This window comes from Pelodiscus sinensis, chromosome 6 (genome assembly GCF_049634645.1).
Source record: "Pelodiscus sinensis isolate JC-2024 chromosome 6, ASM4963464v1, whole genome shotgun sequence".
NCBI classification, from domain to species: Eukaryota; Metazoa; Chordata; order Testudines; family Trionychidae; genus Pelodiscus; species Pelodiscus sinensis.
This window is the reverse complement of record NC_134716.1, coordinates 115,120,282-115,171,653: the sequence shown is the minus strand read 5'-3', so window position 1 is coordinate 115,171,653 and position 51,372 is coordinate 115,120,282. Positions and strand designations below refer to the sequence as shown.

General features: G+C 43.8%; 1 protein-coding gene and 1 long non-coding RNA gene across 3 annotated transcripts; one reads left to right on the top strand and one right to left on the bottom strand.

Annotated features, from left to right (window-relative positions):
• The first annotated feature begins 625 nt into the window (after nt 1-625).
• On the top strand, nt 626-47,847 carry LOC102454270 (tetraspanin-36-like). Its single transcript, XM_006136732.4, has 7 exons — nt 626-892; nt 31,533-31,724; nt 37,151-37,225; nt 38,795-38,890; nt 39,751-39,903; nt 43,619-43,702; nt 47,264-47,847. The coding sequence occupies exons 1-7, from the start codon at nt 833-835 to the stop codon at nt 47,348-47,350; spliced, it is 747 nt and encodes a 248-aa protein (XP_006136794.1). The 5' UTR covers nt 626-832; the 3' UTR covers nt 47,351-47,847.
• On the bottom strand, nt 38,884-42,740 carry LOC142829988 (uncharacterized). Of its 2 annotated transcripts, none has more exons than XR_012904984.1 (3): nt 41,785-42,740; nt 41,071-41,335; nt 38,884-39,567 (listed from the first exon to the last, which is right to left on the bottom strand). It is a non-coding gene; the product is annotated as an uncharacterized LOC142829988 (long non-coding RNA). The 2 variants fall into 2 exon arrangements; XR_012904983.1 differs by having other exon boundaries at nt 41,959-42,739.
• Nucleotides 47,848-51,372: the final 3,525 nt, after the last annotated feature.

The window sequence follows — 51,372 nt, the reverse complement described above, 5'->3', positions numbered from 1 at the left end:
CTGTCCTGAGCTCCCCTACACCCACACACCTCCCAACCCTCTGCCTTGACCCCCCTCAAGGAAGACTGCAATTCAACAGTACCTGTAAAAAATTTATTTTCATCCCTGATCCCAAACAACCGTGGTTTCTATACAAAAGCAAAAAAGTCTAGTTAATAGATGCTGCAGTTGCGACTGGTTTCTGGCAACTTATAAAACCTGCAGTGAAGAGAACTTCAGAGATCGCGAACTATTTAAAGAGTTATTACCTGTGCCAGGTGACTGGACTCTTTTAAAGGTAAGGGGTCCAGGCAGCTGCATCTGTGCCTTGCCCAGAAAGGTCAAAGGCTCAATAATGGGCAACAGACAACAATCGATATGGTTAGTCGTGTCTAAGCTTGGCTAAGAGGGAGAAGCTTTCAGGCTGGCCTTAAAAGTTCTGTTACCTTTGGGTCTTGTTTATTCTTGGTCCATCCCTGCAAGTGTGATAATGCTGAGGAAGGTCAGGTTGTGGTGGGACTGCTATTAGTGTCTATATGGTAAACCACTTGGTTGTGGTTGCAGAACTACGTTAGTGAGTTTACGGTAATCTCTTTTAGACAGACTACAGAATAAAAAGGAAGGGGTCCGGACAGAAGATTACAGTAGGATGTTGTTTGCTCAGTACACTAAGGAGCATGTGACTGGTCCAGCGAGTTGCAGACCATGTGATGGCTGAGCAGGCTCAGACAAGAAGCTGAGAGGCGTGGGAGAGAAGCATACGGAAACCTGACACATACAGACTCTGCTGAATAGGCAGCAGCAGCCACCAGACCTTTCTTCACACAGCTCGACTGCGAGGCCAGCAGAAAACATGGACTGTGGCGTGATCACCTCCAAGACCGTGCTGCTGCTGCTCAGCCTCATCTTTTGGGTAATTGGATAGAACAACTTCTAGTTTGATAACTTTCCTTCACAGTCCTCTGACTGCTGCCACTACTAGCTTCCTGTGACAGTCCTCACCCCTTTCTCTCTTTACTGAACTGATTTAACTGCAGAGATTCGGGGACTGACCCTGCAGTTCTTACCCAGGCAAAACTCCCCACTAAAGCTGACGAGGAGATTGGTCTGAGTACAAACTGTAGGACTGGGGTCAGTAACTACTTTGTTTACAGTAAAGAACTGAGTATGTTAGGTGCTCTATAAATAACATTAATGGTTGTGAATTTTTACTTATTATTATTATTATTATTGCCTAGGAGAAAGTTAGTGCTAATATGATCATAACTGTCTGTTTTTACTAAGGAAATTGAGAAAAGATCAGAGAGCAGTGAGTGAGGCTCAGTACCAAACAGATGTGCCCTAAAGAGGAACTGAAGGCAGATTTGGTTTAGAAATGTACATTTCACCCCATTGATCTACTTTTGTCTCACAGAAAGGAAGTAAACCTGCTAGTGTAATTTTGTACAGATAATTTTTTTCAACTAAACTTTTAGAAGCACGTTTATTAATGAAGGAAAACATAAGAGGTTATGTAAAGACTGAATGAAAAACACTAACTGAAGGCAGATAGTTTCTGCATCAGCCAGGAACCAGTTGCCCCAGAGTAGTAAGTAGAGAGTCCATCTTGGAGTTGTTGATAACAAAGTGAGATTTTATAAAAGACAGTAAGTGAGGACACCAGAAAGTTAGAGGGCCAGATCTCCATCTGGTATAAAACGGCCATAATAGTTTCAGCTGAATATTCTGTGCTATTAGAAGCTGGAATGAGGCAGACTTTCTTCCATGGGATGTTATCTATATATAGGGCTTTCTCCAATGAATGCTTGTTGTCCCATGGTGTAACTTCATTAGTGTTAGCTACACTGTATTTATTTCAGTGTAAAGGAAAACTGGGTCCGAAGTTTCTTGTTCTTTTAAAATCTTTTGGTAAGTAAAGATCAAAGAGCAGATGTGCTTTGAAAAATATTTGTTGTTCATGACTTTATCTGAATTATAGTTAACACATTTATTAATTTCTTGCTTTAAACACGATTACAACTGAATATTTCACTTGCGAGAATTTGTAAAATGGTTTTTAATAGAAAACAAAACATTTACTCATTTATGCAATTCACATTTAACTGAATTTTAATTTATTCTAAACTCAGAGAAGAAAGATCTTGACTGACAAGTTTTCGAGAAGAAACATTTAAATGGGGAGGATATTTTATCATTGCATACATTATTTTATCAATTACTGTTGCAAGGACATTAGTATATATAGAGAATTGATTTTCTGTGCCATAGACCCTATAACATTAAAAGTTAATGGTGTTTACTAGGAGAATTGGATCCAAAGTGTGCCCGGTTTTCCAACTGTGGTCGATGAAATTTTTCCCGTGGTCTGCAAAATGACATGTTTTGAGAACCAAGCAATAAACATAATGGGATGATGGAAGGGATAGTAGATCTATGAGAGGATTTCATTTTTACAATGTGGTGAGTAGAATGAAATGGCTGAAGGAACCCCTGCCGCATACTGTACCACTCAGGGAAAGCAGACAAAAATCTTCATATGCCACTTTATTGGTCTGGTTGCTGCACTTCATTCCTGCTCCAGCAGTGAAGCTGTTCAGATGCATTAGTAATGTTTTGTAATGTTTGCTGTAATGTAAAAACTCAAGTTTCACTGTTCATTAGACATTGGTTTTGGGAATCTGCTGAACCTGGGATGTGTCTAGCACCATTGCCGTTACAGCTTCTTGTATTGATTGATTTTTGCACTTTCTTAATTTAGTTTCAATATGAAACTTAGAAGCTTAAGTGTAGCACACTTAATTATTTCTCTGTTTCATACAAGACTGACTTATTTTGTGAAGACAAGCCTGAACTAAAAGCCAAGATTTGGGAACGCAGTTCAGATCTAGTTACAAATGTAATATCTCAGGCATATTACTAGGGTGCTTTTTTAACTTTGTATGGAGATCATTTAATTCCGGACAAATATGTGATAATGAAAAGATCCAATAAGTGTGTGTCACTTTCTGAAGTGTGTGAATATGCTCAAATAGAAACAGTGCATTGTCAGCTTTCTTTGCCTTCCAGCTTTTAAATGGTTAATGGATACATATCAATGAACTATGCAGGTTGCAGAATCAAAACTATTGAACTAACCTGGGGTCTGGCTGAATGATGGTGCAATGAATTGTGAATGTTGTGTTAGGGGACATGACCATGTTTTGGTTAACCCTGTTTCTTTCAGCCAACCAGTAAAAGTAACATTTGGTTAGCCAGACTGTGGTTAAATAGGCTGTTCTTGGGTACAATCTCTTTGCTGAAGTACTTTCTTAGAATCATATATTTTAGTTTATAAATTTAGTAGATATAGGAGGGAAAATTGCTTTTACTTCAGAATCATAGAATAGTTTGTCTTTTATTTAAAATGATTGTTTGGTTAATGAGTATTTGTGAAATAGTTGAAGGGTATTTCAATAGAAAACAAAACCTTTGTTCATGTATTCAGGTAAAATTGCTGCTAAAAACTAAGAAGTAAAAGTATAGCTGGATTTGTTATAAGACTGAGCTCATGGCAGCTTGAGTACTGGACTCTTCAGTGGGTATACGAGTTCTAGAGGTGCTTCACCCCTCATTTTCTATAAGAATTGTCAGGTTTAAAATGTTCTTATAATGTATAAATTATTTTGAACTGACAGAGCACAGCTGCTAGTGTTTGCCTTACAAACAGTACGTGACATATTTGTGAAAGTATTAGTGAGGAAAATAACAGGTTTGGGGAGGGACATGGTTCAGGTTGTGGGAATGTCAAGAAGACCTTGGTGTAAAATTTATGACAGGTACACTCAGGGGTGAAATAACGTTTCTGACAGATACCGGCCAATCGCAACTCCCCCTGCAGGGGGCTCAGGGTAGAAGGCTGGGGTGTGGAGGGTACAGGAGGCAGGGTTGGGAGATGTAAGGGGCTCAGGGCAGAGGTGGTGGGGAGGTGCAGGAGTCAGGACAGAGGGCTGGGAGTGTGGGGAGAAAGCTCAGAGCAGGATGTGTGGAGGGGTGTAGGATCAGGGCAGGGGTTGGAATATGGGGGGTGCAGGAGTCCAGGTTGGGGAATTGGTGCGTGGTAGATGCAGGAGTCAGGGCAAAGAGCTGGTTTGTGGGGAGAGGTTCAGGGCATGGGGCTGGGAGTGTGTGGGAAGTTTCAGGGCAGAGGATTGGGGGATAGTGGTGCGTGTAGAAGTCCAGGGCAGGGGCTGGGAGTGTTTAGGAAGGCTGAGGGCAGGGGTCTGAGGTATATGAGAGGAAGGGATGAGCTGGGGGCAGTCCTAATTGCTGCTGGGTTACTTTTACCTGGCTGGTGGACAGGTCTCTGCCCCACACATTCTGTTTGCTGCGCTGCCATAAGGGAGCTGTGGGCCAGCTGTGTGGGGGCACTACTGCAGAGAAACAGGCCGCAATGCAAGAGACACCCCCTCCTCCCCAGCCTGCCGTTCCCTTCCCATGACTTCTTCTCTGGGGCCACCGGTAGCAGTACATGCTGGGGGCTGCACATGCTGGGGACTGCACATGTGTCCAGCGAGAGAGAGGGGCAGCAGGACAGACTTGCATGCACCAGAAGCTAGTCTGGGAGCACACCCACCTCCCCTACAGCGCATTCCCCCCTCTGGCTCTTTTCAGTTTGTTTACCTCACCTGGCTGCGTGCGCCCAGCTGCCAGTGCCAGCCTGCAGCAGGAGCCCCAGGAGCCCAGCTGGTAGGGTGCACTGCAAGCCATGCTACACGCACCTGCAGCAGCGTGTCCCAGCAGTCTCTCAGCAGAACGCCCCTGCTGCTCTTTCCAGAGTGGAGCACCGGGGCACACCTTACTTTCACCTCTGGGTACGTCCCTTTTCCAGATACTGTCACTGTTAATAGTGACCAGCAAGTCCACATAGCTTTTAGCCATGATTCGCTGCTATTTTTAGGGATAAGACTCATGTGAGTGTGACTATAGTAATATAATTTAATGGAAATAAAGATTCCAGTCAGCATTTTGGGACTTTCCTGCCACATGGTAAAGTTTGAGCAATTCCGTAATAGACTGAAAGAAACTAAACAGATAACTCACTTGATTTGCAGAAGTAAGCTTTTCAGAAATAAACCACTTTGTGGTGAGCTCTACTGAGAGTTGAAATGTGGCAAAATCAGAAGGAACTGAATTCCCCTTGTTAAAATGAAATAATCTGTTGATGAATGAACATTCGGAGAGGACAGAACAGACGGAGAATTCTCCTTATTGAGTTCTTAACCTTCATACCTTTGTTGTTCTAATCACTGGAAACTATAGCTTGGATTTGACAGGCCAACGTGTCCCCCTCAGAGCCATGCACGAAATTCCCCCATTGCCTGACTTCAGCTCCTCAGCATTTGTAATGTGAAGCAATTTTCTTCCTGTTGGATTCTTCTGGAGATAGTTTTGCATTATCAGCAGTGGGATTGGTGTGCAAATACCAGAGAAAGGGCAGAATGAAGCATGATGTATGAAAACGGGACTCACGCTTTGAAATGGCAAGTGTTTACTGAAGTATTCAGCATGTGCAAGACAAAGTACACAGATTGAGACTGATCCAACAAGCAGTTCAGCCCTTGAAAGAAAAGAGCCACAAAAGCTGGTGTCTAGTTTTACAGTCGTGCTTTCATACAATGCAAAAGGTAGCACCCATTGAAGTGGTGAACCATTTACTGATGAGCCTTGCAGTTAATTATGACTCCTGTGTGCTGTTTGCTGTTGGAAGCCTAGGGAAATGCTTCAGTACTTAATTGTAAGCAGGTGGAAATGAGCCCTGCTTTGAGAGAAACTACACACTATATATATATATATATTTACAGGGCTGGCAACAGACTCAGTACCACCAGCAATGTAAAGGACCCAGGGTGCTGGCCGCTGCCACCGCTGTGGTGGTAATCACCCCAAACTCTTTTAAATCACTGGGGCCCAGGGCAACTGCCCCCTCCCATTGGTGGCACTGTAGATAGGTAGCTATCTCAAACTTACTCCTTCACTGCTGTTAGTCTTTATTTGAACTCAAGTAACCACCAACAGCATAAGCTTCAGTCTCATTTTGGCTGTTCTTAGGGTTTCCTTGCACCTAATGCTGGTTTTTAGCATGTGAGCTTATGGTGCTACAGAGAAGCTCTCCATTCCTAGGCACAGCCTTAGAACACAACAACCTGTTGCATATGGAAAGTAGGCTTGGGTAACTTAATTAACTTGCTATCTTGTTAGTGACTTCATCCCCAGCAGGGGAAATGCAGAGCTTTGAAATCATGTTTTGGCAGATAAGTGAAGGAGGACCTGATTTTTAATCTTTTAGAATATGTTAATTTGTGGTAGTTTGGTTTTTACACCTATCTCTGATAATGATCTAAGAACTCATACAGGATTTATAAATAGTTTTCAATTCACTTCCAAGCAACACCTCTTGCCCAAGTACTAAAAAACTATACATCTTACCCAGCTTGACAATTATTGATAGGAAATACTGCTTAGAAGGGAACTGAAATGCTGCTTAGAAAATGAGGTAACCCCATATGAGATCCAAGATCCTTATCGTAAAGCCTGTCTACATGAGACTGTTGCAAATAAAGAGATTGCAGAGTAGTTTCTCTGTTACTTGCCTGCTAATAATATAGCATTAAGTGACTCCCCTGCAGAAGATGGTTAAATCATAACCATTACAGGTATTGCTACTGTGAAAGGGGAGTTAAAAGTTGTGTGTGCTCAGAGCCTCTAAAAAGCAGATCGCTTATTTATGGGTCTAACCATAGACTGAAATGTCTAACTTTAGGGCTACGTCTAGACTACAGGCTTTTGTCGACAGAAGTTTTGTCGACAGATACTGTCGACAAAGTTTCTGTCAACAAAGAGCATCTAGACTACATCCAGCTCTGTCGACAAAGCAAGCTGCTTTGTCGACATGACAGCGTAGATGCAAAAGACAGCGTAGATGCAATAGCGCCTTCTGTTGACAGAACTCATTCCTCGTAGAATGAGATTTACAGCCGTCGACAAAACTGCTGAGTTCTGTCTACGTTATGTTGACAGAACAAAGCGGCAGTGTAGAGGCAGATATAATTTTGTTGACAAAAGTCCACTTTTGTCGACAAAACCCTGTAGTTTAGACACACCCTAGTAGCCTAATGCAGCCAGGGGGCTGGACTAATGTGCATAGGAGAGCGCTGAGAACCACTGAATCAAAATGTAAACCCTTTACATGATGGAAACCACTTCAAGCCAGGGGATGCCCCAACACCTGTAATTTTAGCACCTGTGAACATAGCTCCAAATTTTAAAATGTTAATATTAATTCTATTTCAGATGCCCATTTGTAAACAGAAATGTGGATTCACCTCACTGAGGGGCTGGTGAAGTTCAGTGTCTTTAAAACACTTTGGAATCTTCTCATGAAAGGTGCTGTAATAGGGCAAAGTACAGGTAGTCCCCGGGTTATGTACAAGATAGAGACTGTAGGTTTGTTCTTAAGTTGAATTTGTATGTAAGTCGGAACTGGCGTCCAGATTCAGCCACTGCTGAAACTGATCAGCGGCTGACTACAGGAAGCGCAAGGCAGAGTGCTCTGCCCTGGGCTTCCTGGAATCAGCCGCTGATCAGTTTCAACAGCGGCTGAATTTGGACGCCTGGGACAGAGCAGGTGGGGTGCTGCTGGGTAGCTCTGCGGCTTTGCTCCGCATCTCCCTGGTCTGCTGGGGGGGGGGGGGTTCCCCCTCCAGCAGATCAGAGAGACACGGAGCAGCTTTTCTTGCCCCGGAGGACGCGGGCGGCGGGACCGTGGCGCATCTGGGCGACCCGCCGCTCGCCTCCTCCGGGGTGAGAAAAGCCCCGTTCGTAACTGCGGATCCAACATAAGTCGGATCCGTGTAACTCGGGGACTGCCTGTAAATTATTGTTGTGACTACATCTGACCTTCAGGTAATAGATTATTTGGAGTAGTATTGTGTGAAGAACTGATTTTTCAGTTCACTAATGGGTCTGTAAAATCAAAACAAAATTCACTATGGGTTAACCTGAAATGATTTTTTCCCCAAAAAAATTTGGGCATTTGTAGATTTTGAGCATTTTTTAAATGTTTTAGTTTTTAATATATAAATTTTGAAACAAAAAATGCTTTTCAACTCGAAACACTGACATATTTTGTTTTAAAAAAAAGTCAAAACAAAATGCTGGCTTTTTTGGGATTATTTTTTGCAGAGAAGGGGCAGGTTCCACCCAAACCATTGGGTGAAACTGATACAAATGTGCAAAATGTTTTGGTGTCACTGAATCTGTATTTTTCCCCAAAAAAAAGTTCAGTGGAAAAATCTGCTCAGCTCTAATTATGAGTCACTTTATTTAACACATCTCCAGCACATTAGGGGCAAATTATTCTTAATTTTATTCCTAAAGCAGGGGTCAGCAGTCTTTTAGAGGTGGAAAGGTTTGACTTATTCACCTCTATGTATGGGTCTGAGTGTCAGTAATACTTTTCAATGAGAAAACACCTGAGAATATTTAGTCTTGAGCAAAGAAGACTGAAGGGGGGTTTGATATGTAATATGTCTTTCCATATCTGCAGCAAGGGAGAGGACAGTATTTATCAACTGTTTTCCATGTCCCCAAAAGATAGGAGAAGAAGTAATGGGCTTAATCTGCAGCAAGGGAGATTTAGATTACATTAGGGATGTCAGTGAGCATAGGCTCATCGGGTAGCTGAATGGAGTACTCGACTACTCACTTTCCCCCACCCCTTGCTGCCTCAAATTGCTACTAATTGTATCGACTACAGGATTAGCCGCATAATTGAAATTTAACATCCTTAGATTACATATGTAACCCCCTTTTTCCTTCCCGGGCTACTGGGGAGCAAGGTCACACTCACAGGTGTGCTGTAGTGAAGATTTTGGTCCAGGCTAAACAGCAGCTCTGTCCCAGGCAGCACTTTTCCAGCAATTTTCTCATTTTTGTTGCTATTCTCTGGCCTCTTTCCAATTTATGCACATCTTTCTTAAAGTGTGGTGCCCAGAATTGGACACAATACTCCAGCTTAGGCTCACAAGTGCTGAATAAGCAGAACAATTACGTTCTATGTCTCACATACAGCTGTCCTGTTAATAGATCCCCTAAATGAAATGAGCCTTCAGCTTCATCACAATGTTGATTCATTCAGTTTGTGATCTGTCCTACTCCCAGAAGATCCTTATAGCAGTATTCCCACCTAACCAATTATTCCCCATTTTATACTGTGCATCGATTTTTCCTTCCTAAGCATAGTACTTTTGCACTTGTCTTTATTGAATTTCATCATGTTTGTTTCAAACCAGTTCTCCAAGTTACCAAAAGTCATTTTAAATTCTTGAAGCTGCTCCCAGTTTGGTATCATCTGGAAACTTTATAAGCACACTCTTCACTTCATTAACCAAGTCATTAATGAAAATATTGAATGGTATCAGTCCAAGGACTGACTCCTGTGGGACCCCAATAAATCTGCCTTTCTGGATGGGCAGCAAACCACTGATAACTATGTTTTCAGTATGGTCTTGTGTACCTAATTTACAGTGTAGTAATTTAATCTAGACTGCATTTCCCTAGTTGGCTTATGAGAATAGCACACGGGGCCATGTCAAAAGCCTTACTAAAATGAAGATATATCAGATCTGTTGGTTCCAATAGGCCAGTAACACTCGCAAAGAAGGAAATTAGGTTGGTTTGGCATGATTTGTTTTTTGATAAATCCATCATGGCTATTCCTTATAATCCCTATGGGTACATCTACACAGCAGTGTTATTTCACAATAACTGCCATTATTCTGAAATAACATAGTCTGTGTCTACACTACAAGCAGTTATTTCAACAAATAATGTCAAAATAATATTGAGCCGGAAGATTTATTATTCCTACTCCTGTAATCCTAATTTTAAGAGAAGTCAGGGAAGTCGGAGGAAGAGTGCTCTTTCTTAGACTTCCTGCTGTGTACATAGCGACAAAAGCTAAAATAAGCTATTTCTATTTAAGCTACACAATTGACATAGTTCAAGTTGTATAGCTTATTTTAGCTTTAGCCTTTCTGTGTAGACATGCCCTACGTGCTTACAATTTGATTGATTGATTTTATACTTCTATATTTGGAAAGATACAGTAGTAAGACTCAGAGGATAGCCAAGTTAGTCTGTTACAGAAAAAACAACAACAAATGATCTGGTTATGTAATCCACACACCTAGTGTAGTTACTGAGCAATACAAGTGGTACCTAGACCACAGCAACAGTTAAGATCAAGACACCTCTACAGCAAGGGCTGGGAGGAAGTTGGCTTCTAGCTCAGAGGGTAGTGGCTTCTATACTGTGTTTCAGAAGTCTCAGGTTCAAATCCACCTGGTGGTGGTTACAGTAGCGCTTTATAGACTAACAAAACATATACATGGTATCATGAGACTATAAAATGCTACCAGACTATTTGTTGGTTTTTTTAGTAGTAAGACTGGTTGGTCTATAATTCCCTGGTTCATCTTTGTTCTCTTTTTAATGGTAAGTACTGTGTTTGCTTTTCTCTGACCCTCAAACGTACCAGTAGAGCAAAAGAGTAAAAAGAAAATTTGGGGCAAACTGTGGATGGGAATGTGACAAGCTCCTTGTCACAGCTGGAGTTATGGTTAATTCTTTGATGTTTTGATTTCAACACTTGCTAATGGGGTATTTAATGGAGACAAGTCTATTTACCTTTTCAAGATTAGCACACACTGAGAATTTTATCTAACTTTATCTAAAAGAACAATGAATAAAATAGTGATACTTTTTTTTGTTCCCCTTTCAGTTGTAAGGTAACAATGTTTCATTCATTCATGTCTGCCTGAGATCAAAAAGTGTTTTGTGTACCTTAGGCCCAGGTGAGGTTGAGTAAATGTTCTATAGGGATATGCAAACTGTTCCCGTGAAACACCTTAAAATTTTGACTTGGAGTGGCCTTTTCGAACTAAGGGCACTTCTGTGATCGATTGCACTTGATTTTAGACAGCATTTGAATATAGAACTCCAGGGTCTGCTTGGTGGCTTTGCCAAGAGGATGCTAAAGCTAATGAGGCAGTGGTTTGGCAGATAATTCACTTTAGTGCAAAGGCATTGAACTAGCAGTCTAAAGAACTGGATTTTATTTGATTCACTGCATGACTTTCAGCAAGTCACATAAAGTCAGGGTGGTTACTAAATGTGAATGCCGGTAGCTTTGTTTGAATGCCAGATTTGAGACACCTGGGGTCTTATTTCTGACATGGTGAGTGTCTGCAGCTTCACTTGAATTAAACATTGACACAGGAGTTCAGTATTTATGAAAATGAGACTCCAGATACCTCAAGTTGTCCATACTAGAAGCGGAAGCTCCCTACATTTTCATAGTTTGCTCCAGGCTTTTCTGCACTTCATTTCCTCTATCAATAAAATGAAGTTGACAATACCTTTTGTAAAGTGCCTCGAACTCCTTGAATCAAATGTATATGTCAAAGTTTGTGCTTTGCTTTGTGTGAAATTTAGAATTGGAAATGAACCAGGAGCAGGACATAACTGACTTTTAGGGAAGTATGTGTAGCAGACCTGAACCGTGGTGCATGTTGTTTGTATGATAAGGCTACTGATTTCACAGCTAGCAAGCTGCCCTGATGGTATGATCCAACAACGAGGTGTTGTGCTGACAGTATTACACAGGCAGCTTGATATCCTTAGTTGTCTCCAGCTCACTTCTGCAGCATACTCTTTGTCAAATCATACACCAGAGTCCTGATCAGTGAAGTCAATGGAAAGGCTCCCATTGAGCCTGTGGTTGGGATCAGACCTTAACAGAAGCCCTAGAGACTACAACTCCCATGAGCCCTTGGGGAAAAAAGGAGGAAGTGGGGGCTTGTTGGTGTATTTTGGGGGAGAGAGATGCTCTCCATTTTGTGGAGGAGCCTTTGTCCAGTCCAGGAGCTGTTGTGTTGCAGCTAGAGCCTGGGACTGAGAGCCTGCAGGGCTTGGATCTAGCAGGCTGCTTCAGAGGCTGCTGATTGCCCTTAGAGGCGAGAGACTCCAGCTGTGCCTGTGGCTAAGAAGGACTACATAAACCTGCACAAAGGAGGAAACTGTGGATAACTGGGCTCTTTGGGAAAGTGATGCCTGGAACAGACCTGAGAGATATAGACTAACTCTGGGTCCAAAGAGAGGCAGAGTGCCAGAGCTGCTGGCATTTGGTGGAGCCTACTCCAGTGGCAGAGAGATTTTGCAGCTGGCTGCTCAGCTTGGACATTACATAGTACTGTCTCCGCTTCAGTTGAAGACCTTCAAGCGTGTCCATGCAAGCAAGTGTCTGGGACTCTGACTCCAGAGGAGAGCACACTGGGTGGGATAAATGGTGGCAGTGCAAATGCCAGATAGATAAGTTCCTCTTATTGCTGTGTACTTTAATTGGTTTTATTCACTGTTAATCTGTTAAAACTTGTTTCTTTAAGTAAAGGTGTGTTAATTCTGATTTAATCAATTAGATATATATTATTTATAATTGTTGTCCTGGAGTTAGATCCAGATTATTGTTGGAATAATTTTATTCCTGGAGGCTCCCAGGGCACACCATTGAGTGTGTACAGGGCCAGTCAGAAGGCAGCACTGCCACTGTATATTCGTTAGGAGCAAGGGACAGCAGCAAGGGGGTGGATAGGGAATCCCCAACTAAACAACATCACCACTGGGGTACTCAGGATCTCCTTTTATGTTAAAAACATCAGGTACCCAAGCACACATGTGAGTGTGATCTGCTCCCAAGTAACCCAGAGAGGAAAAAGGGGGTTACATAGTGAATTTAGAGTTTAGTGTTTCTAGTGTCAAAGCAGGTTTTCAGTATTAAGTTCATGTAAATACCTCTGCCACAGAAGTTACAAAATAATGAAAATGCCTGATAAAACCCAGATTGGGCTGAATTTGTTCTTGAATATAAACTTGGATTTCCCACAACTCTGTAGCTATGCTCCATTGGTTTTGGGGCTGGGGAAGAAAAGAGAATTAGCCTCCTACTTGCTAAGGTATATTTCTTCAGGTCAATTGAAACATTTGCCTTATTTGCACAAAATGACGGATACATTAAGAAATAAGCTTTGAAGAGTCCTTCATACTTTTGTATAAATAGGCTCAATAAGATTTTTTTCGGTTACTTTCCTACTATACATTTTAAATGAGGGGACTCGGATTTAATGAAGGTTTCGGCGGTGTTTGCTCTTGTTGATTATTTGCATAACATCAAAGGTAAATCTCTGCTGAAGCTGCTAGTGCAAAACCAGTGCAAAATTAGGCCTCTGTAACTTTGATCCCTACTGTGCAAGTCCCAAATCAACCATTGCTAAATGTTTGAGCTTCATTTTGTACACCCTAATTTCTTCCCTCCCCATACAGAAAGTAGTGGAGAAACTAAATTAGAGTCTTAGGCCTGGATTACCCCATCCTGTGGAAAAGCCAAAGGAAAAGTTGATGAAAAAAGCTGGAGCCATGTCTGACAGTTTGTAAACTTGTGAATCTTAAGCATCTGCAACAAAAGCAGAACAAAGCCATGTGCCTCCTGAGCAAACCCCTGGGACCTTCCCCATGCTGCTCTCCTCCCCCAGAGGAGCTGACAATCTTGTTGGGCTCCAGGGCAAGGTGGGGTGGCAGTTCTGAGCTCTTGGAAGGGTCAGAGGTGGGGCAGCCAACCCTCAGTGCCGCTTGGCCTCATGGTGCTCTGATGGTGATTTTAAAGCGCCCAGGGCACCAGCTGCTACCAGTCCTGAAGTAGCAGCGGCTGGGAGCCCTGGGCCCTTTTGAATCATTGGGCCCTGGAGCAACTGCACCCTTTTCCTCCCCCACTCACCATTTGCAGGCCTAGGTTCCCCCTTCCTGAAAGTTGTGTTGTCATTAGCGACTCTTTCCATCCTGCAGCTATGTATCATCCGCTTCTCCAAGGTGGTTCCAAACCATGGTTAAATCGGCTCCATTCTAAAGAGCAGTAATTCAGTACAGCTGTTTGATTGGCGCACTGTAGGCACACAAACTTGTACTTCCAGCAGGTCCGGACTCGAATCACTTGCAGGGAGTATGGTGGGTCGATCACACCCCATCCTGGAGAATGCTCAATTCAGCGTTTGTGAAGGAATTCCACAGATGTGGCAAGGACAAGCACTTTATGGTGCCATACCCATCTCCAATGGCAAAATTCAAATTCAAGACAGGAAAAGGGAAAGCAATTTGCTTCTTATAAGAGGGGTGTACTGTCAAGATTTGAGAATGCCAGGTGTTCCTGCAGTAGCTATTGGCGAGGGTAACACTGACTCAGACACAGCTAGTCACGAGTGCCTGGGGGTGGTGGCAGGGTGTGTGTGTGTGTGTGTGTGGCGGGGTGTGTGTGTGTGGCGGGGTGTGTGTGTGTGTGTGTGTGTGTGTGTGTGTGTGTGTGTGTGTGTTGCGGGGAGCTTATAGCTATCAGGACTGGCATGTCCTGGCCGAGGTTTATGAAGCTATGCCTGCAGACTCCAGAGGAATATGCATGGGTGAACATAATTCCCAAAAAGTGAAGCTTCTAAGAAAGGATAGGCAGCCAAAAATGAAGAAACCAGAAGGCATTCTGACACAGAATCAGCAATTCAGGTAGCCATAGATTACAAAAAAAAAGCTCGAGGAACAAGCTCAAGATAGCACAGGAGAAAATGGGTAGATTTTTAAGCACAAGTAAAAAGAGGTTAAAATAGACTGGGAATGAGAGAAGGATTTTCAAAAGTACAAAATTCAGGCCCAGCTCTGCTACTGTGGACGTCAGAGGTACAACTGCTGTTGACTGCAACGAGAACAGAGAGAGGCCATCACTGAAGTTCTGTGAATCCAGACTTTGGAGTGCAAGCAAAAAGCGCTGTGGCAAACAGATTAAGGAACAATAAAACTGCAGTTGGAACACACGTTTGTATTGCCAGTACAGCAGAGCACAGACAGAACCAGGAAGACCAATGTTTCCTCTCTTCTGTGGTGGGTCATTGAGAGGTGACAAAAAAACCCACATGTTTTTCATGAGACTGCCAACTGCTAACAAGTCTGGTAACAGTAAAAGATCTCTGGACAGATTTCTTGATGCTACTCATAGAAGGGTCTATCCCTTCTTGTTGATCAGTGTGTGTGTCCACTCCTCCCCATGTGTTGCTGCTACTGCCAGATGAGTAAAGGTGGGCTGTGTCTACACTGGCCACTTATTCCGGAAAAGCATCCGCTTTGCCAGAATAACTTGCCAGCTGTCTACATTGGCCGCTTGCTTTTCCGGAAAAGCAATGACGATCTACTGTAAAATTGTCAGTGTTTTTCCGGAAAAACTATGCTGCTCCCATTCGGGCAAAAGTCCTTTTCCAGAAAAACTGTTATGGAAAAGGGCCAGTGTAGACAGCACAGTAGTCTTTTCCGCAAAAAAGCCCCGATCGCGAAAATGACAATTGGGGCTTTTTTCCAGGAAAGTGCGTCTACATTGGCCATGGATGCTTTTCCGGAAAAAGTGCTTTTCCGGAAAAGCAACCTGCCAATGTAGACGCGCTTTTTCCGGAAATACTTATAACGGAAAACTGTTCCATTTTAAGCATTTCCGGAAAAGGGTGCCAGTGTAGCCGTAGCCGTGGTGTGTAATAGAGCCATGACTCACTGCCAAGACTCCTCTTGCTGGTCATTCAGGGAATCTGCTCTTCAGCCTCCGAGTGCCTTCTGCTGGCTGGTGTCTCGCCCTTGGTTACCTGTCTCCTGCACTGTAGTTTCCCTGGGAGATGGTGGAACACATGGTTTTCTTTCTTAAAGGAGCAGTAAGGTAAACTACAGAGCCCACTCTTCCTAGAACTCCCAGAGCCATCTTCACCTGCAGGTTGGCTCAGAGATGTTCCACTCTGCGGGCTCTGCTTTGTCTATTCTCCCATCTACTTCTCCCCATGGCTCAGCAGGGAATATTTGTTATCTTTGTACACAATGTACTGTGTGTATTGCAGAGTTATAAAGGGAGGCTGGTCATACTATTTTGGAGGGAGCGGGTAACTATTCCAGTTCATCATTGCCCTGCTGCACCTAGTGTGGTCCTTTATGCCATATCAGAATGGCAACATTTACCCTCTCCCCTTTACATTAATGCAAATGACCATAACTACACAAGGGGCAAGACATTGGCGAATCAGGCTCAATGAGTCAGACTAGAACCTGCCTCACTCATGATGGCTGTGTCTACACTGGTCACTTATTCCGGAAAAGCAGCCACTTTTCTGGAATAACTTGCCAGCTGTCTACACTGGCCGCTTGCTTTTCAGGAAAAGCAATGACGATCTAATGTAAAATCATCATTGTTTTTCCAGAAAAACTATGCTGCTCCCGTTCGGGCAAAAGTCCTTTTCCGGAAAAACGGTTCCGGAAAAGAGCCAGTATAGACAGCCCAGTAGTCTTTTCCGCAAAAAAGCCCTGATCGCGAAAATGACGATCGGGGCTTTTTTTTGCGGAAAAACGCGTCTACATTGGCACGGACGCTTTTTCGGAAAAAGGGCTTTTCCGGAAAAGCATCCTGCTGATGTAGACACGCTTTTTCTGGAAATACTTATAACGGAAAACTGTTCCGTTTTAAGCATTTCCGGAAAAGAGTGCCAATGTAGACGTAGCCGATCAGTTTAGGAAAATTAGGTTACCTTTGGTTCACCCTCAGCTCCATTTTCTCTACTCCCAAGTATTTTTTCTGGTTCTCAAATCATTTACAATCTCTCCTTTCAGTCAGAATAATGCAGGCAGGGGGTAAGAAAAACAAATACTGCTGGCTTTAGCTGTGTGAACAATCCAAGCCATTATGACTGGGGAGGCAGTAATAATCGCAGCTTTGTTGTCTCTCTGATCAGCTGTGGAAAAAAGCATCAGATACAGAGATTTCTTTCATTCATCTCTTGGGCTTCTTTTGTGGGGAATGATCATTCAGGGATATGCTCTTCAAGTTTGAAAGAAGTATGAAGGAATCTGAGCTCCTGATAATAATAATTACAATTTATGATGACAGGACAGGTACCAGAAGATTGGAGAAGGGCTAACGTATTGCCCATCTTGAGGGAGGGGAGGAGCCAGGCAACTATAGACCATTGAGCTTGACTTTGATACCTAGGAAGCGTCCACAGCAATGTATAAATAATTCAATTTGTGATTATCTGGAGGATGATGGAGTAACTACTAATAGCTAGCGAGGATTTAATAAGAACAAATCATGCCAAACTAGCTCCTTTGACAAGATAACTGGTTTGGTGGGTAGGGGGAATGTGGTGGTATCCCTGGACTTTAGCAGGGCTTTTGGCACAGTCCCACATGACATTCAGATAAGCTGGAGAAATGCAGGCTTAGCAGAACTGCCATTAAGTGGATACATAATTGGTTAAACAACTGCAAACAAAGAGCAGCTATCAGTGGAATGATGTATTGGAGGGAGGTCTCAAGTGGGGCTCCCCAGAAATCTTTTCTGGATCCAGTGTTATTTAACATCTTTATTAATGACCTGGATGTGGGTATAGAGTGCATGCTGATCAAATCTGCAGATGAGACAAAGTTGCAGCGGGTGTCAGGGGTTGCAAACACTGTGGAGGAGGGAGCTAAAATTCAAAGGGTTCTTGATAAATTGGAGACCTAGGCTATAAACAACAAAATGAAATTCAACAAAGACAAATGTAAGGTGTTGCACTTAGGGAAGAAAAACCAAATGCATATACACTGTATGGTGGATAATTGGTGTGGCAACAGCATTGCCATCAGTGGCCAGTTATCGGTGTAACTGCTCCAGTGCAGACCCACACTGTAGACACATGAAGCTGCTGCAATTGGAATGTGGACTACTGCAGTTTAACTTTGATTTCAACCTTGTCACCCTTTTATCTGGAGCTCCAAAATAGTCTCTTAACGACTTTAAAACCACGTCTTTACCCATTCTTTCATTCTCAAGTGCCATTGTGTAGTAAAAACTAGGGCTGTGTCCAGACTCAGGGGTTTTTTCGGGAAAAGTAGCCTTTTTCCGAAAAAACTTCCCCTGCGTCCAGACTCAAGCCGCGTTCTTTCGAAATTAAATCGAAAGAATGCGGCTTTTCTTTCGATGGCGGTAAACCTCATTTCACGAGGAAGAACGCCTTCTTTCGAAAGTTCGTCTTTCGAAAGAAGGCGTTCTTCAATGTAAATAGGGCTTCTTCGAAAGAGAGCATCCAGACTCACTGGATGCTTTCTTTCGAAAAAGCAAGCCGCTTTTTCGAAAGTTCAACGTGCAGTCTAGACGCTCTCTTTCGAAAGAGGCTCTTTCGAAAGAGGCTTGCAGTCTAGACATAGCCTAGGTGTGCTTCTTCCCCCCATTGCTTAAGCTCGAAACAGCACGTATCATTTAGCTGATTGCGCATGCCTTAGAAGCTGCTAAATTTTCTGCTAGCTCTTTTCATATAAGGGAACTAAGTAACTTGCAGCAACCAATCATGTTGCGACACGCTCACCAGAAGGAATGTGAAATCTACAAAAGTTTCAGCTCAGGCGCTGCTCAAGGTCGATCTTGCCTTGAGCACAGAGCTCCTCTGTCAACCTTGTTTGCAAACACTAAAATGGAGTTGGATCCAGCCTGAAGTGTGACTCTCATCTTGAGGCAAATTGGACTAGCCTCCAGGGAATGAAACTAGCAATTTATGCAACAATTGCGCTTCTCATTTTTGTCTAGAAGCAGAATTGAAGAAATTCCTTTAAAACAACCCATTTCCCTGTATTTCCAGCATGGCCAGAAGCAAGACATACCTGAAATCTCACAAGAAAGCTTGTACTCCTGGGCTATGTCTACACAGTGACGTTCTTGCGCGAAAACGGCCACTCTTGCACAAAAACTTGCCACCTGTCTACACTGGTCACTTGTTCTTGCGCAAGTAAACTGATGTCATACTGTAGAAAATCAGGGCTTCTTGTGCAAGAACTCTGATGCTCCCTCTCAGGAATAAGCTCTCCTGAGCAAGAGCTCTTCCAGAAGAGGCCAGTGTAAACAGGCAACGTGAATTTCTTACGCAAGAAGCCCCTATGGTTAAAATGGCTATCAGAGCTTTCTTGCGCAAGAGAGCGTCTACAATGGCATGGATGCTCTTGCGCAAAAGCACATCTCTTGTGCAAAAGCACATGCCAGCGTAGATGCTCTCTTCTGGAAGAGTTTTTCCAGAAGAACTCTTCCGCAAAAGAGTTCTTGCGTGAGAAGCTGCCAGTGTAGACGTAGCCTTGAGGTTTTTCAGCCCATGCTTGGTTATCCTTCTCCTCTAATCTTACCCAAACTGCCAGGCCTACTAAAGTTTTCCCATCACTATACAGTTCTTTATTTTCCTGGTTTCTTGCAGGGGTGTGGGGAATTATAATGTATCATTTTTAGTTGCTGTATGAATCCTGTAAATGTCTTATTCCCTTTCTTTATTTATAAACGTCCTCCTCTCTTATCTGATCAAGCACAGCAGGATACCAGAAGTCCAGACTCCCAAACTTTATTCTCAGTTCTCCCACTGGGCGACTTTTGAAAAATCAATTTATTTCTCCAAGCCTCAGTTTCCCTATGTGGACAACTGAAGTAAGCATTCTCAACTACCCTGCTGGGGAATTGTGAGGATTCATTCATGCTCCAAGAACTGCAGAGGAAAAGCATTATAGAAACGTAGAACTATTGTGAGTCACCACAAGATCTTCTCTCCAACATTAGGAATAAAACCAACTCCTGTTTTTTTCCTGTTCTTGTTATCGCTTTGAGAACGTTAATTAAAATTGTCAGAGAATTGGATTTGTTTGTGGTTGTCATTAATTATCAACAAAGCTTGCCTTGTTTTTGCAGTACTGAATGCTTTTCATATTTTTGATGCTATCACTACTTCCTCCGGATACAGAACAGCATGCTCTGACCATCTTTTTATATTGTGATGTAGTCTGAAATACCCTGCTTAAGAAGGTACTACAAATGATGGCCTTACCAAGCACAGAGAGCAAACAGAGCACACCTATCAACTTAAATCGCTTCTTTCTTCTAGCAGGATGATAACGGAAGCATTAGGGGGTTCCATTGACGTTTTCACGAGTTAAGCATTTCTTAGGCAGATTAATGAAACAGAGGAATTTGGTTCTGTGTTCTTGTCAGCTACATTACAGCACAGATAGGTGCTTGGGATTTCCAAGACACTTATGTGAAGTAGGAAGGTTCTAAACCCTCAGGTCCAACAAATTAATTGCATTTACTCAATCATGTGATTCCACCTCATGACTTTCATAAACTGACCTAAGAGGCTGAGTCAGAACTGGTCCTCTTTCATTTTTGTGCCAAAAACTTAGTTCATACTTTAATGTAGTTCAGTCTTTTTTCTCCCGAGATGGCAGATGATGTTGCTATTAGTGCTAGCTGTAGTGGTTGTCTTCTGATAAGGATATTTTTACCCCTGAGAACCGACGTGAGCTTCCACAAAATTCTTTCCATATAAGCCATCCAACACCCAACAGTAACATTTTTGAGTCACTCACCACTGAAACTGGGTTAGAACCAGTGACTTGCAATTGTAGTGTGTGTTTTGAATAGTGGTTTATTTAGTGCTACCCTCAATAGGATTCATCTCCAGAGGAAAACGTGCCTCAGGTACCACCTCTGATGGGCCAAACTATAACTGTTATTTCTAGATTTCCCTCTTCAACCAAACACCTTTTTTCAGTTGACGTTTACTAATTAATCACAGCATACCTCCTTGGACTTGCCCAGAAAAGATTTAAACACACAAGCTTAAGGAGTTTTAGAGAGCAAACAAGTCTCTTTTGCCAGCTCCCAGACAACTAGAGCCTGCATCCTGTCACTCTGCAGGCACACCCAGATTTAATTACAGTAAACTGAAGCAAAATGCAGGACAATGTAGTCTCTACCACTAGTAAACTGAAGAGCACTTTCCCATGCTGTTTCAATTTCAGACTGTTCTGAGTTACCGCCAACCAATAGAAATACACAAAAAGTAAATGTGCTACATTCAAAAGGAGAGGTACAAAGATACCTGCATGGGAGTCATTATGCCAGTACAGGATGAACCTTTCTAGTCCAGAACTCTCTGGTCCAGAAACATCTGTCATCTGGAATTATTTTAGTTAGCTGGATGTCCACTTTTCATGGGTGTGGCCAAGTTTCCTGTGGTCCTATAAAGTTTGTGTATAGCCACCAACCCTGGCTTCAGTGTTCTTTGCTGTTAGAGGACATTTAAGGCTAAATTAGAGCTAACTAACAGCCCAGTAAGCAGTGGAAGTGTTGGTAATGTTGCTAGACAATATTCAACTTCTGTGGTCCGGAAAATTCTCTAGTTTGGAACTGGTCAGGTTCTGAGGGTTCTGTACTAGAGAGGTTCAACCTGTACTTGTATTATGCCTTGAACTATGCCCTGCGTGAACAGGGTGGGTGAGGAACAGATTTTCAAGCACGCTCTGTACTAGCCTAACTTTGCCCTTGTGGAAGTGGATGGATTTTTCACCCAGACTTCAGTGGGAGCAGAGAGTAGCTAAAGGGATAGAGAATAAGACAGAAAATATCTTATTGCCTCTGTATAAAACCATGGTACACCCACATCTTGAATACTGCATAGAGATGTGGTTGCCTCATCTCAAAAAAAGATATATTGGCATTAGAAAAGGTTCAGAAAAGGGCAAAAAAAAAATGATTAGGGGTTTGGAACACGTCCCATATGAAGAGAGATTAAAAAGATTTGGACCTTTAAACTTAGAAAAGAGGAGGCTAAAGGGGGATATGATAGAGGTCTATAAAATCATGACTGGTGTGGAAAAAGTGAATAAGGAAAAGTTATTTACACATTCCTACCATATAAGAACTAGGGGTTACCAAATGAAATTAATAGGCCGTAGCTTTAAAACAAACAGAAGGAAGTTTTTCTTCACTCAGCACACAGTCAATCTGTGGAACTCCTTGCCAGAGGATATGGTGAAAGTTAGGACTTCAACAGGGTTCAAAAAAGAGCTAGATAGATTCATGGAGGTTAGGTCCATCAATGGCTATTAGCCGGGATGGGTAGGAATGGTGTCCCTAGCCTCTGTTTGTCTGAAAATGGGTGACAGGGAGGAATCACATGAGGATTACTTGTTGTGTTTCCTCCTTCTGGGGCATCTGGCATTGGCCACTGTCGGCAGACAGGATACTAGGCTAGATGGACTGTTGGTCTGACCCAGTATGGCTGTTCTTATGTAAATCTGAGAGCATTTGAAAATCCTAGCCTCCGTGTTTACAGAGTCAGAGTGAGATAAATGATCTTGTAGTTAACAAAAACTGCTGCACTTTCTTGCCCAGCTTCCACCTACTGATTAAGGCAGTTCAGAATTAAGTGTAATAATTAAATTCGGGACTATAATAATAGAATCATAGGATAATATAAACTGGAAGGACTGTTGAGAGATCATCAAGTCTGATACATTGTACTCAGGGCAGGACCAAGCACCATCTACCATCAATGACAGATGTCTGTCTAACTTGCTCTTAAAAATCTCCAGTAGATGGAGATTCCACAATTTCTCTAGGCAATTATTCCTGTGGGTAACCACCATGACAATTAGGAAGATTTTCCTAATGTACAATCTAAATTTCTCTTGCAACAGTTTGAGCCCATTACTTCTTCTCTTATCATCAGAGGGAAGGAGAATCATTTTTCTCCCTTCTCCTTGTAACAAACTTTAAGGTACTTGAAAGCTGCTATTTTGTTCCCTCTCAGTCTTCTCTTCTCCAGACTAAACAAACCCAGTTCCTTCCATCTTCCCTCACTGGTGACGTTTTCTAGATTTTTAATATTTTTTGTTGCTCTTCTGGACCTTTTCTGATTTCTCCACATCTTTCCTGAAATGTGGTGCCCAGAACTGGACACTACTCCATCTGAGGCCTAATCAGCAGAGTAGAGCAGAAGAATTACTTTTTGTGACTTGCTTACTCCTATTAATGAATTCAGAATGATGCTTTTGTTCTTGTTTGTGTTTTGCAACAATGCCATACTGTTGACCCCTATTTAGCTTGTGGTCCACTGTGACCCCTAGATTCCTTTTTGCAATACTCCTTCCTAGGCAGTCACTTCTCATTTTGTAAGTGTGAAACTAATGGTTCCTCCCTAAGTGGAGTACTTTGCATTTGTCCTTATTAAATTTCATTCCATTTACCTCTGACTATTTCTCCAGTGTGACCAGATCATTTTTAATTATGACCCTATCCTCCAAAGCACTTGGAATCCCTCTTGTAATATTGTACAAGAACTATAACACAGCAAGCACCAAATTCACACACGGCTGTGGGATTTTTTAAAGAGAAAGTAAGCAGAGAATGAATTAAAATCTTCCACAAGCCACTTCCCGTCTCCCTTTCCCCTCAAAATACTCCATAGCAAAAGTGGTCTTCATCACTTAAGCAGTGTCTAGCTATGCTGATACCAATGTGGTTGTAGTTTGCCTTATCTGTTGCAGCAAAAATTATAGTGAAGACTGTGGAAAAGTAGTTTCCCTGAAGGTTTTTCAGTTTCTGAATTTGCAGTTTGCTTTGCACCCTTGATTTATCTGAAAGTGAATTAGAAAAGCAGCGACTTTGCTAAATCTGACATGTTCAAGAACACAAAATGCTGGATATTCTTAAAGGAATTATTTCACTTGGATGAGCTAATGCCTGGGTAGCTTTTAACTTTTCTGCACACTGAGCTTTTGACATATTTCTTCAAAGAAGTCTAGTTCTAGTATAACAATTGGAGGAGAGAGTTTTTCTCTCTTCCCAACTGGGACCATTGCAATATAAAATCTCATGTTTTAAAATAAACCTGAAATTGGATTTAAAAACAAACAACTGCCTCTTGCATGACAAGTTTTTTCACTCAACTTTGATCAGATCTACTACCAGTATTTAGTGGCTGATCCAAATTCCCTTCAGGTTAATGAGATATTTACACTGACAGGGGGAAAAGCCTTAGGTGCTGTACCCCTCAAAGCCACAAATGTGTAGCATTGGCCTTTTGGGCCTCTCGTGTTATTTGATAGTTCCAGGAAACATTAATAATCAAACCCATGCTAAAGACTCTAAAGAAACACCAAGTGTCAACTTCTGACTTTCATCACTTCCTCTGCACAGCATCAGGCTCTGCTGAGCTTATATTTTATCTTAGCCCAGCTGAACTTGCACAACACATTTCATAGCTTCCCATACAAATTTCTCACGCCAGGACCACAATTATTCCAGGAAGGGAGAGTAGGGAAATGACACGAAGAAAGCTGGAGTAATTTACTAGAAATGAAACACTGCCTAATGCAGAGGTGGGCAAATACCAGCCTGTGGGCCAGATCTAGTGCACCAAGGTTAGCCCCTGATGGGCCCTAACACCACCATATTTAACTGTGCCTTTGCAGGTACCGGGGATGGCTGCCAAGGAGAGCTGTGATCTTCTGTACCTGTGGAGGTGCAGGTACATACAGGCAGTCCCCAGGTTACGTACAAGATAGGGACTGTAGGTTTGTTCTTAAGTTGAATTTGTACGTAAGTCGGAACTGGTGTCCAGATTCAGCTGCTGCTGAAACTGACCAGCGGCTGACTACAGGAAGCCCGAGGCAGAGTTGCTCTGCCCCGGGTCTTCCTGGAATCAGCCGCTGATCAGTTTCAACAGGCTGAATCTGGACGCCTGCGACAGAGCAGCTGGGGCGCTGCCGGGTAGGTCCCTGCAGCGCTGCACCTCGGTGCTGCAGGGACCAACCTGGCAGCACCCCAGCTGCTCTACCCAGGTGTCCCCAAATCAGCCGCTGCTGAAACTGAACAGCGGCTGATTCCAGGAAGCCCCGGGCAGAGCAACTCTGCCTCGGGCTTCCTGTAGTCTGCCGCTGGTCAGTTTCAGCAGCAGCTGACTTGGGGATGCCTGGGGCAGAGCAGCTGAAACTGACCAGCAGCGGCTGAATCAGGATGCCTGGGGCAGAGCAGCTGGGGTGCTGCCGGGTTGGTCCAGTAGCGCCGAGGAGCGGCGCTGCGGGACCAACCGGCAGCGCCCCAGCTGCTCTACCACAGACGTCCGCGAGAAAAGCCTGGTCTTCTGGGGGGTGGGGGCGCACTAGCTGCACCCCCCCCCCCCCAGCAGACCAGGGAGATGCGGACGGTGGGACTGAGACGCGCCGCGGTCCCGCCGTCTGCATCCTCCGCGGCTTTGCCCGATTTAACTTGCCGCGTGTAGACCCTTCCCTCGAATTAACTGTTACTCCTCATTGCACGACGGACTACCGTGTCTACACGCGGCAAGTTAAATCGGGCGACCGGCATTTTAAAATGGCGACCGGCTGCGAATATGCTAATCAAGCGTGGGATATTTAAATCCCGTGCTTCATTAGCAACTTCGGTATGCTTCATTTGCCTCCCTAGTCCGAACTAGGGGGCATGTGTAGACACACCCATATAGTTTAGTTCAATCCCAGCATCATGACTCAACAGATTTGATCTCAGTAATGTATAAGTCTGAGCAATGAGTTAGAACACCAGAGTTGTGTAGGATGAAGGTAGCTTTAGGTCTAAAACCAGTAATGCATTTTGCACTTGAAAATAAAGGAGGAACATACAGCAGACTGGGGGAAGGGATGGCAACATATTGGAAATTATTTATATGTTTTAGCACTAAGTGCCAAGGACCTTAACTTAATGCCAGCTGGCAAACCTAAAGAACCGTGGGAGGTCTTTTGTCTCTAGGTTGCACAGTCCAATCCAGGTCTGGCCTATGTGAAATGCCCATAGATTCCATCTAGCATCCACTGTACAAGTGTCAGCCACGCAGAAACCATTGGCACCGTAATAGTGGTCTCAGTGAAGAGGCCAATGATTGAATGGGGGCATGGAGCATGCACTCTCCCCTTATGCTGAAAGATGGTCTTTCCACATCAGTTCTGAGACACTGACAGGATATTGTGGGGAAGCTTTGGGGTTATTCCCCCTGCTGTGGGTAATGGAGTTCAGTCTCTAAGGTGGCTAATCTGGTCTCTTTCATCGGTACTAAATTCACATGACATGTCTTTCATTTATTCTTTACAAGCACTACTTTGTGTGGACAGCAGCATCAGTCTGCTTCCTCCTGAAAAGCAAATACCTTTTTTCACTGAGCGTGCACTCTTCATGTGTGTGAGTGAGGCTGATCATGGCTTTTAAAGCAGCCTCGCTCTTCTGAGGAATGGTTCTTACATTGGCTTTAACTGCTGCACATTGCCTAGCCTGGCAGGAGGGGAGGGGAGAGGGCAGGGGGAAATTACTCTCCAGGAGGATGTCTTTAAATGCTTTTAAACTTGCGTGAGTAGCAGCTTTTCCCCTTTCAGAAAAGAATGAACTAAGCTGTGAAGACCCTACAGGGTTAAATAATGCAGCAGTTCCAGAAGAAAAAACAACCATCTTTAAAAATAATGCCCAAGGTGGTGGCTACCCACCCCCACAGGCTTTCAGAGCTCTCCCACAGCGAAGGGCAATATTTGTGGGGGCGCAGAAGGGACAAGATTGTTTCTTAGACAACGGCATTCCTGCGATCGTGATTGTCTCCTTTAAAAGTGAAGTCCTTTTGAGTGCATTTAAAATGAATGTAGGTAGGCCCACCAATGAGGGAGGAGGGGCAATTTCCCTGGGACCTGGTGATTCAAGAGGGTCCAAGGCTCCCAGACCACCATCCCTGTTATGCCAGCAGCTGGGCAGTCAGAGCTCCGAGGCTTTTAAATTGCCACTAGAGCCCCAGGTGGTACACTCAGGCAGTTCTGTTATTCCTCCTGGGACGCTAAATCGAGATAGCACGTCTACATTAGGGAAACCTGCCTCGGACTAATTTTGAGGCTTCCCTGCAGTGTAGATGTGCTATTTTGAAATAAGCTATTTCAGAATAACTATTCCGGAATAGCTTATTCCGAAATAATTGTGCAGTGTAAACGTAGCCTAAGGATGCTAGAGGTGAAACACGGCAGAGGGAACTGGGTTCCCCCAATGATACTGATGGGAGGAACTGGGGCCCCACATTTTCTGGTGCCCTCTGCAATGCATATTTTGTGTAAATCTAGAGATGGCCCTGGACCCAGTTCTGTGAAGTGATAAGTACTTTGTACAAGGCTCTGTGCATGATCCACTCCATGAGCCCAATCCTGTGCCCATTGAGATCAATGGTAAAACTCTCATTGACTTTTATGTGAGCAGCATAATGCCCAAAGTTGAGGGTGCTCGGCCTGATTATAAACAGACCAACCCTTTGTAAAGTGCTTTGGAATAGTTTGTGATGAGGGATGCACTAACACCACTGACACTTTAGCACAGAAGAAGAGCTGTTTAATATGGGACCAGAGTCACAATACAAGGCTTTGCTGTGCTAGGCTGAATTCTCAATGCAGTAAAACAGATAAATATCCCCATAATATTTATGGAGTCATCTGTGGTTAAGAATGAGGAAATGTCATTTTTTATTTATTCTAGCCTTTAAGCTTCTCAAGGCATCTATTGTTCACTTGAAAGTCACCAGGCTGACCTACGACCTCATCGTGCAAGGGTGCTGAACAATTCCTGGTAGCGCAGAGTACCTGCAACTCCCATTAATGGATCTTATGCCTATGGTATTATAATACACAGGCAAAGGACTGATCTATTAAAAGCAATGGACGCTGAGAAAGCTCAGCATCCTGCAAGACTGGGCCCTAGGTCTATATAGCAATTATCAAGTAAATAAAAGTGCCTCCGGGAGCTTAAGGTGGAGATGAAAGCAAACACATGACAAAGATGACACACACAGTTCTCAAGGTGCTTTCTCCTTGATAAAAATACAAGACACCAGCTTTAGAATGAGAAGTGTTTTCTTTGTCACAGTTTTCATGTAATCTAGACTTGGAGCTCCTTGAGGTGCTGGTTAATTATGTAAAAATTGTTCAATGAGTATATGTAGGGTTGTTGGGTTTCTCTTTCTTTAACACAATAATGCCTTGAGCACTGATACAGCCGAACCGTTACACCGCACCATGAAAATGCTATGACACAGACTCGCAGGCCCCATGCTCTCTTGTCTCTGTATGGTCCCTGGGAGGAGCCCTCTTCATCGTGACACCCCTTCTTGGGAGTCACAGTCTCCTTGGAGTTAAGCCCTGTGCCCCAGCACTTCCTGGAACTGCACCTCTCTGAGCCTTCAGCATGAGTGTCTCTTATAGGGTTGCCAGATGGTTTCAACAAAAATACTGGACACACTTGACATGACATCACAATCTACTTTACATCTGATTTAGAAAATACCGGACATTTATATTTTCTTGTTTATATTTTCTCAATTTGTTTCCCGAACAGAAAGCTAAAATATTAGACTGTCTGGTTCAAAACCGGACACCTGGCAACCCTAGTCTATTACCATGGCTCCCTCAAGAGTCCACATGTTCTGGACCTCAAGGACCTGCATGTCCAGAGGAGACAATGAAACCCCAATTTGCAGCCTGCAGTGACTGGCAGCCTGTGTAAAACAGAAGGATTTATGGAAGGTCTAAACATAGCACAGGAAAATTATTAGGGCTCTCAAGCCTGGCAAGTCTCAGTCGTAATGGGCTCTGGCTGTTCTTTGTCTCCAGTCCAGAATAGGGATGTTAGATAGCCAGTAATAGAATAGTCGACTAACCACATGAATTCTTAGCAGTTAGTTGACTATTCTTTAGTCCTCAGGGGCGAAGCTGGCAGCCAGTGCGCTCTGGCTCCACTCCTGGAGAACCCCCTTTCACCCCACACTGTTGCCTCCGTATCAGAAGCAGAAGCGCGGGGTCTCAGGCAGGAGCCAGTCTGCGAGGGGAGCCAGTTTAAAAAACAGCTCCCCTTGCAGACCAGCTGCCTGCTGCCCTGCACTGCTGCCTCTGTACAGAGGCAGCAGTGTGAGGTGGCAACAACCCCTGTCTGCAGTAGTCTGAGTTCCTCACAGACAGAGGCTGCTGGGGGGAGAGAGGAGGAGACAGGGGAGGCTGCCATGAAGGCCCTGTCTGTGGGGAGCTTGGAGCTCCCTGACAGAGACAGCAGTGCGGGCAGGGGACAGGCAGAACTGTGGAGTCTGTGCTCCCCCCAGTACCGGGTCCTGCTTCTCCTCACCTTGCTGCCTCTGATACGGGGAGTAGTCACCTAGATTAACTGATGAGTCTAGGCTTATCGGTTAATTGGATCGTTGACTACTCATTTACATTCTTACTCCAGAAGTCCCCTCCTTCCAGCCAACCATGTGTTATCACCTATCTCCAGAACTACTATTCTGTCCTTGTCTTCTTTCCTCGGTAAAGACATCATTTGGGCCCTCTCTCTTCCATCCTTTGTGCCTCACTGGTCAGAACTGGCTGCAGCTGCCTTCCTGATCACTGGGCACTCTCTCCTCAGTTCCTTTGTCCTCCCACTGACCAGAATTGGTTGGTTTGCCTCTGGGTCACTGGTTGCCAAGTTCCACAGCATCCAGACTGTTGTCTGTGGTCCAGCTGCTAGGCAAGTGTCCCCCTCCCCCGGTCCCCTGTAACAGTAAACACCCTCTCCTATCACCTCGTTAAATCACCAGCACACAGGGAAACTGAGTTACTCACACTCTTTGTGTAAACCATTAGGAAAATAAGAAAATCCCCCACTTCATCACATCAGCACAACATGCACAGTTAATAAATACAAACTTTTGGAAATTCTTACGTATTTCCATAGCACACTGTGACCATGCCCTGCTGTGGCACCCTCTATTGGCCTTAGAAAGACCACTCTTCAGTCCTCCCGTCGGGTTTCCCTTCTGGGTCCTATTCACGGAGCTCTTGCAATCACGCCTGTCGCGGCGATCGCCGCTATCGTCAACTGCCCCACTCACGGAGCATCAGTTCCTGAATTCCCTGTTGCCAGTATTGGCAGCTGTTGGCGATTGGGAGAGGGGGGCCCTGGGCCCATCCTCACTCAGGAGCTCCAGCCCAGGGCCCTAAGGACAGGGACTGCTTTCGTCCTGTCCGGCTGACGGGGCTCCTATCCGAAATACATCAGCCCGCGGATTTCAACCAGTTGTCCTGCCCTGGGCTGCTTCCTCTCCCCACTCTCTCAGCCTCTCGGCGTCACTCGGTCCTCCACCAAGAACTCTGGTGGCACAGCTTAACTCTCCGGCCACGTTAAGGCGCCTCGTTGGCTTACTCGCTGTTGCCATTCTATCTTCCTCCCATTCTTCTCATCTTGCTCCTGCCTCTCTCCTGGTCCCTCTCACTCTCCTTTCCTTGTGACATCTCCCCATCCACTTTTTAAATCCCCCGCTCCTCTTCTCACCCCTGACGTCAGTTCCAGGCAGGCAACGTCATGCCGTGCATCCCCCCATACTCCTCGCCTCTCCTCCTCCCGGCATGCCCCAGCTCGTCTGCGCTGCAGTTCTAACGGCACGGGTCTATGCTGTTCCAGCCCCCTCTCTCCCCTGCTTTCTCATGCCGCGGCTTGCGCTCACCGCGGCTCCCGCGGTGTGAGGCTGTTCGCGTGGCGCGTGAGCACCAGGCGCAAGGCTGGTACTTAAACCCTAGTGCTGTGAACAGGGCAGCTGCTGAGGGGTTTGGAGTGCGGGGCGGTGATGCCCCATCACACACACCTATACATTCCAACTGATTTTGTGGGCTCCAGAGAGGTCGGCTCAGCCAAAAAAGGTTATTTGTATTTATTTCTAGCATTATTTATTATTATAAGTTTAGGGCTTTTTAATAATACAGGCAGTTGAAATAGGCGAGTCCCTATGGAAGATATTCAGGAGCTTTTGTACTTGTTTATCATGTACTCTTCAATGATCCTCAAGAAAATTAGATCTGATACCTTTAAGGCAAATTCAGAACTGATGCAAAAAGGTACACAGCTCCCACAACGATCCTAGTTGTTGCATCTGCTGACACCAGAACAGAATTTCATCTTTAATGTGAGAGAGTTTAGTTTATTTGCTACTTTCAGACCTCTGTGTTTTTCCTGGTCTTTTCATTTCATAGGGTATGTCTACACTACTCCGCTAGTTCGAACTAGCGGGGTAATGTATGCATACCGCACTTGCTAATGAAGCCCGGGATTTGAATTTCCCGGGCTTCATTAGCATAAGCGGGGAGCCGCCATTTTTAAATCCCCGCTGCTTCGAACCCCGTGCAGCGCGGCTACACGGGGCTCGAACTAGGTAGTTCGGACTAGGTTCCTATTCCGAACTACCATTACTCCTCGTGAAACGAGGTGTACCGGTAGTTCGGAATAGGCACCCTAGTCCGAACTACCTAGTTCGAGCCCCGCGTAGCCGCGCTGCACGGGGTTCGAAGCAGCGGGGATTTAAAAATGGCGGCTCCCCGCTTATGCTAATGAAGCCCGGGAAATTCAAATCCCGGGCTTCATTAGCAAGTGCGGTATGCATACATTACCCTCCTAGTTCGAACTAGGAGGGTAGTGTAGACATACCCATAGTGACTGCAATGAAAAAGGCCATTATGTCTCCCATTTAATATCCCAGAAAGACATTTAACAAACTACCCTTTCGTATTTTATTTTTGCATTTCAGGGTGCAGCGGCTGGCCTTGGCTATGTTGGGGGATATGTTATTAGCACCTACAAGAATTATGACAGCTTCGTGCAGGACAAGTACACCATGCTTCCAGCAGTGATCATCATCTGTGTGGCTCTCGTGATGTTTATCATTGGGCTGATTGGCTGCTGTGCCACTCTCCGGGAGTCACGTGTCGGGCTTGGACTTGTAAGTATTGCGCATTCAGGCAGGATCCAATTCAGATCATGTCCCTAAAGCAGCTAAATGCGGTGCTGGGAACAGGCAAGCTCCACTGCAGTGCACTAGTTCTACTGCAGATGACGCAACACTTCATTAAGCAGCCTAAGGTAGGAACTACAGCCCGTACACAGTGGGGGGTGTAAATGGTGCAAATAAACCTCCCTCCCCCCATGATCCCTCATGGTCTGCCATGGGGCTGATTCCAGCCTGCCAGGGGAAAGCAGAGGCGGCACATAGCTCCAGCCTCCCTCACCCTGTGCTCTGGTTGGCCGGGAGAAGGCTGGGCCTGATTTCCCCCTCACCCAGGAGCCGAGGACGAAGATGGGCCTCATTGCTGGGATGGATGGGAATCAGCCCCAGCCTTCCCCCAGCCAGCTGGAGCATGGGGGAGGGATGCTTGGGCAGTGTACCGCTCCTGCCTTCCTCCAGTCGTCCGGAGCATGCTTACTTGGGGGATCATGAAGGGGGGGTGCGTTCGCACCCTAGCAGGCCACATTTACAAAAAATGCACCTCCCTCACAGAAATTCCTGTGTGCAGGCCTGTACTACAATGACAGGGCTGTAAGCCACTTTGCAGGCACAGAAAGAAAGCTTGGAACGTGGTAAGTTGGGGGAGCCCAGAGCAGTGCTGCATGGAATGTAGATAGCCTTTTATTTCACAGCTATTGGGTTTTAGTCCATTTGCTCTGCTTCAACAAAGCAGCTTTTAAGAACCTAATTGTTGTCCAAGTCTACACTTAAATGGTTCGTGATATTGGTTTGGAGTGTAATTTTTAATAACATTTTTACACCAGGAACAATCTTAGCATAGACATCGTTAAACCAGCCAGTCTTGCTTATTTTGACTGAAGAGCTGTACTGTAAAAGCATTCTTTGGGTAGGCTGGATAGTAGTGGTTTGATGGACAAGATCTAGTGCAGACGAGATCTTTATTCTGAGCTTGTGCAGACGAGATCTTTATTCTGAGCTTGTAATAAAACCTGGAACCAGGCACTTTTTAGATGGTTTGGAGTTTTTGTGTAAATGATTTCCACAGGTCTGGTGCTAATTTCTGAAGCTAAGAACCAATCTGACGTCATAAATACCTGCTGCACTGCTAAAGACCCTGCTGGGATACAGAGCCCGGCACGACATCGAGGATGAGGGATTGGTTAATATTGGACAAAGGCACAGAGAACAAACCTCCATTCGTATTAAAAATGCAATGGGATCCTCATTGTCCACACAACACAAAGGAAGAACTTGGAGGGGTTTTTTTAAGGCATCAGAGAGTTTCTCAGAGTAAATGATGTGGAATTTTGTTCTATTTTTGAAAGAACCCTACTAGGATCTGAACCTCTGGTTTGCAAGAGCTTGGCGTATTTAAGTTTAAGGCATAGGTCACTAATGCAGCTGTGTAGCCCAATCTCTGTGACATCACAGTGCACTAAAACATCTTTGTTGTCTTGCAATATTAATGCATCACAAGATGTTGATATTCTGTCTAATATAACAAATCAGAGGCTCATTAAACACTCAGTGTGGCTGGGTCCCCCGGGCAGCAGGGTGGCCTAGTGGTTAGGTCCCGGTGTTAGCTGGTGGCCTGGGGTGTAGGACTTCCAGCCGCTTATCAGCGTCTGTTCCTTCAGTTTGGGGCATGGCCCCAAGAGTCCAATTTCCCCCTTCTCAGTGGGGTTTCTTTCTGGTTTTCCCCCTTTGCACCAGGGGGAGGGGGTGCAGCCGACCCAGCAGATAGTTCTGGCACAGGTCCTGCGGACGGCAGAACCAGCTCCTGCCTCTTCGCTGGTCAGCCCCTAACTGAGCCAGGTTTCCTTCTTTTATTCTCCCTCCAGGCCTGGCATTGGCTGCAGGTAAAACGGGGTGGGGCTTATTGGGCAAAAAGGCCTTGTTCAGCCCCTGCACTGATAGGCCCTCTTCTCATTCCCTCACACTCAGTAATATTTGTTTGGAAGACATGGGACAGACTCACAGAAGCTGGGGCTGTCTTCAAGATTTGGGGAGGAGAGACAACTCTATTATTAATTTTCAAACTGGATCCGCATACAAACTTTCATGGGGACTGTGGTTCTTGGATGCACAAAGGGCCTGTAACCTGCTTCCTGAAGTTGTTTTTTCCACCTGCTAATTCATGCCTCATTTTTTAGGAGTAGACCTAAATTGAGCCTCATCTTATGACTGACAGTTGTGATAAAATGGATCGCTTTAGTTCATAATCTTTCCACCATCCTGCCACTCCTCTTATGATGGTGTACACAATGCACTAGTAATAGTACTTACCACTTTTTTCCCGTAGATCCTGAAGAATTTTGCAAAAGTGTGTATGTATTGTTGTCCCCATATTACAAAGGGGAGATTGAATCCCAGAGTTGTGAAGTGACTTGCTCAAAGTGACAAAGCAAATCAATAGCAGAGACAGGTGTAGGATATACAGGTATCTTCCCCATCCCCTAGTTCAGTGCCCTGACCGTTCTAGCAGTCATGTTGCAAGGCAGAGGATGTGATCACCAAGATGTGCCTAGTTTCTTTTTTGCTTTATGGACTCTTCGTTCATAAGCTTTTCCTGTGTGAGTGAAAACAAAACTACCTCAAATTCAAACATGTGAGCAGCACTCTCAGTAAAGTTTGCGAACATGAGCTGTGGTGTAAGATTACTTGAAAGTTACATAGAAGTGCCTGTACTTGTAAAGAGGAAATAGTAATGGTTACTTAGCTTTCAGTTCCTCTGTAACAAGTTCAATGGTCTCACAAAACTGACAAGTTATATACTAGCCCCAGAGGACATCTGATGAGACCAATATGTCACTAAATCCAGTGTCTTATCTCTGGTAGTGCCCAGTGCTTGTTGATTAACAGGAAGGTGAACCTGTCAATAGCTTCAAGTAGGACACAAATTAGATATTTGAAGTGGAAACACACAGAAACCTGTTGGGGAACATTTTAACTTGCCCGGGGAACTCATTAATGGATCTAAAAGTGATTATACTCTTACAAAGCAACTTAAAAAAACAGCTGGAGAGAGAAGCTGTGGAACTTGCCTTCATATGCAAATTGGACACATTTGACTAAGGTTTGAACAAAAACTTGAACTGGATGGGGTGTTATATTCAACACCCAAACTGGCATCAGAAGCAAAGTATTGGGCACTTACAGCCCCCTCTATTAGGCTATGTCTACACTGCAGAGCTTTTCCGAGATACCTCCGGCATCCCGGAAAAGCTATACTACATCCAAGGAACGTGTCCACATTTTCGGAACAATTTCTGAAAAAGCGGATGTGTTCTTTTGCCATCCCTGTAATCCTCATTGTATGAGGAAGAAGGGATGTGTCGAAAGATGAGGTTTGTCCGAAATTTGGCCCCGTGTAGACGGGCCAAATTTCGGAAAAGCCTCTTCCGAAAGAAAAGCTGTTCTGTTGTCGTGCTCCTGCTCAGGCCATTGCAAATGGCTGTTTGCATCAGGCTACATCTTCCTGTTAAAAAACGAAAAAGGTAGCTGCCTAGCCCATTCAGATCTGCTGATCTACGGTACAAAATAAACTGCAGCAATACAGCTGTTGTGTCTTCTCAGACCACTGGAAAGGTAGCTGCTCATCAGCCATTTTCAATTAATTTGCCTGCTCTTCAGTCCAAAGGGAGCTTGGCACTGTCAGGGCCAGCAGGCTAGCTGGTATCAATCGTCACAACTCCATTGATTTCCGTGGAACCTCACCTGTTTTCACCAGTTGAGGATCTGGCCCTTTGCTTTTGAAAAAATCAAGAACAGTTTGGCGTTTTCTGCAGATAGAGAGCATTTGGCATTGTCAACAGATGTTCTCCACAGGTCCCTCCTGCCTCCTCAAAAGGGAAAAGGTTTCTTGCATAGTGGAACCAGGAATGAATCTTTCACAGAAAGTATGCCACAGCTCCTCTTGCCAGACACCCTCTTGGGTGGTCACAGACCAGAATCTTCCCACTGGGGATGTGAATGGTTAACTGGAAAGCCTCACTCTTAATGGCCAGGCTTACCAGTGATGCTTAACTGGCAGGTTGCTGGAGCAGCCTGCCATGGGCAGGAGGCTGCATCAGCCCTGCAGGGCCCACCAGAGGCAGGGAGGTTCTCCAGCCTGGTTGGAGCAGTCCCCATCTGTGGGGCTAGGAGGGTGCTCCAGCCCGTCTGTGGTGGGCAGGGGGACTGTTCCAGCCTGTGCTGTAGTGACCCCCTCACACTTGCCCCATTTAATTGCTAAGTTTAAACATTACGTTTAACCAGTTAATTAATTAAACAGGATTTTACATCCTTACTTCCCACCAGGGATGGAACGTGCTTTTCAGAATGGGTGCTGAAAACCGTTTCTCTCATCTTCCCTCTTGGCCAAACTGTTTCGAACTCCAGAGAGTCGAGGACATGATCATCTTTGAGGACCCTCTTGTGCTGTGCATGATTCAGTATTACGGCAAATCTGCCCCTCTCCCCTCCTGTAGTTCTCACAGTTCTCCCTCTGCATGGTTCTTACCAGCCACTTTCCACAGAGGGGGACTCAAGACCACCTTTGTGCTAGATCTCTTTCCCAGCTTCACTGGGTTCTTTCCTTTTAGTCTTCCCTGAGCTTGACAAACCCTCTAGCAGAGTGGGGCTAATAGAGATGTCAGGCACTAGTAAACTCCTTACTGGCCACTGTGGAGCTAATGCAGCCTGTCACAGTAAGCCATGGTTAACACATTCCGGCTATTTCTATACTGGCATGAATTTCCGAAAATGCTTTTAACAGAAACGTTTTCCGTTAAAAGCATTTTTGGAAAAGCGCGTCTAGATTGGCAGGATGCTTTTCCGCAAAAGCACTTTTTGCGGAAAAGCGTCCATGGCCAATCTAGACACGGTTTTCCACAAAAAAGGCCCGATCGCTTTTTTCACAGTCAGGGCTTTTTTGTGGAAAACAATACTATGCTGTCTACACTGGCCCTTTTGCACAAAAGTCTTTCGGAAAAAGATTTTTGCCCGAATGGGAGCAGCATAGTTTTTCCGGAAAAGCACTGATGATTTTACATGAGATCGTCAGTGCTTTTCTGGAAATTCAAGTGGCCAGTGTAGACAGCTGGCAAGTTTTTCCGGAAAAGCTGCTGATTTTCTGGAAAAACTTCCCAGTCTAGACACAGCCTCCTAGTTTTTGTGAGGTACTTACTCTTTGAAATAAGCCTTTGAGATCCTATGAAGCCCTGATTATTAACCCTTCCCGGTGTGATATTCTACTAAGGTTCACAGAAGTTCCTGGTGCTTCTGTTTGGAGAGACAATGCTGGATAACGACAACACACTTCGCCTGGCTTTTTTAGCACTGTAATCAATGTGGTGATAAATTTGCATTTTGAGCCACACACTCTGGCCATCCTCCTTACCTTATCTCTCTTCCGATTTCAGTTCCTGGCCATTATCCTGATTATCTTTATTGCAGAAGTGGTAGCTTTTGTTATGGGATTCATTTACAGAGAAAAGGTAAGATTAAAAATGAGTACATCTGTTCTAATGCTAAGAAAAAGAAAGGCTCTCTTACAGGGTCTAGAAAAAACAGCTAAATCAAATGATTGTATAAAACTTTATTGTACTATAAAAGTGCGTTGAGCAAGGTATACTATAAAAGTTGGTGACACACTGGTCATGAATATCATTGTGTGATGGATGGATGGATGATGTATAAAATATTGTATGTGTGTGCTGGAAATAAGTTTTTAAAATGTGCTTGGGAGGCATACATTAAGCCTGTCCTGGACAAAGGAAGTGGATTCCCCTGCCTGACTTGTTTGATTACAGGCAGAGGACAATGAACATACATTTACATCTAAGATAAACAAACTAACAAGCAGTGGCGGAAGGAGCACAGTGAGCTCACCAGTTGACAGAATCTACATCTCAGGAAGCCCTCCTGTCTCTTGAGGCAGAGTCAATGGACTTTGGGTAATACAATGGGAGCAAAACTAGATTTGATTGATCTGTCATGTATGGGATATGGAATACAGCACCCTCTGATCCTGTGGAAGTCAGATCCTCTATTCTGGAGGGCTAGAGATGCTGGCAACTTGATGTAAGAAAACTGCTAGGCAAAGATTGTAACTCGCTAAAATTGTGTTTTAGACGTTAGAAAGAGTGTTTTGTTTGTAACCAGGCCTCTCTTTTTCTCTTGCTTATTATGAGTTAAATCTCTGTTTGTTAATAAACTTATTCTTAGTGAGTGTGAGTCCTCGACTAAATTAACAGGGCAATGTGTACCCTGCCTTATGGGGACTGCAAACATAACTTCTGTGAGTGTCAGAGTAATAGGGTGTAGACCAGGGGTGGGAAAAAGTTTTTGAAGTGGCCCTGGGCCACCCTAGAAGGGGCAGGGCCTAAAACGGAAGGGGTGGGGCCCAGAATGCTTCTGGGCTTCCCCACCCCCAGACCATGACTGGTCTGGGGGTGGGGGAGCCGTTTTGCCCCCCCTTCCCACTAAGCAATCATGCCCCTGGCAGGGCGCAAAGAGACTTGAAAGTAGGAATAAAAGATCCTCCGGAAAAGGGTTTATTTTCTGGAGAATCACGTCTAGACTGGCGCTTTTCTCCGGCTTATCCCCAAGCCGGAAAAAAGCGGCAGCCATGTTAATGCAAATACCGCGGGGGATATTTAAATCCCCCGCGGATTTTGCTATTCCAAAGTGTCTAATCTGCATCCCTTTTTGGGAAAAGGGGTGCAGTGTAGACACAGCCGTGCTGTGTAGAATGAAATCCTAAAATATTAGTGGCTTTTTCTGGATGAAGACAAGTAGATCTTAGCTTAGGAGATATCAAAGCAACCTTTTAATCAGTTTGCGGTCATGTTCACAGAAGAGGGTTCTTAAAATCAGTAGGAGAATTATTTAATGTCCAAGAATCCCAGCAGGGTTAAGTGGCAGCAGTATTTTACCAAAAGGAATTACTTCACTTTTCAATGCACTCCACTTTGATGGGGCTTGGAATCTTCCAAAGTTTCCATTTTAAAAGCTTCTGGGTTGTTGTCTTTACACAGAATATGCCGTGTGTTTTCTCATTCCAGGTAAAAACAGATGTTCAAGGCACAATGCGTACAGTGTTCCAGAAATATGATGGGAAAAGTTCAGAATCTGGTGTTGTGGATTACTTGCAAGAACAGGTAGGAAAACTTCTGATCTGCTGCTGAGAATTATTTCAAAATATCCAGTAGATATTAAATTATGCATGCAGTCTTTAGGGGGGAAAATCAGCCTGCTATTTTCTAAAAACTGTTCTTCACAATGTTCAGCATTGTCAGTTCTCATTCACTTCTGTGGCAATTGAGGGTACTCAGCTCCCTGCAGGTTTGGACCACAGGGCCTTGACCCAAAATCTATTTAAGTGAATGGACTTAAGAAAGATTCTATTGACCTAAATAGGCTTTAGATCAGCCCCTACATGAGTGTGCTTAAATGGTTGTCCACAGGAATTTATTCTGTTGCTAACTATCACCATTGTATTTAAACTTTCCTAATAAATAAATATTAGGAATTTTTATCATACTGAGGAAATTTGATGTTTTATCTACCTGTATCTTGTTTTACTGAGAATTTTGTACAACTCCATCTTCTATTGTGATTGGAGCCACACAAATAATATTACTAACAAAGGAAAAAGATGATTCTGAACTTGTTTTTGTTCCATCTGTAGTTCATATGCTGATGAAGCAACTTCCCTTTTCCTCCTTCCATTATTTTTAGACTGTATACAGTGGCAGCAGAAAGAGCTGTGTGGGCCAATCCTGTATGGAGCTGAGACCTTTGAACTCTGATTTTAAAGATACATGAGGACATTTACCTTTAAAAAACAAAACAAAGTGAACTACTGTACTGGTTTAATTCACTACCCCTTACAACAAAGTGACTATGGTGTTTTGATGGATTACTTTAGAGTACTGTAGACCTACTTGCATGACATGTCGAAGAAGGGTAGAACTTAACGCTAATGTCTGCATTAACTTAATTACTGTTTGTTTCACAGCTTCAGTGTTGTGGAGTAACTAACTACACCGACTGGATAACCACCCAGTGGTTTAATACGACTGGCAATAACAGTGTTCCTCTGAGCTGCTGCAAACAAGATATTAAGAACTGCACAGGAGATCTGAAAGAGCCACAGGTTCTCAATGCACAGGTGAGGGGTACATTACCATGAACCTAGAAACTGCCATTGAGTTCTGTGATCTCATTAGATTCCTCAAAACCAGCCAGAGGCTGAAGCTAACAGAGCAGCTGTAGAAAGCAGCTGTCCAAGCAGGGATTCTCAGACACTGAGGATCTCCTCAGACTATTTTCTATAGATTTCACTCTAAACATTCTTTTTCTTGTGCTGATTAGCTCTTATCTCCAACCCACTCTGCCCCCCTCCCATCCTTTGTTTTTCCATCTAGCTCAGGGGGTGGAAAATCATTTTAATGGGTGGACACTCCAAGATTTTGGTAAGTGGTCAAGAACCGCACCTCTATGGAGGGGGCACAGGGTCTGGGATGGAGATTAGGTGCAGAAGAGATTTTGGGATAAGGACTGGAGTGCAGGAGGGGGCGTAATGTCTGAGAGGGAGTTTGGATGTAGGAGGGGGTTATGATCTGGTGCAGGGTCCAGGAGGGGGTATGGATGCAGAAGAGGATTGTGGCTTGGGGGAGGTGGGTGCAAGGGGATGCAGGATCTGGGAGGGAGCTGTGACCTGGAGAAGGGAGAGAGAGGAGGACACAGAGGACTTGGGTGGTGACCTGGGGTAGGAGAGGCTCGTGACCTGGGGCAGGTAGTTGGGGGTGGGGAGTGGGGAAGAAGAGGTGGTGTGCCAGAGGCAGGCTGTGGCTGGGAGATGTTACCTAGGCAGCTCCCAGCCAGAAGCCCAGCTGGAACCTGAAACAGCCCTGTCTGCTGGGCTGGCTGCTCCATGTGGCTCTGCTCCAAGACTGGGATTGCGGGGAGGAACGAGGCTTCACTCTTCCCCTGCCTCCAGCAAAATTTCTCAGCTCTTATTGGCTGGAAATTGGCCAATGGGAGCTGAGGGATTTTGCTGGAGGCAGGGTCAGTGCACAGACTCTCCCATTCCTCCCCACCTTGCAGAGCAATTAGCAGCCAGTTGTTAAAAACAGCGTGAGCTGCTGTGTAGTTAGGATGCTGGCAAGGTGGCTGAGTGCTGGATCCAGCCCACTAACTGCCTCTTGCCAACCCCTGATCTAGCTGATCCCTTCCTTAGACTTAGTCTACTCTACAAAGTTAGGTTTCACTGCCTTACATTGATATGGTTGGGTGTTTCTCTCCACTTAAATTTGTCTCCCACTGATGTAAGTACCTTGTAACAATAACTCGCCTCTCTGAGCAGTAAGCACATCTAACAGCTCTCCTCTGTTGTGTATAACTGGGCCTTTCTACCGTTGGTTCTTTTCTTCTTCATACTTTCTGCAGCGTTCATCTTCTAGGCCCCCTTCTCACAGTCCAAGGCAGCACTGGCTTTCAGGGATCATATGTCATCAGAGTCCTCTTCTTTGTCCTCCTTATCCTGCTCAGATGTTCTTTAGGTGCAGAAGGGGAACCTTTCAAGGCTGCAATGGCAACAGCTATGGACAAACACAGAGGAACCACTGTTGGTTTAGTCACAATGGAAAGCAAACATTAAGATTCAAAACTCTCTTCCCTGGCCTTCTCTAAGTTTTAAACTATGAATGCTTATTGACATGTCTGCTTAGGAGTGCTTGTGCATGGTACCACCCACAGCTCCACCCATGGTCAGAACAGCCAAGCAGGGAAAAGGAAATGAGGAAGGAATTGCTTGCTTGCCTGAAAATGAATATAGAGCTCTGGCACTGAGTACTGGCACTATTTCCCCCAAGAAGTGGTGATTTTTAACTGATATCTCACTTGGGTGGCAAGAGCACGGGTGCTGCTCGTGTCTCATAGCCACCCAAACCCTTATGTTGAGTATTTCCATGTGTGTTTCATTGAGAGCTCTCTAGAATATTCAAGGGACATCCCATAATACATAAATATATGGTGCCACAAGTCCCACCTGCCTATGTCTAGAGGGGAATGGAAAGCAGATAACCCATTGTCCCAAATCCATTCACGTTGTCCTGAACATCACCAAGAGTCACAGTCCTGTAGAGCAGGAGATGAATGATCCTGCATACTTGCATTACTCTGGTCCCCTACAGTGGATTTTCCAAAATTATTTCCCACTGACTGGCAGCAACCGGGCATTGCAGGTTTCCACAGCGTGATCTCCACTCCACTTGTCTGCTTCTCTGCTGTCAGTGCAGCTCTCATTCTGGTGTCCTTGTGCTGGAAGGCTGGAGCGATGACACACAGATGCAGGAATGTGGTCCAAAAGTTCTACAGTCACTGTTCATCATCCCAAGCTACATTATGATGCAATCCCACCAGACAGTGCTCCTTTCTCAGGATCAGCAGCAGTGCTCCGCTCACTGTAGCTGGTCAGTGAACGTCACCAAAAGTCATGAATCAGTTTGTGCTATGTCCCACCGCAAATTGACCTTGATAGACTTGCTGATTCCGTTCTTCTTGGGGCTCTGCAAATACCAGAGGATCATGTGTTCTGTGCTTGCAACACTTAGGACAATAGTCCAGAGCTATGCAGGCTGGATGGTGGAGAGCAAGGAGGACCAGGAAGGAATATGGGATTTTTAAAAAAGGTCTGAAAATTATGGGATATAGATGACTTTTATGGGATGGAGACTATTAAATCTTGGGCAGGTGACCTCTTCTTTCCACTCATCCCTGCACACCTAATTTCTGCTCCATTGGGCATTATCAACGTTTCCTAAAAGGCCATGAGCTGGATTGTGGTGGTTGCACATTGGCAATGGTGCATTGCACTGTGCCTCTGTACAAGCACACCTGGAGCATAGAGCAAGGAACTAAGTATGCATGCACACAAGCAGTATATTAACTGCGGTGGCTGTATGCTGATGTAACTTGTGTCAGCAAAAGCTTGTACTGTAGACACAACATTATCATAACCCCACTGAAAGGATTTAAATAATAGAAGCACTAAAAATCACAGGAACCAATATTTGTAGCCATCACGTTGTTCTCACATTTGCATCTCCAAGGCATATTGCCAAAAGCTGGGACTGGACGACAGGGATGGATGGGTCACTCAGAATTGCCTTGTTCTATTCATTCCCTGTGAAGCATCCTTGCAGTGGCCACTGTTGAAAGACAGGAAACTGGGCTAGATGAACCTTTGGCCTGACCCAGTATGGCCGTTCTTATGTTCACTCTGTATGGGGTATCCCTTTCCCTTACTCTTTGTCTGTCTTTACTATTTACCTTGTAAACCTGGTTGGCCCTTAGCACCACTATGATATGAGTAAAAATAACTTCATAATCTATGCCTGGTCAGTGCTGGATAGGAGGAAAATATGCTCCTATCCTGGGAAGTGTGCTTGGGATTTGGTAGCTGAATCAGTCCTTCAACTCAGGAGCACTGTGCTACCTACACTAGCTTTGAAATCAAATTCTAGAATAAATGATGACATTCATTCAATATTCATGTGGTTTTATTTTTAAAAATTGCACCCATTTTCCATGGCGGCTCTGTATGTGGCAATTTCCTTTTTTATAGTAACTGAACCAAGCCATATAAGACTAATAGAAACTACAGGTGGCAAAGTAATTAGGTTGTCTAGTGCATCTTCTGAGCAGTGCAGGAGCAGCAACTTGTTTCAAGGCCATCAAAGCTGCTGCAGTAGGCCACGTGGGCACAACAGGGCTGTACAAGGTCTTGCCTCCATGAGACTGTGGGCCAAATCTGCCCTACTATATTGCATATGATAGTGTGATCAAATGGCAGCTAACATTCCTTCTCTCCATTCCTGCAGGGCTGTGCAGGGAAAGTGGAAGACGGGCTACAGAATGTATTGACTTACGCTATGCTTGTGATCCTAGGATTTGCCATCATAAAGGTATTTACTTATAACAATGTACATTTCTTCCCCTACAAAAAAGAGAGCCATTTTCATCTCCTTGATGCTCTACTGGGGCTCTCACTCCCACAATTATTTAAACAACTTTTCTGCAATTGGTTACTCTTTCTGTGGCTTTGCATGACACCCCTTTCCAGGGAAGCAAAAGATGGGTAGAGGGGAAGGGGATAATGCTACTGCTAACAAGAATTTTCCTGAGGATTTCTGCTTGGAAATCGTTTGAATCCAAAAAAGAGGCTACAACAGAAAACTCTTGTTCCTTGGTTCTAGCCCCCAGTGACACACAAACCAAATTCACTGCACTCCAGTCTTTGAATGGTGGGCATGTGCCATGAGTATAAGAAGCAAGGGAAGGCAATGCTTTTCCTGGGTCTTAGTGCTCAACCATTCCCCTCTTCCTACCCCTATTTTGCCTGTTCCTGCAGTCTCCCACAACAGGCTGATGCCTTGTAAGTCTTCCCCCAGAGTGGATCTAGTTAACTTTAAAGTGAAAAGCCTACAAGCTTGCCAGACCTATTAGCATAATATTCAACCCGTGAAACAGACATTAAATGATAATGAAACTATTTAACAGGCATGTGTCAATCTGGAGTTATATACTGTCAGGCTGTGTCTAGACTGGCCAGTTTTTCCGGAAAATCAGCCGCTTTTCCAGAAAAACTTGCCAGCTGTCTACACTGGCCGCTTGAATTTCGGCAAAAGCACTGACTTCCTACTGTAAGAAATCAGTGCTTCTTGCGGAAATACTATTCTGCTCCCGTTCAGGCAAAAGTCCCTTTTGCGCGAAGTTTTTGCAAAAGGGCCAGTGTAGACAGCTCAGATTTGTTTTCTGCAAAAAAGCCCCAATCGTGAAAATCGCGATCGGGGCTTTTTTGCGGAAAAGCACGTCTAGATTGGCACGGACGCTTTTCCGCAAAAAGTGCTTTTGCAGAAAAGCGTCCGTGCCAATCTATTCGCTCTGTTCCAAAAATGCTTTTAACGGAAAACTTTTCCATTAAAAGCATTTCCGGAAAGTCATGCCAATCTAGATGCAGCCTCAGTTTCTGAATTTACTGACAAAAACAGTTGTGCATTACTGTAATAGTTTAAATTTTGCTTCAAGTATTTCATTAGTTGGTTGCTGAAGATTATAAAAATCACATCTCTAAAAAAAACACCTTGCAGAGATTTTTAGATGAAGAGAGTCTTTAAAGGGATAACACCTCTTTTCTTCCAGATAACTGAACAAATGGGTTTCCCTTTAATTCTGACTTTTTGATGAACTAGTTCTAAGAGAACCCTTCACCAAAATCACTGTCTTAGTAACAAATAAAATCCATTGTTATGCCTAAAATCTCTGGAACCATATTTTTAGCATAAAGAGATGATGAAATTTCATAAAAATGCCTATTGTTAAGGAGATCACACAAAATGTGTTCCCTTTTTAAAAAAACAATAAACTTTGTTATGAACACACTAAATCACTTGGGGTAATTTTAAAATAATGTCTTTATTTCAATGTGTTAAATATGTAGTAATCTGGAATGATTACTTTATGAAGGCTGAAGAGTACATTTAAAATATAATATCAGCTTAGAAATATGTATTAAGAAAATGTAAAACAGAGAAGAGCTACATTGTGTGTTCCATATTTAATATTGTATTCAGCAAGATGGCTGACTTGCTCTTACTTACAAAGTTTTTGCAAATAAATCTGACAAACTTTAGCGTGTATCAGAAAACCTGGGACTGACATTTGTTATTCCCAGATGTACTGCTTTTAATTAAGTACCTTCTGCATATCCAGTCTTGACAATCTGGCATGCAGTGGGGAACATGCTCCATCTTCTTTAGATATACATTTTAGAAGAGGGGTTTTTTTTCCCCAAATGTCATTACCTACATCTGAGTTCAGGGATTTGGCTGTACTTGGTGATCAGAGATGAGGGAAGAGGGATATTGGGGGAGAGGGTGGAGCCTGGGCATAGTGGGGGCCAGACAGGGTAGAGTATGGGTGGGGCCACAGGCTGGGGAGCTCACCTTCTTAATCACCAGCTTCATCCACCACCCATAATGGTGGGACTTTGACAGGCTGAGGGAGAGGAAGAGGAAGCATTCCAAGGAATTTCTGTACCCCTACTTCTAACTTTGTGCCTCATTTTTAGTTTTCTACAAGTTTTCTCTTTTCTGCTTGCATGAGGGGATGAGAGGATTCTGCCCAAAACTAGAAAAAGACTTGTATTAAGTGAAATGCTGAACTGTTTTAGCCATTTGCTAAGAGGTGCAATTTTTACATTTACATTTGTAAAATGGTTGCTCTGGCCCAGATGTAGCTTTGTTAAACACAAGATTTTCTGTAATTAATGACCAAATGTCCCAATGGAGGAAAACCCCCCTAAAGATTTTCTTTAAAAAAACAGTCCTTTGTGTGGGAACCTAAGAATGAAATTGACAGCAAATTGAATACAAGCAAGCATGAAACTGACTAGCTTTTTATTATTCAAACTGAGAGAAATAGAAAAAAGAATAGTAATAGAAATGTAGCCGTGTTAGTCTGGTGTAGCTGAGGAAGTGGGTCTGGCCCATGAAAGCTCATCATCTAATAAACTATCTTGTTAGTCTTTAAAGTGCTACATAGTCCTGCATTTTGCTTCATAAAAAAGAATGAAATTGCATAGTGAAAACTGATTTTCTAAAAAACTCTCGTATTAAAATAATATCTCCTTTTATCATTGTTCCTTTTATCATTTTTCCCTGAGATTCATATAGTCTTCCCACATTGACTGGGGAGGTCAGGTTAAAACCAGTGGCAACAAAATATCCTCTTAAATTATATACATGTTGTCAAAGAGTTGTATCAAAGTAATAGTTTTTACTATTTCATACCCAAGTTCTGTACTTGGCATTGAGGGCGCAAACTCTGTAGATGCTGATATAAATGTTGAAGGAGGGCCCTGATTTAGTGAATTAAGTCAAAAGTTTCCTTTTCCTGTCAGGGCAAGATTGGCACCTGGAATATATTACTTTAGAGAAGGAGCTTGTACCACTTCCTTCTGATTATTCAATAGTCTGATCAATACCACCATCTTATTGCTATTATTTCTTTGTTACTGACTTTGGTCAGTTCTTCCCTCAATCACCACTTCTCATGTCTTCTGATTGTACTACCATATTATGATTTTTTCTTTTATTGGATACCTGAAGATGCTTAAACATATTAGAGATCTACAGTCGAAACCCAGCACAGCCATATTTACAGCAGACGCTACCTAAAAATTAACGTTTCTGGAATAAATGTATGGGAAAAAGTGGGAGAAAATCCAGAGTCCATATCACTATTTAAGTGACCAGTTAAAAACACCGTTAATACTAAGAAAATAAATGCATAGATTCTTTATGTTGTTTAGAGTGCTATTGTAAAATACACTTAAAACAAATATGTAGAAGACAACATCCTTGCCAAAAAGAGATTACATTTAATTCAATTATAGATCAAAAATACGATAAATTCAACCTCCAAAGGCAACAGAAAAGCTAAGGATCCCTTTTTTGTCTTTTCAGTTCTTTGGAATGCTGAGTGTCTGCGTGATCACATGCAAGAGGGAAGACAATGGCTACCAACCCCTATATACAGGGGTATTTGCTTGATAAAAAGATGGAAAGATGATTTTTCATCCGCTTCTTAATGATAAAATGGAGCTGCATAGATGCCCTGAATGGACAATGTGTTGTTACCCTTTTGTTAAATACTGTATTTTATTTGCATGAACAGAAAGAACACTGTTAAGATTTGCAAATATTTTTAGTGTATTCGTGAAACAACAGCTTCAGAGTGTGGTGTCCCTTGGTAACTTGACTTTCTTTAGGGTTGTTTCACACTTACATGTGTGACATTCCCTAACATGACAGCAGATGGTGTGATAGGCTCCAAAAAGAAACCCTACTTCTTGCAAGTTTCACATGTCAGACCTATTTGTAACCTTAAAATTATAAAAGAAATAAGAACTTATAAAACCATCTACATGTTTTGTTAAGTCTTTAAGTGCTATTTGTTTTTTTTTAAGTTTATCCTGTACAGACTAACTTGGCTAACTCCTGAAGCAAAATAAATTGTTTTTACTCAATAAAATAATACAGATGTGGTACATTCTACGTTCATTTCAGTATTTCCAACAAGAAACCAATCCCATGACAAATGCTCAAGCAGCAAAAGAAATCTGTATAAAGGTCTGAATATTCATGTTTTATAAGCATTGTTGTTCAAGGGTACATTTCACAGTGGCTGGCATGGTTTTTTTTCTTTCTTCTATTAGTAACAGCTGTAATCATCTCATTTGAAGAACTGGGTTTCGCCCATGAAAGCTCATGATACATATATTTGTGTTAGTCTCTGAGGTGCTATGGCACTACTCATCTAAATATCTCCAGACTCTGAGAAAGTCTGAATTAGAAGTTTATCACTTAGGCCAATCTCTGGTTCTTTTAATTTGAAAACAAGAATTTATGAGGCATGGAATTTAATTTTTCCCATTTTGATACCAGGTTCTAAAATGTTATTTGCATCGATGGTTTTGTATTTGTCTCTTGCAGTTAATTTTGAAGTCAGGGGGACAATTTACATCAATGGCTGCAGAATTGTCCTCATTAGAATTGAGGCTATGGACATCAGTGTTGCCTGTAAGCTGGGCACGTAGGTGGCCACCCAGGAGAGATTCATGTGCCGCCCAGCCAATTAGCAGAGCGCCCACAGCATGTGTTTCTAGTGGTGGTGTACATCTCCACACACCTCGGTATACATAATTTATTCTGTATGTGGACCAAAAAAATTAGACGGAACATTGCTTGGGATGTTAGAACTGTCATTTAAAGCGGTGTGGCCTAATGGAAGTGGCCGCACAAAATATCTCCATTCCACAGAGGATTTCTTACTGTTAGATAATGCACTTTTCTTCATGCTTCTCTGGGTGACCAAACAATTTCAAAAACCTAGTACATTGTGGCAAACAACTCTGTATAGCACTCTTTCTTAATCATTAGCTTTCTAGTAGTTGTCCTTTAGTTTTTTGAAGGTCTGCTGAATAATGATCACCTTTTGGATATACAACAACAAAAATCCATCTTAACAGATTTAAATGTCAACCACAAAATTATTCCCTTCCTTGTTTCTTTGCTTTTTAAACCAAGGTGATGGATTAGTCTGGATGATACAGAATGTCAAAAAAGAAACACCAGAAATCCTCAACAGAGGCAAAAATTTGCTATTAGAATAAAATAGAGCTTGTTTCTCTAACTTAGCTATATAATAATTGAGTATGATCTGAATGGCAGCTTTTAGTCTGATTGCTTTTTCTCGAGAGATGGAAAAAAGACCTGATAATGTAGGAATTAGTATGAAGTATATTGCTGTACAGAAGTGTGTGCTAGGATTTTTTTGTTTTTATTTAACTATTTGGGTATCATGGGCTTTTCATCTGTTAATATCAAAACATTCCAATGAGAGAAAATATTTCCTTTCCAAAAGCACTCAGGCTAGAGCAATGAAAGAGGCAGTCTCGTCACACAATCTGCTAGGATCAGATTGGCCCTGGGATGAAGTCTGGATGAAACACAAGCATAAGAGAGGTTGGTAGCAAGGTAAAGGTTGGGAGCTGATCTGCTGGTGCACAGGGCAGGACTCTGCAATTGTGGGTTCTTGGTGCTTTCTCCAGGGTCAGAGGGATGGGTGGTAAGTGCAGCCCAAGTGACTATGGGAGAAGCAAATATGAGCAGGCAAGATACAGCACGTGGGCCAAATCTGCCCCACCAAACCTTTTGATCCAGCTCACAGCGCACCCCACCAAGACCCCAAGGCTGCTCAAAATGGCTAGCACAGCACATATCTGGCAGGCGCGGGGATGGAAAATTTGTGCACTGCCCCGCCCCCAGGCCAATCATCGCAGCTCCCATTGACTGGAAAAGTACTCCCTCCTGCTAGGGGCCTGCATATGGAGGGACCCTCCAGCTGTTTTGAGTAGCCTGAGGCTGTAGGAGGCAGGGAGCCTGCCTTGGGGTCCCTGCTGGATTGCTGGCCGGGAGTTGCCTAAGGTAAGGACCTTCCAGCCAGAGTCTTGGCACCCCTTCCCTCAAGTCTCTGCCCCAGGTTACCACCCCTCCTGGCCCATGTCACCATGTGAAACCTTTCAGGTCACAATTCCTTGCGAGACCCTGCATTACCTCTTACATCTTTCCCCCAGGCCAGAATCCTCTCCTGCACCATACCCCCTCCCTCCTCCTACAGCCTAATCCCCTATCCCAGGTCACAATCCCCTCCTTCAATCAAACTCTCTTCCTGACCCTCTCCTGTACCAATTCCCCACGCCAAGCTCCCTTCTACACCCAACCTCTGTCCTAGACCCCATGCCTCTATAGAGAAGAATGGCCTTTGACCACTTACCAAAATCTTGGAGTGGTCTCCCATCAAAAATTATTGCCCACCCCTGCTGTAAAGGGTTGAGAGCGGAGGGGGCAGGAGAGGAATGGCCTTGGGAGCCAAAGCCTAGCCGAAGAATACACTACCTGGATGGGGCAGTGTAAGTGATACAGGCCAATGGGGAAAGAATCTGGGAGCCCAAGGAATAGATAAGAGGATGGAGCTTGAGTTTTTGCCTGGCTACTCAAGAAGTGAATAAGGGAAGGTCTTTGGCATCTGTTCTAGCCAATTATAGTCAGAGAGGGTGGTGGTTAGTTCCATTGTGCAGAGCCCCCCCCCCCCAAAAAAATAGAGGTGTCTGAGGGGGCCTCCCGTCCTAGAGAGAGTGAGATTAGGAAGGCACCCCACCAGAGATCACCTCCTAAATTTATTAATTACACAGTGGGGTAATTCACCCACAAGAAGGGGTAAAAACCATTGAAACCTGTTTTGCTACAAAACAAAAATATTTAACTATAGGAGTAATTGTAAGCAAAGAAACATGAAAACATATTTGTAAAAGAGAAAGTATGTAAATAATAATGCCACCCCCAAAGGGGTAGAAGTATGTTCTTGTTTTGTCTTTCAGAAAATCAGGACAAGCTGGTACCAGCTAAATACCCTACAACACCATGGATGTATTGTTGCAACAAAGATTGTTTTATGTTTTGTGTTTGTCTCATGTCTGTCTGTCTAACTAGCTAGTATACTGTGTTAAAAATAATCTGCCCTAGGCAGGAAAGGTTCAATAAGCATTAAACATGTTAACTGCATTTAGAAAAACCCAGTGTAAATGGCTGTGGAGAAATCTCAGAGGAACTGATAGTTGTTTCAGAAGAGGCAGAATCAGCCAGGGAATTGGAGCAGTCTGGCAACCAAGTAACTGAGTATGACCAGCTTGCTGGGAAGTCAGTGTATTTGGGACAGGAGTGTTCCCAGGGGAGGCACACCCAGTCAGGCCTTTTGTCTTTGAAAGAGGGAGCTTTGCATTTAAAACAACAGGGCAATGGGGCAAGACCTATGTGGCCAAGGAAGGCTGCAGATTTTTCAACCTAAAAACCCAAAATTGTCAGCATACACTTGGGATGGATTTGTTCCTGCTACTTATGCTAACTTTCATAACCACTGTACTGCAGTTACTAAGAATGTAACAATGTTCCAATGTGAAGGATTTTGTACCAAAACCCTGGAAATGGTTTAAAAAAAAAATTGTACCCAAGAG

Bases quoted from the DNA above. Each gene is read 5' to 3' on its own strand.
- LOC102454270 (XM_006136732.4), top strand. From the start codon at position 833: ATGGACTGTGGCGTGATCACCTCCAAGACCGTGCTGCTGCTGCTCAGC. The intron at 38,891-39,750 runs GTAGGAAAACTT...TTTGTTTCACAG, and splicing joins TGGATTACTTGCAAGAACAG to CTTCAGTGTTGTGGAGTAAC. The intron at 39,904-43,618 runs GTGAGGGGTACA...CCATTCCTGCAG, and splicing joins CACAGGTTCTCAATGCACAG to GGCTGTGCAGGGAAAGTGGA.